At 43.1% G+C, this 57,789-nt stretch overlaps 2 protein-coding genes across 7 annotated transcripts; both read right to left on the bottom strand.

Annotated features, from left to right (window-relative positions):
- Positions 1–14,359: 14,359 nt before the first annotated feature.
- RPL37A (ribosomal protein L37a) lies at positions 14,360–17,959 on the bottom strand. Its single transcript, XM_058840427.1, has 4 exons — positions 17,495–17,959; positions 16,424–16,552; positions 15,167–15,249; positions 14,360–14,515 (listed from the first exon to the last, which is right to left on the bottom strand). The coding sequence occupies exons 1-4, from the start codon at positions 17,933–17,935 to the stop codon at positions 14,452–14,454; spliced, it is 717 nt and encodes a 238-aa protein (XP_058696410.1). The 5' UTR covers positions 17,936–17,959; the 3' UTR covers positions 14,360–14,451.
- A 3,521-nt stretch (positions 17,960–21,480) lies between these two features.
- On the bottom strand, positions 21,481–57,126 carry SMARCAL1 (SWI/SNF related, matrix associated, actin dependent regulator of chromatin, subfamily a like 1). Of its 6 annotated transcripts, none has more exons than XM_058840168.1 (17): positions 57,056–57,126; positions 55,257–56,217; positions 54,487–54,537; positions 51,626–51,886; positions 50,394–50,444; positions 47,481–47,661; positions 46,380–46,530; positions 43,414–43,572; positions 41,642–41,707; positions 33,777–33,917; positions 28,346–28,564; positions 27,465–27,535; positions 25,217–25,319; positions 24,361–24,543; positions 23,772–23,872; positions 22,169–22,265; positions 21,481–21,785 (listed from the first exon to the last, which is right to left on the bottom strand). In XM_058840168.1, the coding sequence occupies exons 2-17, from the start codon at positions 56,125–56,127 to the stop codon at positions 21,588–21,590; spliced, it is 2,904 nt and encodes a 967-aa protein (XP_058696151.1). In that variant the 5' UTR covers positions 56,128–56,217; positions 57,056–57,126; the 3' UTR covers positions 21,481–21,587. The 6 variants fall into 6 exon arrangements, with proteins under 6 accessions (XP_058696151.1, XP_058696153.1, XP_058696148.1 ...); XM_058840170.1 differs by having other exon boundaries at positions 56,864–57,123; XM_058840165.1 differs by lacking the exon at positions 57,056–57,126 and adding an exon at positions 56,742–56,840.
- Between the last annotated feature and the right edge of the window lie 663 nt (positions 57,127–57,789).

Here is a 57,789-nt window from a genome sequence, read left to right as displayed (position 1 = left end):
TCTACTATAGAAGTGCAAATTGATGAGGAAAAGCAACGAAAGATAAGAACTTGTCACTTGTTTTCCTGTTGCTCCAGACAATATTTCAAACCACCTACTACAAAACAGCTGCCTCTGTGGCACACACATCCTACCCACAGAGAAATCCTTGAAGCAAGTCTTCCAACATGGTCCACCCAAGCATTCCTTTTTTCCTCAGCTTCCACCAAGGTAACAAGTACAGATCTCTCCTGAGAGTGAGCTGCAGATGATGACTTCAAGGACCTTACCTATGGGTAGTAGCACAAGGAGGGAGGAACTGGAAAGGATATGGAAGTGCCTGGAGGCCAAATGAAACCTCTCTCAAGGCCAGAGGTGCAGATAAACTGACTTACTGCTATCCAAAATGTACAGCACTCTTCCTGTCCTCACTTTTCAAGAAAGGACCAGAGTTAGCATTAGGCAGACAATGTCTGGTTCAAAAAAAAATCTATCTGGCCATGCTTTTACCTATCAGCAAGCTCACAAGATACCCCTAATCTGCTTGCCTTTATTCCCATAAATGTTATGCAGGTCAAATCTCAGCAAATATTTTCACAGTGGTGGCTCTGGAAACTTAATCCATTTTTGCCTAGAGGAGAAGCCATCCAGCTGAGCCAGCAGAAGTTTCAGTGCAGCCAGGAACAGAGAAAGAGGAACCTGTCTTTTACCAGTGCCCTCTGCAGACACATTTGTTGGGCTGAGTTTTGAAGCTGGGGCTGAAGTATAATGGGAAAGAAAACGACTGAGGACAAAAGACAGAGGGGGAGGAGAGATTGCTTATGAGATCTACTCCTGAAGATCTCAGTCCTGAAAGATTCTAGCTCTGGAACTGTTCAGAAGACTGGATGACCAGTGTCCCCTTCATCTTACCTGAGCCACTGCTCAGCCAACTGCAGTGGACCACTTGAGATGACCAGGACCATCAGTCCATTAAAAAGAAATAGTCATCTACATTTTGGTGAGGGACTCTGATTCAGCACAAGGCTCCTGGACAATGCAGCTTGCTGTCCAGGTATTACTCTCCCTCTGCCTAACCCATAAGCTCAGAAACCAGCCAGAAGAGACCAGAGCAATCACTCAGTCTGAACTCTTACACAAAACAGACCACAGAGCCCGCCCCAGTAATTCCTGCATGAATACACTGCAGTCCTCTGGAGCCACTGGGAATACAGGGATGGAAACAATAGCTTCGAAAGAACAAATCAAACTTATAAAACAAAACAAAAAAGGGGGGTGGGAGCAATAAAAGTCACGATGAGTCAAGGAGGTAATTATGTGTGATAGCAGGGTTCCTTTGGCTGGGGACCAGCAAGAGACACTGTCTGCATCCAACCCCTGGGATGAGCATGACAGAGCAGTTTGTGCTGCAGAGAATTAAGTCTCCAGACAGGAGAAAGGCAGCCATCCGAGACTGGGCCAGGCCTAACTCAGACACGCACAAGTCATTAAGCTAATGTCTCTTAGCTAATTGTACACACAGAGACATATCCTGCAAGGAAAACAGCCTGAGAAACAGCCTCACGGAATGGGCATTAAACAAACGCATTAAGCAGGGGAGCAGTAATCCTTCCTCAATGCCAGCAGGGTGTGAGGCATTTCTCATCCACAGGACCACAGCCATTCAGTCATGCTCAGCCCACAGGAATCCCACAGAAGCAAGAAACTGCAAGAAGCTACAAGCCCCCCATCACTGCTTTGTGTACAAAGGCTCAGGGCAAAAAGGAAGAGATGTGGCTGACGATACGTGTGTGCTGTTAAACACACCTCCCTGGAAGAGACTGTGAGCCCCAGGTTTAGATTTAGTAATGAAATCATGAAATGTGAGCAGCAGAAGGAGGCCAAGACTTCTGGGTATTTTCAGATCTGCCTGTGTTTGCTCAGTGATTCAACAGAGCATAACTGGACTTCTTAGAAAAGGGCCATGAATCATCCACACCATTGGTTCCTTCCCTCTCCAGAAAACCCCCAAACCAAGAGGGTGAACATGGGAGAACAACAGTTTTCTTAATGGAACCAGTTGGCCTCCCATATTCTCCCATCCTTTCTCATGCCAGTTATCTGTAAGCCTCAATATCCTCCAAGCAGAGGTGGAGGATGCACAGTCTGAAGCCCTCAGATGTCAGTGCTTGAGAGTTAAGAGCTGATGGGTTTTAAAGTCAAAAACAGAAGAGACATCAGGAGGACATTCTGCTTTCCCTCCTTCAAACACTGACAGCTCTTCCCAAGCCACTTCTGACAAATGCTTGCCTAATCTCTAACTCAGAACTTCCAGACGTGACATTACTATCACCTCACTTCATCACTGTGTGGCCATCACTATTGCAGGGAAATTGTTCTTATCACAGAGTTTTAGAATTTTACTGCTGGAAAGGACCTCTGGAAGTCTCTGCTTCAACTCCAACTCAAAGCAAGGCTGACCAGATCTACTTGGCCAGAAGATGTACAACCAACACTTTACCTGGTGCTGAAGTTTCAGTCATCACTTCTTGTCAGGTCTTCAATGAATACAGAGAACTGATGAGGCCTTTTCACCTTACAGCAAAATATTTTGTGTATTTGAAAACAAATATTTTCAAAATGGCTTTCCTTCTTTAGATCCTTTAGCCTTTCCTCATAGGTCATGTTTTTGAGACTGATAATCTTTTATGCCTACTCCCCACAGACAATTGCCAGTCTCCAGCCACACACATCCTGGAGCTGCCAACCTCATGAAGACCACTGTCACTGTAGATGGGAAGAGTCAGATGCCTCCATGGCTTCCTCCATGGAGATGAGAAAACAGGAGAAAGGCTGGCAAAGCAGAAACAGCTCATCAGATGCTCTGAACTTCCCTTGGCTCCCTTCTCTTCACATCTCTCACAGCCTCAAGCATGAAGATGTATGAAAACTCCATGTGCTAAGTTCAGCTGTTGTACTTCTTGCTGTGCCAACATTTCATGCCCCAGCTCTTCCCCAGGACTATCATAAAAGAGTGGAAAACCTAACTCACGAGACAATACTGTTACCATTATCTAACTGGACCATGCTAAAAAACCCTCCAGAGAGAGGAAAGCCCTTTTGTATCATGAGCAGGACAAACACAACTGCTGACTGTCCCAGCACACTGGGAGGAGAGACTCCTGGCAAGATGTGTTCCTCAGGATCCAGAAAAACCAGGATCAGGTTTCCCTTGGCTGTAAGCCCACTCTTGGGTATCCCCTGCTCTGCAAATTCCTTTGTGGCATCACCTCCATCTTCTTCCCAGTCCTGTCCTGGGAGGTCTGTTTCACCATTCCTCCTTTCCCAAACATGAGAAAAACCCTAATTTAACTTTTCTTTAACCTGCCCTAGTTCTGTGTACTCCCCACACCCTCCCCCTCCCCAAACACATTTTAGAACCGAGAAATTCCTCTCAAACAGGAGGGGCTTGAGGACAACAGGAGTTTGAAAAGAAAGGACTTTGCCATGTTAGCTAGAGGTGCCTGCCAGCCAACATCCCAGCCCCTGAACACACAAGGAATTTTGACCTCACATAGTGAAATTTCCTAGAACTTTAAACCTTTGTTGTTGTTGTTGTTGTCATTGTTGTCCTCTCTCTGGCTCTCTCTTGGTTTTCAATTTTCCACTTGGCAACCGCGTTGAAATGATGCAAGGGAGCAGCCGCCGCTTAACTGCAAATTATTAATTAGCTGCCAAGGAGCCTGAGCATGACTGCACGCAGGGCAAGGGGGGCTCTGTCCAACATTACAAAATCAACCCACTGGCTTGGCATTGCTCTGCCCAGAGATATAATTTAGTGGCAAGCCTCCATTTGTTCCAGAACTGATTCCTAAAAGAGAAGGCACTTGCACGGTCTGCTGAGGGGGAGAGGGGGAGGATAAAACCAAAACAACACCCCACCCTTGGTGACCAAGAACTGATGCTTTAGCTGTTGAAACTCTTTCCGAAGAGCCTCAGTTGCTGTTAGAACAAATACTAATTGTTCTCAGCTAGGGGCTGGCTATATATAGCCTGAACAGGCCATTCTGCTGTGAAATATCAGTCTGATAAAACTGGGAAAGACTTCAGGTGCTCAGGGATACTCAGGTCTCTAAGTTTTCCTAAGACTTATTGCCACCACAGCAGGAGCAGACACCCCTCTGCTGAGACAGTGTGTCTGGCCACATGTGCCCTCCTGAACTGCTGCAACACAACTGAGAGTAGGTTTGCACAAGCCGTGGCTGAAGGCTCTGAGGTTTTCGATGCTGTACACACACTTTGCCCCAGACACGTCTCTGCTCACAGGACCTCATAGTTTAAATACTCAAGACCAACAAACATCCCAGGGGGGATCTGTTCCAATGGGTAATTGCCCTTATTGTTAAAAATTAACAACAAAACAATAATCGTAGACAGCTGAGCCTTTCGTGACTTTTACAGCAACATTCCCACAGCTCCACAAGAGACATTGTTTGGGATTCACAAATAAATTTTCACCCCAAATCAGGATAAATCTTTAGTCAACTGTTTCAAATACCTTCCCAAGAGGGAATGGTCACTTCCCATGTGGCTTACCATGGCATACCTTCCTGGCATGCACATTTCTGGCAGTGAGGCTGGGGGGCATCAAGGCTTGTAGGAGCCAAGCTCCAGACAATTCTTGTACCCCCAGAGCTGCTGTATCCCTCATTTTCTTTGTGTTCTAACTCACAGCATTTCCTGGCCTTGACATTGACAGAGATTTGTGAGCCTTTGGTCACCCCCTCCTTCCAAAAGATCACCTGGGCAGGTGGCCCAAGGCAAAGGGAGGCTCAAGGGGAAGCGTGAGCATACAAAAAGCTGCAGCCAGTTCACCTTCAAGGAGGTAGGCAGGGATGACCAGGAGATGGACTTAAATTGAGTTAAGAAACAATGCCAGCTCTTGCAAGCCAAGCTGATACCTAGGAGAAGACTGAAGGGAAGGGTGGAGGGAGGTTGGTCAGCTGCAGTGATGTGCATCCTACAAAGCCAAAAAAAGCATCCTTGGCTTGGCTTGGAATGCTCTGAGTGCCAAACCTGAAGCAGTCTTGAGACTGTTATTTGAAGGCAGACCTCAGCTGCACCCTGCTTGTCTCAAGCTTGGGTGTCTCCTTCTCCTACCACTCATAACAATTTGTATTTCTGTATGCCAGGAAGTGCTAACCAAGACTGAGGGTGTGGGCTTGCAAAAGGCAAGCAAAGCCTCCTGCAGCTCCCCACAATGCTGTGGCTGATGTCTGACACTCCACAGCCTGACACAAAACCACAGCAGGGTGATGCAAAGCATCACATAGACCCTGTCAGGATCAGCAGGAACAGCCAGTGCTCAATTCCTGCCCTAAGAATCAGAAACTTGGTAGTCCAGACCACGAAACATTCCTGGGGGATCTGCTCCACTGATTAATCAACATCACACTTAAAAATTAATAACAAAATAAAAATAGTAGGCAGCTGTATCTTTCCTGCCCTTTGTAGCAACATTCAGAGCACAATGAGGGACATTGTTTTGGGTTCACAAACAGCTTCTGGGACACATACACATCTTTATCTCTTTTACCATGGCTTACCTCCTACCTGCTGGACCAGCCTGCAATAAATCTAACTGTCTGGCAGAAAAGTACATGGGTTTGCATGGCAAGATTTTGATAGCAGGGGTGGCTTCTGTGATAAGGTGCTGAGATTCCCCTGCAGCCCATGGGGAAGACCACGGTGAGGCAGTGATGCCCTCGAGGCCAGGGAGGAGAGAGAGAAAATCAGGAGTGAAGCTGTGCCTGGGAAAGAAGTGAGGGGTGGGAGGAAGGAGTTTTAAGAGTTTGGTTTCCATTTTATTGTTACCCCACACTGATTTGATTGGAAATAAATTAAATTAACTACCCCAAGTCAAGTCAAGAAGCTTTGGTGGGCACCCGGCAGCCAGCCAGTGTTGGACCACCACACAGACACACACAGCAAGCTTGGTCCTAGCTTGGATGAAGCTTAGCATTCCTTCACATTCTGGGATATGGAAAGAGTTGTTCAAACCAGGCTCATAGCAACCTTTTAGACGTCGCACTCAGAGTTATGTAAAATATTTTGCCTGCTTTGGTAGTTGGCAAACTTTGTTTTATAAGACAAATGGAATTTATTAATGCAAAATATTTATCAAGTCTTTTTACTTTTTTCCCCAAGGGTGTGGAGAGGTTGACCAGGAGTCTTTCATCTTTGTTTGCTTCTGAATGTTAAAAATGCAGCTGATTTAGAGAAAAACCACAAGTCAGAGTGTGTCTCATTTCTATGCAACCCCTTTTTCTGCAAGTGATGGCAAGTTTTCCCTTTGACAAAGGTACCATATTCCTGCTGTGATGGCAGGGAATGCTCCTGAAACATATTCTCAAAGGCTTGGGTGATCTCCATGCTCCCTATGACCAGAGGTAACAGGCAGGATCCTCTGTGCTCAGCCTGCCCTAACGGGTAAAACAAGGAGATATTCCATGTTTTAAGGGCCTCACAGCATGGAGAAGGGTCCATGTAAGGTGAGAACACACCAAAGAAAGAAGGGAAGCAGTGGGAAAAGGCAGGACAGTACATTGACCAAACAAAGTAGCCTGATTACCTGATTACCTTTGAGAGCAAAAAAGTAACACATCCAGCAGCTCTACCACCATTTCTTAAGCCCCGGACTCTCCAAGTAAGCAATGTGAAATGATTTATCAGTGATTAAGGTATATATTGTAAAACCATCACTGTCTTCATGTGCTAAGCTCTGGTGCAATAATAATGGTCCAAACCAAAGCAACAGCCAGGCTGCTGATGGGCTCAGATATGTTTTTAGGGCTGTGAATCTTACATATCTGATTGTTTACCATATTCTATCTTTTCCTTGGACTGATTTGTTCTTTGTTTTGACAGGTACCAGCATAGTCTTTTCCTGAAGTCCCCAAGGAGCACCACAGCATACACAACATTTCTGTCAGAAGTGGACCTACATTGGAACAAGCATCCCTTGCTTGCTACAGGAACTTGCATTTCTTTGTTTCATATTCCTCATGCAAAAAGAAAATTACATCTTCAGCTGACTAAGGTTAAAAATTAATTGTTTAATGCGTAGATTATTAATTTATTCCTCTTCTTTCCTTGCATTACTTGGGTCTAGTTTTCATTTAAGGATTTCTTTAAATTTTCACTTTACAGATTTGCCTTTTAATCTCAAATCTAATCCATCACAGTAACAACAGTTTCAAATGCAACTGTTTGAATGGAAACAGACATGACTGATAGAGCCCAAGATCCTATCTTCAAGCAATCAACTTGGCCTCACAGTTGGGATATTAGAGACAATCCTACATTGCATCAGAACTTCTTCCCAGTAGTAGGTGGCAACTTGGAAGAAGCATATTCAGTGTAAAAAGCAAATGCCCTCTTGGTCCATCAACTATATTTACTTGGAGGAATCGGGTTTTCTCTCCACACTTTCAGAGAACTGAAGCTGTTCCAGAATTGCCTGAAGGGGAGAGCAAAGCTGTGACTTGCAGGACATTTGTCTCAGGGTGTGGAAGGACTGCAATATAAAACATTCTTCTTACAATAGGAGGTTTAATCAAAGAAATGGAGAAGGGTCACAGAGCAAATTCCTGAAACCAAACTCATGAGTTATAAATAAATATTCCTCGGTGTGAACAGAGGTCCCTTCAAAAACACCCACTGCTCATTCCAGGCTGCAGTGTGATGCACTCAGGCTCTCTGGCCCCACAGCCCAATTCCTCTGCAGCACCTTCCCTGCACCCCACACTGAGCTCTTTCCATGAAGAGGAGGTCAGCCTGAGCACAGGGAGGGGAACCCAACATCCCAACCTGAACACAAAGGCTCGCTCCCAAGTCCATCAGATGACTGAAGGCCAAGAGAGCAAGTCAGAGGCAAAGCTCCCCAAATGCTTATGCAAAATTGTCTCCAGTGAAGCTCAAGGGAGGTGTGTAACCTCATATTGACAAATGCCAAAATCCTAGGATAAGGTTTCCTTTAGGGAGACATGGAGGTTTTCAGGGGTGCTGCACTGGCTTCTCACTGCTTTCTTTGCTTTGTAAGTTCCAGAGGCCAGAGCAGCGCTGCTCTTTGCCTGGGCGGGAGGGAGAGAAGCAGCCCAGCCCCAAGCTCTAATCTATGGGTCCTGCTGGCTGCAGGCACCACCTCCAGAGCTGCTTCTGCACCCGGATAAACACTGGGGAGGAAACAAAAGGGGAGCATGACAGCCTCATTCACTTGCTAATAGGCTTCTGGAAGAAAGACATCAAATCTACAATTACCATGCAAGGACACAGTCCAGCTTGCTAAGAACAGAGGAAAAGCAAGAATGGCAAAGGAGGAGAGGAAAGGGATTAGGTTTTCCACAAGCACCCCAAAATCCACGCTCCCTACTCCACAGGACTCTGGGAGGTTGAGCAGGGCTGTGACACCAAACTGTTGAACATGAAACAAGCACTTTTTTTTGGCTCTGGTTAGAAAAATCCTTTCTTGCAGAGCTGCCATAGTTCATGTGCTTAGAGCAACAGTGTACAAAGAGGGTTGGGTTTTTTTGGGAAGGAAGGTGGAAAAAAAAAAAAAAGTGCACTGGGAAAGCCACACCGATGAGCTTGTTAACATTTGAAGAGCCTGCTTGGCATGATTCCTTACACAGATTCCTGCCAAGAATTTGCAAGAGGAAAGTATATTTAGCAATCCAAGGCATGCCAAAGCCTTGACAAGAGAAAAAAAAAAAACCTTTTTGAATATGTGGAATAGCAATTAGACATTTTCTAAGCAGCCATTTTCAAAATGCATCCAGGCATCTAATAAGGGCACCTGAGGCATATCCACAACTCTGCCACACTCCATGCCTCATAAGACATCCGCTGAGATCAAATACTCAGAGGAAGGATGTGTAACCGATGGCAACTGCCCACTTCCAGAACACTGGAGCCAGTTTCAAGCAGGCACCTCAAGCCATTGGAAATACACAATCTCATGCCACTGCAAATAATTTTGTAGCATCCTTTAAGGAAGCATTTCTCCAAGGAAAGCTGTGAGCCCCACTGCATAACTTGGTAGCAGAGAGATGTTACCCACCTGCTTCATCCACAGGAGCTGAGCCAGCTCTGCAATGCAATTTTTCCCCAAGTGGAGCTGCTGAAAATGCAGGTGGGATGAGCAGCAGGTGGAAACTAAGATAGTACATAAAATCAGATGGTGACTTGCAGCCCATTGAAGTGGTGCTTACATCATTCCCCAAATCTGGTTGCTTCTCTTGTTGTCCAGAGTTCTGCGCTGCATGCAAAGCCAGCAATGAATTTCATTGCTAAATCTCCTTTCTTTCTAGGGAGAGACCTAAAAGACAGTCCCAAGACAGGCTTAGTCTGCACCAGGAAAGTGACTCACCTGCATCAGCCACTCTTGTTTCTGAAGGGCCATTGACATCTCCTTGGGATGCAGCATGGAGGAAGACGCATGAAGCTTAGGAAGTCCATGAGCAACCCCTGGTTGTGCTCAAGGAGGAAAGCAGCTGACCATATGTAAGAGCAAAACATTTGATGGTCATGAAAGTTAGAAGTCACACTGGAATATGCCCCTTAAAACATGGTGCCCACTGCTTATAACTGCCAGGCTGTATTACAGCCAAATTCCTAAGACACCAAGCCAAAGGGGAGCACCTGCACACGGGTTGAGTTCACACCACCTTTAAGTCAGGACATGCAGAAAGGGTAACCAACACCTGTGGTGGAGGTTTCTCATTCCTGTAAACCCAAAACCCCCAGTCTTTAATACGTAGCATAACACCAGTGGTGCCCCCAAGGCTTAGCATCATGATCCCCTACAGACCAAACTGGCTGTCGATGACCAAGAGGGGGCAGGAAACACAAACAAAGCCAAAGCAGTTATTTTGCTTTGGAAGGAAAGAAATACTTAACAAAAATCAGAATGAGGAAAGCAGCCCCGAGATTGTTCGGTGTTTTATTTCCAAGTTCCTTTGGGCTCCTGAAACACCTTTTGGTACCTGAAATGCCACCCTGATTACAACTATCATGCCCTTAGATTATATCCTTGATCCTGCAAGAGAAGTCCCATGGGACTGACAGATTGCTCTGAGAAAGAGGTCCCTTTGTCACCTGCTCTTCAAAAGCAACCAAGATAAAATAACCTGCACAGCCACATCTACAGAATATTCAGTCAGATTTAAAGTCTCAGTTTCCATCAAACTCTTTTCCAATTCCCATAGCTGTTGTAATCCAGATGGGTCAGACATTGGCATAAGCTCACGCCCTCCAGGACAGGTATCAGCTCTCTGCTTCTGCAGCATCTAAGACAACTCTACCCAAGTTCCTGACAAAGGCTTAACAACAAATATACTGAAAGCAGTAAGCAACATTGTTTAGAATTTCTGTTTTCACCCTCGATTCCCAAAGGAAACAACAAATTTGGAGGATCACCTGGCCGAATCACATAGTTGTCAATACAAATTTCTCCTAGCATGTACACAGCATTTGGACTGAACACTGACACAAACTGAGCCTTGCTAGAGGTGACAGATGACTGCAAAATCCTCATGTCCAACCTGCCCATTCCTATTTTAACCTCCTGATGTCTTTTGTGCCAGGCTCTTCAATCGAAAACTGCCACGGTGTGTTTTAGGGGGGCGGCAGGAAGGGCTGGGCTGACAGCCGTAGCCAGGGCCCAGGTGCGCAGAGCCGCTGCCGGCTGGGAGGACGCGGAGCAGAGCGCAGCAGAGCGGCAGTGGCGCCCGCTGGCCGCTCGCAGCATTGCCAGAGCATCCTTCCTCTTCCTCCTCCTCCTCCCCGCCCTCCCTTCGGGAGACCGGTAGGACTGGCAGCTTCGAGGATTCACCGACACAAAACGCCCCTGCCGGGGTGCCACGGCAAAAGAAGCCCAGGGCATCTGCGGGCACAGCCCATCCCACAGGGATGCGGGTAGGACCACACAATCTTGGTCAAAAAGATCGTCTCACATCCTTATCTTCTCTTTGTATTTCTACCCTGCCCAGCGTCCAGCCCCTGCAAATATAAATCCAAAGGATAATTAACAATCTCCTCAGCAGGAATAGAAGTCATCTCAGATAAGATACCTGCGCAGCTGTCCTGGAATGTCAGCACAGTAAAACATATCCTCTGCACCTGTTAATGAATGGCTGCTTCAGAGCAGTTGAGAAGGCTTCATCAGAAACCTGTACTTCAGTTACCACCTCTGCATTAATGAAGAAAGCACAGAGGTGTGCGGAGTCGTGTCTCACCCCATGGAAATGTGACCCAAGCACACCAAATCAAGAATAAAAAAAGCAATATGCAGAACCACACTGTGCCACCCATGAGAGGAAGCAGGGGCTGATCTCTCTGGTGATCAGTAACGGGACTCAAAGGAATGTTATTAAGTTGTGTCAGGGGAGGTTTAAGCTGGATATTAGGAAAAGATTCTCCACCCAAATAGTGATTGGGCACTGCAAGTGGCTTCCCAGGGAAGTGCTTACATCCCCAAACTGGTTGGGATATGAGGATATGCAGGTTGGTATGAATGACACCAGATACCTGAACACATGAATTGACTTTAGAAAGGCAACTTTGAAGCACTGAATTAAAAGGAATAAAATAAAAGTTTGGAAAACAAGTTCAGGGTCATTGCAGCCAAACTTGTGAGACACAGATTTTTTTGCCATTTGGGAAAAAGTTCCTACTTAGGTCCCGCTTTAAATTAATCTTTTGAAGATGTCAAGCTCATTAATGAATTAGTATTGCTATGGCTTATCACTACCTAAATCCATGTAAAGCTTAATTTGGAGCAAGAACAAGCAACCCCTCTGCTACTTCCTTACTATTTTTCCTCCAGCAGGAAAATTTATTTATAAATTTTGTTAATAACTGAAGTTATTAACAAGACTTTTGTTTTCTGACCTGTATTCTTAGGGATGGGAGATGCAGTCACCAAAAAACCCCCAGACAAAACCATAGTGAAACTCAAAGTCAGACCATAAAAGATGTTCCAGCATCTTGACAGTGTAAATGGATCATTTAGAGGCAATTATGAACTCAAACAGCAGCTTTTTCACCAGGACTGAATGTCCGAGGGATTGGCTCAACATGAGAATTTATTGTTGCAACTCAGGCAACTCAAACATCGAGACACGAGAGCGTGCTACCAGACCAGGAGGGAATGAGCCACAGGGAGCAAAGTGTTCAGGTGGATTAACCCCGAGACCTGCACACAACAAACACATCACAGGCTGGAGTACACAGTTATCTGTGGGTGGTGCTGAGGTAACATTAGCAGCACCAGCCAGCAGCAGAGCAAGAGGTACTTTTACCATTCCAGTCAGGATGCTCATTTTCTCTCCATCTTGCAGCACACAGCTGAGTCCCTTGAGGAAATGGGAGAAGGCAGAGATGTTTTATGTGTTCTCTCTTCCCTCCCTTTACATCTGCCCATTCCTCCACTCAAGGAGCCCTACACTGTTCCTCGAGGCACAGATGTGAAGGACATACCAAGATGAGCCAAGCTTCTTCAAGTTATTTAAGTTTTCCTCAGATTCACCTCAGCACATTCAAGCAACAAAGTGTGCAATTAACTAGAAAGGAAAGTGGTTTTTAATGGCTTCACCAGTAACAAGAGCCACTCAAACTACTGATAGCACTACTAGTGTCTCCATAGTTACACCTATAAATACAGAACAGTGCACTGTGTTTGCATGGCAAGGTTTTGGCAGTGGGAGGGCTACAGGGGCAGCCTCGGTGAGAAGCTGCCAGAAGCTTCCCCTGTGTCTGACAGACTCAGTGTCCGCCCACTCCAGCACAGACCCGCCACTCGCCAAGGGTGAGCCCATTGGCAGTGATGGTAGAGTGTCTGGGGTAACAGATTTAAGGAGAAAAAAAAAACACACAAAAGCAACTGCAGCCAGAGAGGGGAGTGAGAGTATGTGAGAACAAGTCTGCAGGTACCCAGGTCAGTGCAGCAGAAACAGAAGATGCTCCAGGTGCCTGCCTTGAGAGACTGAAATTTTAAGGGTTAATGACTCAAACAATGGGCCTTTTCAAAAGCAGCTGGTGAAGTGCACGACTTTAAACCTACTTTTGTTTAGCAACAAACTGTTTTTGGGCTAGATGAGGGAGAAGGCCATTAGAAAGCAGATCCTGAGAGGTGGGATAATGCTTTTATCATGCAAATGTCTTCTCTTACACAACTGGCTGAGATGTAAAACTCCTCCTCCCTTTCCCAGCTTCCCTGGAAGGTATTGGGACATTCACATGCATGCGTAGGCCTGACAGCATTCATCCGTGGCTCAGCTCTGCTGGTGAGGCAGCTGTCAATGTCTTAGAAGAGATCATAAACCATCAAAGACCCCCGAAGCACTGCCAAACCCATTTTGGGCCTGGACTGCACATCCAGATCCATAATGTTACATCAGACGGTGGAAACCCCACTCCCTTCAGGGGTGGAACCTGGGCATTCCCACCACACCCAAAAGTACTAAGGCAAACTTTTGTTTCAGGGGCTCCCCCACCTCCCACAGATCAAGACTGTGACCAATCACCTCGACTAAGGGACATTCAAATCATCCACAATCAAGTCTTGGTCACTGGATCCATGGGTGGTGGCATTTTTCCTATTTTTTCCCTTTCCTATACTTTTTTTCTTATTATTTGCTTATGTATGTATTTTTATACTTTTTATGTTGTTATTTCTATAGCTAGCCAAAACAAAACTACATACCTCGGTTCCAATGCAATCAAATTATTCTAAAATAAACCTGCCATCCCAGTCCTACAGCCCATGGAGAGCTCCATGCTGAAGCAGGGCTGTGCAGAGGCTGTGACACTGCAGGAAGCCTGCAGTGGAGCAGGCTGGTGGCAGGACCTGTGCCCTGTGGCCAGAGGAGCCCAGGAGCCCATGCTGGAGCAGGTTTGCTGGCAGGACTTGTGACGCCATGGGTGCCCCATGCTGGAGCAGAGGAAGTGAGAGGAGCCCTCCCCATGAGGAAGATGGAGCAGCAGAGTCAGCATGTGCTGGACTCATCCCCCTGGGCAGCTGCTGGGAAAGGCAAGGAAATCAAGAGTAAAGCTGAGTCTGGGAAGAAGGGAGGGGTGATTGGAATTAACATTTGGTTTTATTTCTCATTATCCTACTCTGATACAACTGGTAATAAATTAAACAGGTTTCCCCAAGTTGGGTCTGTTTTACCCATGACAATAGCTGGTGAGTGATCTCTCCCTGCCCTTATGTCAACCCACAGACCTTTCTATTTTCTCTCCCTTGTCCAGCAGAGGAAGACAGTGATGGGGCAGCTTTGCTGGGCACCTGGCACTCACCACACGTAACAGACAAGACTTTTTGCAGAAAAGACAAACATGATTCCACTCCATCATGACCCTTTTATTGATAAAAGGACAGATCCTGACGGTGGAGAAAAAAAGATGTTTCACAAGGAGAACAGGAAGTAGCTCCTACTGGTCTTTCAGTTCCTTCAGTCTTCTGATGGCAGATTTGACTGTCACCGCAGAGGTGGTACTGGAGGAAGAAGCAGAGTCATTTGCATGTGGCAGAACAGTGCTGGTGTTATTTATTTTTGAGACAGCACTAATCATTTCAAATTGTTATCATCTGACTGTGCTGCCAAACAGGGTCTAATTCCACTTCTGTTTTCCTGACAACAAAGCGTAGGCCTTGGTCCACAAAGCACACGGAACTTCACAGGCTACATCCCAACCCCAATTTCCCAGTCATGCACCCACCACGTGCACCAATGTGTGGGCTCAAATCCCTCACGACTGCTACGCGTGGGGCAGGAGTGTCTTCTACAGAATTGTGGGGGAAAGAGAGCAAAGGCAGTAAGCAACAGCACCCTCACAATAAAGGTTATTATAATTCAATTTCTTTGCTTTTACAACAGAAGGAAAACATGAAAATAACTTTTCTTGGAATAAATCTGGCTTTGTCTGCTGCAAAGAATAGCAATCAAACTGAGTTTGATCCACAGCAATTAAATTTTAACAGAACAGGCAACTCCCCCCATTTGCTATCTCAGGACAGATCTACTTAATGGTTAGTAGATCAAAATTTATAAAGAAAAAAAAAAAAAAAAAGGTCAAAAGTCAAAAGCTGTATTATGCCTCAGCTACGTGAAAATAAATGATGATTGGAGCTTCTTCATTTCCTTACTTGTAAGTCCAGGCACCACCAGCAACTGTCTTCATGCAGGATCCACAGTGCCAGATACCCACAGCCTTCCTCTTCATTTTGGTCTGGAACAGAAGAAAAAAGAAAAAAAAAAAAAAAAGAAAAAAGTCACTCTCCACCATCTGAAAATGCCAAACAAGAAACTTCAGGCAAGGATTTCAGCATCACACCACAGAACTCCTATAAGCCAAGTTAAGAGAGGAAAGGAACAGACAATCCTTTTACTCAAATTCTCTAGACACTTCTTAAACATTTTACCATCCAGCTATGAACTGGCTCATTTCTGAAGGCATCATCAAAACTTCAGCTTATTTTGAAGGAGAAAAATAGTAAGGAGTTACCCTGGTCCTAACAACTGATATCCTCACCTCGTTTGGCGCTCCCTGGGCAAGCCCAGCTTGCTCAACCCAGACTCACTTCAAACAGCATCTAAAGAGTGAGTGGTGGTACAGAACTCACTCCCCCATGCAGGTATCCATCACCTTGCAGAGGTGACAGGAGGTTTGCCCATACCTATGCCTGATTTAGGCAGCTCTGCAGACAAGACTACGAACATACTCACTTCCTAACTGAAAGGCAGTAAGTTAAGGACAAACAAAAACCCAACAACAAATCAAAGCAAGAAAAAACTCCATGATGAAAATATAATCTGTGCAAAGCATAAGGTCCTGGACCTTTCAAACTGTCAAAAACTAGATTTAAAAGCAAATTTTAATTATGTTAAGATTACACAGTTAAGATTACTTCCTATCAGAAATTCCTCCCCATACAGAGTTAGACAGCACACAGAAATAAGCAAATGCCATCAGAATTTTAAAGTGGGAAGAGCAACCTATGTTACTCCACCAGGTATGCTGTAAAAAGTTACTGGAAAGAAAATAAAAAGCCCAAGTCAAGCCTTAATTATCATGATAACAACTAAGATGCTCTAATTCTGTCAGGTTTACTTTATTAATTATGTAAAACATCTAAAATGGCAACACTGCTCACTCTTTTGTATCATGAAATGTAATAATGTTTGTTTTCATTTAACTACTACTAAACATTCATGTGAAATGTCTACTTTTTCAAGGATTCCTGACAGTAGCCCAAAGCTCACTATACACTAGTCCCTGTCTTGGAACTAGGTGCATTTCTCTCCAGTAAAAAAACTACTGAAGCATCAGATCACCTTTCTAGCATCAATAACAGTGTGATTTTTAAAGACTTTTGCGGAGGAAGGGGAAGGAGCTCTCTCACCTTGCCACAGAAGGAGCAGGTATACTTGGCATGCTGGCTGATTTCAATTTTCTTCACCATTTTCCTAAGGGATGCACCATAACGGGTCCCATATTTACCCACGATCCCGACCTTCTTAGTGCGCTTGGCCTGTTGGGAGGCAAACCAGGATGAGCTTCAGCTCTACACAGACAGCCTTCTCCTCGCTGCTCCCCTCTCCTGACATGGCAGCTGAGTGCCGAGCACTCTAGAGCCGGGCTGCAGCCTCCCCCCGCCGCTGGGAAAACCGAGGATTCACAGCGTCACGGCATGGGTCAGGCTGGAAGGGACCACAGCGGTCCCCTGGCACAACCTCCCTGCTCAAGCAGGATCGGCCCAGAGCACATGGCACAGGAGTGCATCCTCACGGTTCCTGAGCATCTCCACAGAGGGAACCACACCCTCTCTGCGCAGCCTATTCCAGTGCTCGGGCCCTGCGCACAAGTTCTTCCCCGTGCTCAGGTGGGACTGCCTGTGCATCAGTTTCTGCCCGTTTATCCTACTGCTTGGCACCGCCGAGAGGAGCCTGGCTCCTGCGTCTTGACAGCCCCCTAATTCACACACTATTTTAACTGTTTAATTATTATATATTTATATAATGAGATCCCCTCTCAGTCGCCTCTTCTGAGGCTGAACAGGTCCAACTCCCTCAGCCTGTGCTCATGAGAGCTGTTCCAGTCCTCCAACCCTCCTCGCTGCCCTCCTCTGGAGCATTATCGATGAAATGCCACCGGGCTGGCGCTGCTGCAGCCCCCCAGCTCCTGCCGGGGCACTTCGGGCAGCGGCGCGGCCGCCAAGACGGAGCAGAGCCCCGTCCGTCCCGGGGCCAGCCGGCTGCGGCACGGAGCGCTGCAGCCCCTCTGCCCCGCGGCTGCCATTCCCCTCCCGCCGGCCGCCTCCCCCCGGCCGCCCGGACGGAGCGAGCCGCTGTCGCAGCGCAGCGCGGAGCCGGCTGGAGGACGCGGCGCATCCCCGGCGCGCCCCGCGGGCTGAGCGCGGCGGCCCCGGCGCGGATGGCGGCGGATGGCGGCGGATGGGCCCGGCCTCACTCACCATCTTCCGCCGGCGCCGACGCGGAGAGGAAGCGGCGGTGCGCAGGCGCGGGCGGGGCGGCGCGGCCGGAAGTGACGCGGGAGCGCGGAGGGCCTCGGGCGGTCGGGCTCGGCCGCGCTGACGGGCGCAGTGGGACACGGCAAGGCCCCGAGCAGAGGCTGAGCAAAGCGGCGTCACTGCTGCTCGGGGACGGGAGGAGGCTCCCTCGCTGGAGACACTGCCGAACCGTCTGGATGCAGCCCCGTGGCCTGTGCTCCGCCATGGCCCTGCCTGAGCAGGGAAGTTGGACCGGATGAGCACCGCGGTCCCTTCCAGCCTGAGCCATCCTGTGGAACTCAGTGTGGGAGCCGGCTTTACATGAGCGCCAGCACCGCGGGAGCACTGATTCCTGGGTTTCCACCGAGGGAGGTCACAGCAAAAAAAGAGAGGGAACAGTTCCATTCACTCACCTCGTTTTAAAAGAGAATAAGCAGCAGGTAGATGTCAAAACAGGGACAGAAAATATGACCAGAACTACAGAAGGAAGTATAATAAATATATACATACATATATACATATATATAGAAATCAATGTGGATGAATTCTTACCATAAAACATACCAGCCATAAACCATGAGGTTTCAAGAATCTTGGCATCAGGTCAGGTCAAGGCAACTTCCTTGGGGTTACCCAGTCCTGAAAGCACCAGCTCTGAAAGCTCTCATGTGCCACTGCAGAGGTGATTCCCAGCACCAAAACACAGAGGGAAAAAGGCACCAGTGCCATCGAGCTGCAGTACTTGTAAAGGGATTAGCAATCCACTAACCTCCATTAAGGAATGTAATCCAGTTAGCCTGAGAATTTTTTATGTGCAGAGCCAGCTACTGTTCATCCCCTCCTGCCAGGAGAGGGCTGGAGCTTCCCAGTCCACCTAGAGAAACCATCCCCAGGTAGTTGTTGCAGGTAATTCTCCTCCATGCCCCCTCTGGCTGCCTCAACCAATGACAGCACTCTTCACTTGCAGTCTGTTTAGTTAAGAGGGAATCGAGGAATCGAGTGTACACAGCCACTGTGTTACTTTCCCTGTCTGGGGTCTGTACTTCAAGAGATGCTTATGGACAGGTGTCACATCCCCTCTTGGCTCGTGCTCAGAGGGTTTGAACACTGACATTTTTCATTTCCTTTGTCATGCCAGGCTCCTCATTCCCTGATCATCTCTGCAAACTCTTCTGGGAGCTGGTGGGCCAGAGCAATGTTTGAGATGAGGGCTCAGCAAGGCTTTAAGCAATGGTATTTATATCTCCCTCAGTTGCATCAAAATTTCATTTGACATATCCTAGGAATATATCTGCCCTTTTCAGATCCTCGTCACAATGATGACTCACAGGATACCAAAGCTTTGATACCAAAGTATGAGAAAACAGAAAAGAAAAAGTTCCTTTGGCTGCTTAGTGACGATATGATTAAAAAATATAAAAATTGTCAGCCAACACATCCAGAGAATCTACTGCTATTCTCTGGTCTGTATCTACAGAGTTCAGTTTGCTGTGACAGTACAGCACATGGTCATATCCATCATCTACCAATGTCACAGACAGCTCTGGCAACAACCAAACCCAGCTGCCCTGGGTGACAGCCATTCGCAGCACTGTCAAAGTAAACACACATTTCATTTCCAAGGGACTGAGAAGAGGAAGGAGACAGGCCAGCACAGCCTTGCCTTGATAGTCCATTCCCTTGAACTCTTCAGCTCACGAATCTAGCCAGCCTGGGGCATGGAGAACACTTAGTTGGAACTGCTCCAGCTTATTGCTGAAGCATTTTAACTTGTTGTTGCTGTTTTGGCATCCTTCTTGAAAACACACCTTTCTGCAATGTGGGTGGGAGCACTGCTGCAGGTGTACAAGCAGGCATCCAGCCACAGTAAGATGCTCCAAGATCCAGTAAGAGGGAACCTTTCCGTTCCTCTACTGGTTTTAGATAACACCAAAAAGATACAGCTCTATCATCTTCAGCCGGCAGGCGCAAGAGGCCCCAGGAGTGCTCCAAGCTCCTGAGCCTGCTGTGGGTCTCACTGGCATCCTGCACACTGCCTTGTAGAGGTTCTTGTCAGCAAGCCTTGGAGATCCCGTCTGAGCCTGCTGCCAGCTGCCCAGCCACCTCCTCACCATATTAATGATGGGCTAATGGTGCCATTGGGATAAGGCCTGCAGTCTCTCCAATCCCTTCAAGTCATCACTAACAGCACTTTCCTTCAAAGTTCTTCTCCCCTTTCTCATGTAGTAAAGAAAAAAGGAATCTCAGATGTGTTTAAAAAACCTATGTATCTGTGCAGCAAACCAGATGAGATTTTATGGGTACTAACAAAGGGAAAGTACATTCCTCTAGAAGGACTTGGATTTACCAACATATGGACAAGATGAATTGAGTTAATAAGAACAGAATTCTCCAAGGGTGCTTTCAGTGTATCTTAGAAAAGTACTGTTTTGAAATTACGGTAGCTTTACAAAGAAGAGAACTATTTTTATAGGAGACAACAATATGAGTAAACAAATAATGCCTTTTGCATTTTTTTCAGTCAGCAGACAGCAACATTTCTCACCCCTTACTCAGAACAACCCACTTTGCAAGTAGAAAGATCACTCGTCCTACAGACAGATTAAATACTCTGTGTTCAAGATGACAGACACTTAAAAATGTCAAAAAGCGTGTCTTCATCACCTAGCCAGCTGTTGAAGTAAGAGCAGTGATGGTTAACTGCCATCAAACCCATTTATCTCAGCCTGAAACCCAGAGATAAAGAATTTTCTCCAGGTGCCTAGTCACAACACCCCTTGCTACTGCTCACACCCCAAAGCACCATCTGCAGTCATGAATGAAAAGCAGCTCTCCACCCAGCACAATTGTACATGCAGCCTGTGGGGCATTTCCATGACGACACCAGCTGAAAATGGAACAATCAAACCCTTCAATGCAGGAAAAAATACGTAATGTTACCAGGTTGATCTTACAGCACAAACATTTTTCTCCTCTGCTTTGCAAGAGAGATATTTTTGTCAGTGTCTGGTATCTGCACAGAGCCAAGCACATCACCTCCACAGCATGTTAGCTGCTGGCCTCCAGGAGCTAAATGTAAGCCTTCAGTTTGCCACCTTTTCTACAAATTATGGCTGTAAAATACAGCTGAGAGATGGAATGCTAAAATAGAAAAAGTACCAAAAGCTTGGGAATCACAACTTAGAACAACTTTTTATTTAAACAGTTCAGTCCAGAATCAGTCTTACAAAATAGCAAAAGTCTGCCTGTGTCCCCTTCTCCTCATTCACCTGTAGAAATCAGTCAAGTCTTGAAGAAAACATACAACCACCTACACACCATTCATCCCTGAGAAGGTTAATCCCTGGAAGTCAGCACAAGCTTCACCCTCCACTGAGAGAACAAGCACATGCCATGGAGCAGGTCCCAATATTCAGCCCAAGGCCAGAGATGAATGTGCAGGGGCAGACATGTGCCTAAAACATGCAATGCACGCTTACTGACACACAGCTACACTTTACTTAGCTTCAAGGCGGTAACTTCGTCTTTTCCCGCTTCTTCCCCATCTTCACAAAAATCAAGATCTGTTTGGATCTTTTTTCCTCATGGCCAAATGGAATACCTAAGAGCCAGTCTCTGAGTGATCCAAGAAATGGCCAAACTTGCTCGTGAACAAACTAGAAATACAGACTTTTGGAAATTGAAAACATAGTCAAAAGCACTCTGCAGCTCCTGGTGAGTTGTCTTCTCAAGACTTCTGCCTTGGGGACAGCCAGCCATCATCTGCTTTTTAAACAAAACAACTGTGGAAGCTGACATGCTGAAACAGAGCAGAATGATACTTGCCCATGTCCATTCATCATCAGTAAAACCAGGACTGCAAACCCTGCAGGCTGCCAGGTGTGTGCTGCACATCTCTCACACTGTTAGACTGCCTTCTTCTTATTCTTTGAGATGAAACATGCCAGAGATACAGAAAACTTCAAGTCCTTTATTTTCAAAAACTAAAAAAATAATACATGATTGCTTTTGTTTTTTCTTTTTTAATAAAAAAAAAAAATCTCTTAGCTGTTACCATTTACACTTCCTCAATACGCCGCTTCTTTTTGGGACTCACTGAACACGTCTCTGTTTCTCTGTCTTGCAAGGCACTGCCAGAGTCAAACTCACAGCCAGCATCAGCTGCCTCCAAAAACAAAATATCATCAGCATCATCTCTGCTCTCAGAGAAGGTCTTCTGGAAAAGGTCATAGATCGTCTTCTGTTTTGGATCTGACTGAGGAAACAGAACAGAACAGGATCTACATCCACATATGTCATGTAAAATACAGAGATCAAAATCAGAGGACACTCTCCTTACATAGTACACTTATGTGTACAGATCATAACATACATGAAACATACACATATCTATCTCATACATATGTTTTCAAAGACATATATATTACATGGATGCTTAACTCTCCTTGCAAGTAGCAGGCTTGGAACTTCTGTGGAGAGTCCAAGCCAAGGCATGGATCCTAGGAGGAGTTGAACAATCTGTTCTGTGGCATTAAAGGCAGAACAGGTGTAAGGTCACCTGTACTGGTCTAGATGTACAGAAGCCAAAACACATTCAGCCCCTCCCAGGGACCACCAATATTCTTTCAGGTCAATTACCTTGGGAAAGTAATTAGTTGACTCAGCTGTTTCGGAGAAATTGGTTTCTGAAAGACCAGCTTCACCCAGCACTTTGATCTTCTCCTGAATCATTGGCCTAGGAGTGATAAATGGATATTATTTAAAGGAAAAAATCAAGGACACTGTTTCATTTACTATGTGTAGATTAAAAAAGGATACAAATGGGTATAAAGATGGCTTTTCTACCAAACTTTGTTGGTTCTTTAACCTGTCCTGCTGTTGATTATAATCACTGGATACTGTCTTGAGATATAAATCAATTAAATTGGTAACAGTTAGAGGATTTTGGACCATAAACATTTGGAGAACACACACATCCAATAGAGAAACTAGTGGACTGAGGCAACACCAATGGTATGAAGTCAGACCAAGAAGATGCAGCTAAAAGGGACTCCTAGTAGCTGTGTGCTCAATCTCCAAGGCAAGTAATGGTAAACCCCAACAACAGATGTATCAGCATATCAAAGGTAACTCCCAACAAACAGCAGAAGGAAGAATCCATCACTGGCCCAAGAGACTGAGAGGTCCCAGCCACACCTGCACACTGGACACTAAAAGATGCCAAGGCCACGACACAATTAATGCGTTTTCCAAATAGCCTTGTCCTCTTGTTCTTTTTCTTGTCTTTAGAAAGATGCCACTGTCCTTTCGAGAGCCATATTTCTTCCCCATTAAGCACTAATGACTGCACAGACAGCATTTCACAAATAAAGGCAGAATTACTGTCATTAACTTTCCATGAAATTTGGGTGATGCATGAGTTTCCAGATCCTTGCATTGTAGGGTTATAATTACTTGCCATCATGATATTCTGGGAACTGCACAAGTCCACTTAGTTAATTCATTCCTTTAAACAAGGTAATAAGGATGCAATTTTGGACTTTAAATGAAGCAGCTGGTGGATAATTTCTTTTCATCATTTCATCAGGTCAGCTCCCTCGCAGCACTAAAGATTCCTCAGATCCTGTCCACCCCCAGATGTCAGATTCCCAAGCCCTAAGAACTAATGTCCACTGGTAACTCACTGCAGCCAAAAAGCCTCATAGCATAACTATCCAGAGGTGAGTCAATAGTACCTTTTTCATCTCTCTGAAGGGCTCACTGAAGAGCAAGAAGGTGGCGACAATGCAGTTCTCCTCCACAGCTCCCTGTCCAAGCACCCAGCAGCCAGATTGCTCCTCAGAACTGATCTACAATACACTGAACCATCCCCAGTGTCTGCTGACTCTGTTCGAAAGTCTCAGCACTTTACAGTACCCTAGCACAGGAATGTTCTGGGCTATTACCTAAGACAATTTCTCCTCCTTATACTGAGACTGTGAAGGTTTTAGATGCATCAGCTCTCTCAGAATTTAAGAGCCCTTTCTTTGTCAGGTAACTACTTTCATTTCTCCTGCTTGTCAGCCACTCAGTCATGTCCACTGCAGCCAGGCCATGTCACCAGCTTGCAGCAGCCCTGGCATGTACTGATCCTCCTGTCACAGGCTGCGGAAATCAGCACTAGCATTAACCCCTCACACCACATATGTGACCAACAGTGGAAATGTGTCAGGAGAACCAAAATGTCTTTCTCACTTCTTACCATAAGTAGTCATCTGCTGTGCCTTTAGCCACCAGATAGTGAACATTAACGGAGCTGGTTTGTCCAATTCGGTGTGCTCGATCTTCTGCTTGGATCAAAATCTTAACGTAAAAACATGACAGATAGAAAATGAAAACTGCAACATCTGAGAAACAGTGTAAGCACCAGAGAACAGAAGATCTCCTTTCTTCTGCATAGCAACTCCTTCTTATCTAGATCCTGTTAAAACCTGTATTCTCAGAGTAGGCCAAAAAGTAATCTGATACACCAGGTTACCAAAAGGCATCAGTTTTCCAAAATAGAGGGTCAGCACTGATGATGGACCCTTTCAGGTCTTGGCTGGACAAACCCTTAAGAGCTCTATCAAATTAAGACAGAAGCATGTTTCCCTTTTGTACCACCTTCCCCTGTTAGAAAGCTGTGTAAACCAGCCTCACAGGTTCAAGCCCAGGCACCTGTGGTTGCAGAGCCAGCCGACATCAGAAAGAGACAAACCCTAGAGAAAGTTGCCTGCCTGTTACATCTCTTAATCAGCAACATTTCTGCTCTTCAGGGGACATCCAACCGCTCTTCCCTCCTGGACACTTACACCTGGGTTCCAGAAGAGCTCTGCAAACACCACCAGATCTGCAGCAGACAGTGTCAGGCCCATGTTTGCAGCAGTGAGTGAAAGGACAGCCACAGCCTGCTTCTCTGAGAACTGGAACTTCTGGCACAGAGACTGCCGCTCAGCTGAAGATGTGCAGCCGTCAATGCGAATGTACTCAACGTGCTGTGAAAAGGCAGAAGATGCTGTTTAGAGAAAGGGTGTCCCCTTTCTTGTATACTCCTTCCATGTTTTAGTGGATTTCATGTCCAGTGCTTCCACTGAGCAAAGTCACCAATGCCACTGTGGGTTATAGTTTGGAATGTTATCCTAAACCGTTCTTCACACTGCTCCAAGCATGACCCAGCATGCTTCAGAAGCATCCATGGAAATCTCACATGTAAAGTTAGACAAACAAGAGAAGTCAAGAGAAATGACTGGCAGGTCTGCCAAGTCTCCCTTCAGTATCTTAGTTCAAAAATGTAAAAGCACCACAGAGGTAAAGGCAGGCAGCGATGGTGGGCTTGGGTAGTCTAATTCTCCCTCTGAGGAAAGCCTGGAGAAAAACAGCCACAAAGGGTAACACTCCAAGAATTCATAAGCTCCAGGGCAGACAGTGGAATTAAAGAACATTAAATAAAATAAAAGCCATTCAGCTAATACAGAGTGCATGCTGTGAGGCATTCACCCTCAGCTCCCCCAGTGAAGTTGAAGGGCACACTGAGAAGCACAGCAAGTAGAAATCATCTCCGTCACTAACTGTCCTCACCTATCTGAGCAGCCATAAATCCAGAGGGCTGTTCAACAGCTCTGAAACTGGAACAGTGATAAAGTTAAGACAAATCAGTCAGTCACTTACTTTCTTCTTCAGCTCTGCAACTACTGCATCCAGCATTATCTTGTGATGAGCAAACACCAGGAATTTATTATTCCCACTTTCCAGTAATTCCAGGATGTATTCTCTACATGAAAAAGGAAAACCACCAAAACAGTATAAAATTAGATGCTGAGAGAATACAGACTTTGCTCACAACAAATTTTGAAGATACTGCCCATCTATACACAAACACTAGGGAACTGGCTAGCATAAAAAGCTGAAGTAAAGTGCAAGTAGCAAGTCAAGTCTTCTATAGACTAAAATATAGAAAGGAAAATTCCCTCAGTTTTTCTTCACCACAGGCAGACACAGCTGCCTACATTATACTTGGGTATCAAAGAGAATCAGTTTAGTGTATCCTACTTGGAACATGACATCCCAGACCAATGACTGAAGGTCATCTACACTTAATTACAATCTCACTCACGCTTCTGTATTTCTAACTTCTGCACAATCACAATGCACTAAAATAATCTGTATGCAGTTAAACTTCCTGTGTTTACCTGGGATTGTTTTTATATCAACAAAAACACCTCTAACACATTGATCAGAATAAAGTACCTTTTCTTACAAGGGTTCCCACTGACAATTTACTCCAGCTTAACTATCTAAATTTGACAGCTATTTCTAGGCATTACCCACATGCATATAGGCTTCATGGCCAATGGGAAGCAACAAGACTCCTTTTAAATGACTTAAATGAAAACATCTAGCTTTTCCCATGGACAGGCAGCACAGCTACAGAACCCATTTCTATGCAGTAACTTGTATTACTATCAGATTAACTGGAGCCTGAGGAACACCTGTGAGCCCATACAGATTATGTCATTCTTTCTTTGGAAAAGCAAAGTTGTTGAGAAGATCAGGAATACAAAGACCTTTGCTAAAGTCAACAAGTCTTAGGTCAGCAGCAACTGCCACAAAGGACCAAGAAGGATTTCCAGCACTGTATTAAGATGGCAGACAACTTTGCAGGGTTCATAATATTCAGATCCCCATTACACGACAGTATTATTTAAAAAAGAAATCTGGGAGAGGAGTGGGACTGCTATATTTTAAAACAAATATCAAAGCAAACATTCAGAGTAGTAAGCAGATGTCAACCAACACATCACAATTATTTTGTATCTCATTCCCACATTCTATTTAACAAATGGCATGTGATTTCAATGGAAGCAATGGAAGATATGTCATTAAGGGTGACACAGGAAATGCTGATGATCACAGTGCAGTACCATTAGTTAGATGGTACTGTACCTTAGCAGCTTGTAGTAACGGATATTTTAAACGCTACTAAACCCCAGGAAAAAATGGACTACTTCCTACCAGCGAGTCAAATAAACAGCACTTCATGATTTTATATTCAGTTCATACTTTGCAACTGAAATAAAAAGAAGAAAGTCTTCTAACTCTTCACTAACATAAAAGGAAGAAAATCTTCTACAGAAATGAATGCTGGGACTATGAAGAGCAGTTCTGTGCCAAACAAGCAAATTTTGCAGCAAGGTCTGTGACTGTGAAATCACACAGTGCACATCAGTTGGTCCTTACATTCAGAGAGCTGTGGAAAGTAAACCGTTTTTATATTATTACTATACGACTTATTAGAAAGCAACTCCTTTGCAGTCCCAGCAAAAAGGCTAAGGATGAAAGGACACAGAAAGAAATTACTTCTAGGGAAGAGAGAGTTAAAAGCACATCCATAGTACGAAACTTTTACTACTGAGGTCCCATGTGAGCCCTGTTGAAGAGCCAAAAACTTCAGTAGGAGCTGTAGCTACCTTCAGTAGCTACGATTCCTAAAGCACACTAAAACTAAAGCTCAGCCCATCTCATAAGCTTTTTGGTTCAGGATTCCTGCAGCAGCAGAACTGCAGCATTTGTTTTCTCAAATTCTGTTGATGCTTTTAGTTCATTATTCCCCTGCTCCTTAAATTGAAAAAGAGTCCAGACCAGGGAATTTCATCCCAGTCCCAAACACAAAGGCATTTTAAATGGTTCAAATGACAGCTTAGATTTGTATCTGGAATGAAATCAGAAGACTTATTCAGCCAAAGAACCCCAAGAGAAGAAAATGTTTAGTGCATTGTAATTACAGTCAAGTTTTTCTAGGCTGACTTGAGGCTGTGCTTCATGTCCCTGCACTGTTATCTCTCAGGCACTGTCTCCCTGTTCTCAGCAGAAAACCACATTTTGCTGGGCAAGAATGAAGCACTGACACGGCGCTTACACGACTGAGCGGATTTTAGCTTCTGCCGTTCTGCTGAAGAAGACAAGAAGAGCTTCCTTCTCCTGTTGTTTCTGTAGAAGGAAGAGATAGACAAATTTGAGTCTCAAAAAATGCCTTTTCTCCTTCTTGCTTACAGATCTGGTATTTCTACTGCTGCCAATAAACACTTTGCAAGGAAAAAACATCAGCCTAAAAAAAGGCACCACAATAGAGGCCTGGGGGGGAAGTCTCCTACTTGCCATTAGGTACAGCAGATACTCACACAGCCCTGACACCTCCCTTCCTACCTCCCACTCAGCTCCTACAAGCTGGATGTCAAGTGTATCATAAATGCAGTTTTAGTTGAGAAAGTGTGTCCCAACTAAAATGGCAAGGAAAAATCCCTAAGTTCTTGCTGAACTCTATTAGCAACCTAGGAGCCTAGAACATACATTTTCCACCCATACAAGGAAAACAAACAAGAAAAGCAAAAAGAAACCCTTCACATTTTTAGCTACTGCTCTGTACCACAGCACAGCTACTGCTCTGTACCACAGCACAGCTCAAGGCTGTTTTTGTAGGCTGAATGAGATTACAAGGCTAGACAGGAGAATAAGTAGAGAGGCAGGAGATATGAAAGACAATTAGAAATTACAAACAAGAGAGAAAAAAAGAGAGGAAATGGTATTTCACACAAAGGGACAAAGTAGACTGCTTAGATCAAAAGCAAATCAAGCTGAGCTAGTTTTGATTGTGCTGTACACTCATCTAAAACTGTGCCTTCACATAAGGTGTGGCTCTGACCTTTGGAACTCAGGGTACTGCTTTTTCACAAAAAAAATTTTTTAAATACAAGTACCTGAAATAGCAATGGCACATTGCAAAATAAGTTTCTGACTTACACTTTCATATCCTTTGGCCATCTTCTTTGCTTCAGCTGCCAACGCAGCTTTGGTCTTTGCACTAATGCCTTCAGGAGCCACCACAACCATTTTGCGTTGCTTTGCTGGAAGCTGGGAAAGCACATCTGATTTCAGACGTCGGATCATGATGGACTCTTCCAGCAAAATTTTCAGTTCAGTTAAGTTGGACGATCCAGAGTAGTCCCAACCCCATGGCATCTAGGAAAGACCAAGGCAGTTATCAGTGTCAAACCTTTAAGAGACTACTCTGCGTACAAGCCAAAAGCAGAATAAATTTCCAGGGAATCCCGACAAGACAAGAACTCGACAGCAGGAGATGTGACAAAAATGGCAATCAGGTAGAAGTGTACAAACTAATACACGTAACATTGTAACTCACAAGCTTCCCTTCCTCCAACCTACAAGAGTTCAGGGAGGTGCAGGGAACAAGGCTATGCAGAAAGGTGGCAGGGATCCCTACTCCAGCCCTGTGCCCTGATATTCACTCTCACACGGCAAGGCATTGCTGCTCTCCACTTGCAGCTTTGAGCAGGCCAAAAGAACTCACTGCAGTTCTGTGCATGCACATTTATCTCAGCTTTAAGCAGAGAGACACACAAAAATACTCTCTAACAGCATGAGCACAAATATCCTTAACCCAGATGCCTTCACAGAGCTGTTACACTTGTCTGACATGCTAGGTCAGAACTGCCTATTTTCCACTGTGACCTGACTCCTGCTCTGCTTCCTGACATACTCTATTTCTGCCATTACCATGTTTGGCTCAGACTCAAGCAAACCAGAAATAAACTGTGGCCCAAAACACATCACTCCAAACACTGGCTCTTCAAAGCATCATCACTTCAAAGCTCCCCTGATCAACTCATTTACCCCTCCTTGAAGCACTCTCCTATGAACCTGGGCTAGTCTCCAAGATCCTGTGCGCAGGCAACCTACCTGCAACCTCACAGCCTATCTTTTGTTCTCTGAGAAAGAATAACAGTGGCATCAAAACTGGTACATTCCCCAAAAGAAGCATCTTTCAACCATCTTGTCTGTCTTTCAGAGAAGAGACCAATATGGTTTTAATGCTGAAGCAAGGGGAAAAAAGAAACCTTTCTGCTGCAATTTCACAAATAAGTGTAGGGAATAAAGCTACATAAATACCAGAAAACAAGGTGGGGAGAAAGGTGAAATCTTTCTCATAGTTCTCATTCTAAGTAATAATGGCAGTGTCCAAAAATACTATCTCTGGTCTTGGAATAACAAACCAAAGTAAGCCACTACATATTCCCTCCTGAAATGCATATAATGGAGATGTGAGGAGCCTCAGCACTTCAACTGGCTATATTAATTGATAAAATAAATTTAACCTTAAAAATCTATATCGATTTTGTCTTCCCCAAGAGAAAATTGCTACAACCCATAAATGGAAGAAAAAGAGAAAGATGCTTCTAAGTATTCACTGCATCCTCCATCCTCTCCTAGAACGTGAGAGACAAAAAATAAATCATACTAGCCATAAGGTTAGTCATGCTACAGACTGTATTAAGGGGTGAAGCTTTGATGAACAGAGATGAGAAGTTGCTGTGGGACAGGAAGAGGAAGAATCAAAGAGCTTACAGGCAAGTAAGACCTCTCTGATATCCAGAAGTGAATGTTCCTACTTCAGGTTAAGGTAAAACAATGTGCAATCCTATTACCATATTGTACAGATGTGAACCATTAACTGACTTCAGATTCTGGTACTTATGGCCATCATTAAACTCATCTGACTTAATGTATTCCTACATAATTATGGCACCATTTGATTAGCTACAGTTGGTTCATTAAAGCAAGAAACAATTCAAACCCTAAGCACATAGCCATTCTGAATCCTGTAGCATTAAAACTTTAGCTCTGACAACAGCACAGTGGTGTAGGGCTAGAGTGAATAAGCCCACCTGGATCTCAGCCAATCCCTCAAAAAACCAGCATGGGTATCACTGCTCTGCTTTCCTGAAACCAAGAGTATAACACATCCCTCAGGTCCATGGAAAGCTAGTTCAAGTCTACCTGGGTTTATTAGCTTTAGGCATTCTGCACGAAAGCTGACAGCCAGTCTTTATGCATTTCTCAGGCTCCAAGGGCCCAGAAGAGCAGATGGACAGAACCAAGAAGGACCCTCTGGTGTTGTGCCCAGCCTACCAAAGCCCACTGCCCACACTGCTCAGTGCACTGGTAGGTGAGTTGGAGAGATCAACATGATTAGGCTGCTCAGCAAAGCCTGCTGTGGGGCCTGGCTATTCCTCAGGCTACCTCTTTCCACTTAAAAGCCTGTGTTTTCCCACCTTCCACTTCCTTAACAAACAAGTCATAAATATGCTTTGTGTCCACATAGCCAAATTGATTTCAGAAGAGCAGCATCCTTTTAAGGCAAAGAACAAGGCATACACAGAGCCAAGATACCATCTACAGTCCTGTTTAAAAAGCACACACAGGCAGAGTCTCCACAGTACGTTTAGGTTATATATTGCTTGTGGTGCTGGAACGATTTGCAAACAAGGAAACATCCTAGCTCTGTGCTGCACCTAGCTAGTTATAGAGATAATTATTTTTGGAATTATTAAAATTTACTTTAGTAAACCCTATTGTGGAAAAGAAAAAAGGAAAGAGAGAAAGGGACAAAGGGACAGAGAGAAAAAAAGACAAAAGAAAAAGAATACAAAAAAATGTAAAAAAAGAAAGACATTTATTTTGCCAAAATACACATCTGGCTTTGATCCATAATATTCCAGAATACATGCTTCCAACTGTCATTTTCTTACCAAAGTGTTACAGCATCTTACATGAGTCAGTAAACTTATTACAGTGTTAGCAGAAGCTGCCAAACTCTAACAAATTCAGAGCATGTGCTCAGATAGAAATTACTTAATATTTGCCAACATCAGCCAGTTTGAAAAATGAATTCACAGCATGTATTCTGGGAAACAGTCTTGGGATATCTTGTAAATAACAGGTGACATTTCACTTGCTGCATTTCTAAAACTACAGATGTTGGGAGGTTGAATTAATAAAGAATTATAAACTTGTATAACTTTTCTAATCAGATCTTCCAGATATTTGCAATTTTCTGTCACAAAATCTTGAAACAGAAACTATTCAGATTTTAGTTTTAAATTGAATGGATCAGGCTTTCCAATTTTTCTTTAATCTTATAACGCAATTTGATTTATTATTAATACCAAAACACTTTTACATAACACCTTTTATCCTTACACATCTTCAAAAGCCTTGCAAAGCCTCTCTGGTTCTGTGCAATTCTATCTCCACTCATAATGCTGCCAATTTCAGGACAGAAAGCAGAACTTATTTAAGTATTGATAGCAGAAGTACAACAGTTCTTCAGGGAGGATGCAACTCCTAATACAGTCACAGGTTAGAGTTACAGCAACAAATGTGAGGGATACTCTACAGTCATGAAGGAACCAATTACAATCACCTTTTAATTTTTTTCATTTCTGAGTGCTATGGCAGCCCATATTCAGCAGCGTGAATATGCTGAATATTTCTTTTTCTCTAATACTATCTACATCTCTTCATTTCCAGCAGCCTCACTTCTCCAAACGACCAAATTCTTCCTAGGTTCAAGCTATCATTTACTGACATTAACTGTAAGTCCCAGGTGAGCATAGAAAAACCAACCATGTTCAAGTGTCTAGGAGAGGCAGCTCAAACATAAGAACATACTAGAAATCCTGACGAGGTTTTGAAGGGAAGCTGATATAGATTGTGACCTCCATATGGAGTTTCACTGAAGGTTGAAAAGTCATTTAAACTGAACACAGTTACAACCTGGATCCTGTAAAACTATTTTATTTCTTTTATCCAAGGTCCATGTGCCTCATAATTGAAACGACAGCTACTTGTGCAGAACGTTACCCTTAACAGGGCTTATCAAACTCCAAACCTACTTAGACTCATGTACTGCAAATCAAATTTCCTTTTCACTGTAGAAAACCAAGAAGATTAAACTGTGTCTCTTCATTTCCCTCTAGGAACCATTCTGAAAGGAATGCTCAGAAACCAGTCTGTCAGTTCTGAAGATAATGAAGCTTAGCAGAAGATGTGGCCTCTCCCTCCATATGATTCCTCCTATGGATGGAGACCCAGGACTGATGCTCTGTGATTCTGCATGCTAATGGCCTTATTCTAATCAATGGCATCTGCATGTGACTACCAAAGCCAATTAAGTGCTCATCTGACTTGCATATTTGGACATACACAGAACTGCACTACATTGGCTATGAAAGCAAGTGGGCATTCAGATCTAGGAAAAAGGGGATTCAAGAATTTTATATGACACTGCAGTAAGAATCTTTTTGGTAATGTTAGCTACTCCAAACAAAAAAGAAAACAAACACAAAGGCCCTACAGACAGCTGTAACTATTTTTATGGCATGCAGTGATGACGTTCAGTTCCTCAGAATTTTTGAACACTGAAATGGTCATTTGGTGTTTCCAAGCACTTTGCTAAACACTCTGAATTAGAGCTATAGGGAGATTTGAGTCCCTCTTTTGTGTCTATGCAACCAGCACAGAAGATCCTAGAGCCTCTGTGTATAGGAATCAGCAGCAAAAGCTCTTATCTTAGCAGTGTGTGTTCCAAAACACACAACAGCCCTAGGGATGGCAAATTCAAGTACAGGTGAGTTGCCCATAACTTGGCAGCAAGGCAGACATTTGCTATCATGGCTGCAAATGTTGGCTTCGTGCAAAGCCAAATTCTTGCAGTGGTTGGACTCAGTAATTCTGTGGAAACAACTGCTGAGCAGCTGGCAGAGGAGTTATTTTCAAAATATGCTGAGGACTGCATCCATTTCCTAAATTAGGAGAGGGTGGAATACAAAGATACAGTCCGTAAGTCTTCATTTTTTTTACTTACCTGGAGCTATAAAATCCAAACTCCCAAGGAACAGTCCTTTATCAAACAGTGACTACAACTAGAAACTAGGGTTTTGGTTTTGTTTGTTTGTTGTTTTTTATTATTTTAAAATCATTTAGCCCAAATCTGCAGCTGCTTGAAAGCCCCTTAGTTACTCTGCCCATTTAAAAAACTCAGGGGACAAGATCTGATAAGAACAGGCTCCTTTTACCAGTTATGGCTTCATTTGTTTGGGGATTTTTTTTCCCCCCCATTTTAATTTCCATGTGTTCTGAGGCAAGAAACACTACTGCTGTCATGTCTCAGGTCCACCACTGCAGCACCTAGACCTCCTCAGCTTAAGAACTTCTAAAATGTTACTCTGCAGAGAAACTTTCTCAAAAAAAGATGTCATATCATGCAGAAAGAAGGAAGAAAAAGCCTCCACATTTCAATACAGCTTCCTGTATTGAAAAAAATACAGTGCTGTTTGCAGAGTCCCAGTTTGCCAGTTTCCCACAGAAGTACCTTCTTGGCATCACAGTAGCGCAGCCCAAAGGAGTGGAACTGTGGGAAGAAGGTTGGCTGCACAGCGGCGATCTGCGTGTAGAGCTCCGCGGGCCGCGACATGGCCGGCGTTCCCGAAAGCAGGATCACTCTCTTGGCAGCCTGGGAAAACCAAGCAGGGCATCATTATCATACAGCTTACAACAGTGTAGAACTTAAGTCACCCCAGTCCTGAAAGAAAGTCCCAAGCCCCCCATGTCAAGTACCCTAAACAGAAGAGTGCTTCACTTTCACATGTTCTTTCAGCTATCGCTGCCTGAAGATGCTCAAGGACAGTGCTTCAAAATTCCAGGGAGTAGGATAAGCCACAAAGTTTCTTAATACCCATCCACATACTCTAAGGGAAGGGTACATCCATTTTTACTACAGTACTTTCTGAATCAGCATTTACCCACTAGATATGTTAGTATCTTATGCCTGGCTCCACTTTTCATTTGGCATCAGCTGTCACAGGAAAATGACACACCCTCACAGGTACATCCCCACCTCCAAAATAAATTCTCATAATAAACCTGCCACAGCAAGCCACAAGCAGACTGTCTTTCTCACAAAAGCAGAAGAGATACAAAGAAGAAGGATTATTTTCTTACTTCTTGGTTCATTTTTTCTTAAAAGTATACAAGCAAGGAGAAAAAAATAAGCTCTATGAAGCAGAGCCAGAAGATCTGACAGCCAATGGTGAGTGTAGGCACAGCTGGCTGGATGCTAGAACATGAGAGAATAAATACAAATCATGTAAGAAGATTGTAAAATGTGTTGTAGGGGAGACAGGAAGAGGACAGAAAGCCTGGATCTAAAGTAGGTGCTCCCAAGAAGTAGGGGAAAAAAATAATGTCTATAATGTAAAGTCTCCAAGATACACTTCTACCTTCATACCACCACTATTACCTAATTCTATTATTAGATAAAAGCTATGAATTTCTACTGCTGTAAATTCACATACTGTAGTTAAATTACACGTGCCTTGCAATTTCCTACATGGTTTAATGCAGGTTCATTAAAATAACAGAGAGATCGTTGAGTGACATCTGTACCAACAGCTCATTCACATTTAAATGAAAAAGAAAATTAAATTCTTTTATCATTTCACTGAGATCAACAAGTCACCCAGATCTATTCAGCTGTTTCATCCACTTACCAACCAAAATTGGTGAAAAAGAGTTCCGGAAATTAATTTCAAGATTCTATCGGTTATTTATATATAGGTTGTGATCAAGGGGGGACTTGCCTTCTCCACTAATCCCTATTAAACAGATCAGAGGGAAATGTGATCACTACCAGGATCAGACAACTCCCATCAACATTTAAAAAAGCAGAATAGTTACTGAACTAAATAAGAGGTCAAACCTTTGAGCATGTCAGAAGGTCAGAGTTTGCACAAGACAGAGGTGCTGATGCTACCCAAAAGAAGAAGGAGTCACAGAGACCAGAGATACCAGATCCCACAAGGAAACAGCGATCAAACAGAAATTAGGTCACTTTTTAAAATTAACCTAACACTAGAGGACAACTGAACAGAACCTAGACAATATCTGACACCTAGCAGAAACCTTTGAGGAGGAAACTGATTCTACCCTGAGAAATCTGCTGAAAAGCAAGACAAGCAAATCCCACCAGTGCAAGAAATCTCCAAATTAAACTTGTTCCTCATGGACCAACAGAAGGCAACTGCCAGAAAAAGGGAAACATGAAGGCATGGGATGACAGACATCTCATATAAGAAAGCTCTGGATCAAGCTAAAGCAAGAACACACTCAAAACAGACCAGGGACGTAATAAATGCAACATAAACCAAACTGTGTTAAAAGCCTTTATGCCATTCTCAAGGCTCTCACTTCTTAGAGAGTGTTCCCCAGGAGCTGCACAAGATGAGCTTGGAACACTAATTCTCCAGTAGTCAAAACAATTATTCAGGCTCCTTCCCCAATCCCTAAATAGGTGTCAAAAAAGGGGATGATGAAGTTACAGGTTATTTGAATTCTAAACTTGTCCAGCTGCTGCTTTGCTGTGTGTAACTTATTTCTGAACACACAGGATATTCAACCACTGCAAGCTCTAACCAAGGACTGTGACACATGTTCTAATTAACCATTTAAAGCAAACTGAAAAGTAAAAAAAAAAAACAAAAAAACACCAATAAAAACAACAACAACCAAACCTCAAAAGACACTAACACTACAAGAGCGGTGAAAAACTTCAGAAATTAATTCCAGAAAATTGCATAGAACATAAGTGGTCTAACTCATTATTCCAAAGGTCCCTTTCAGTTTTAAAACCTGTGACAGATGGAGCTCAAGAAAGAAGAGAAGAGGAAAAAAAAAAACTAGGACGACAAATTTCCAAGTGGTGAAGGCTGACTTAAATTCTGGATGAAAGAAATGGCTTTGATTCCCATTTCTTTTTCTAGTGGCAACTCATTTTGAATAGATGCCAATGAAGATTTGCTCCTGCAGAGAAGTCTCTGCTGATCACTGCTTAATTCTTGTTTCCTGCTGAACCTTCTGTGCTGCCAAGAGTGAGCACGTAGCCTCTTTCTTCAAAGGTCTGTAACAATAATATGGAACAACACCATAGAAAATAAGATTGCAGGGGCCAGAAAGGACTTTCTAGAAAAATTATATCTTGTAATCAATTGATACATATTTCCACATAGATGAACTACCATTAGCTGCTCAGTTGCATTTAGGCATGAAGTTCACGGAACTGGTGGAGAGCTGGTCTGCAGTTCTCACTAAGTAGCCTAAGACAAATGTGGCTTTGTAGCATTACACAATACACCAGCAAGAAGCAATTCCACAGCTGGGAAAACATTTACAAAAGTCACTTTTGAAAGTCAAAGAATAATTTATGAAATGATGGCACTTATTTTAAGGTCAAGACCCAGCAACCAACAATTCAAAGGGGAGTAGTCAAGGCAGAGGGGTTATGTGACAGACAAATAATTGAGCATGCAAAGAGCCTCATTAACATACAATGACTCTCTCTGTGTTAAGTGAATTTCACAGCAGGAGCTCTGCCATATGCTATCAGACTGACATACTTTTTTAAATAAGTGTGGCTGGTTCTGGCTGTACATTTATTCATGTCCCCAGTTTTTGCTTACTGTGTCATTTTAAACTGCTTAGCTTAAGAATAGCTTATCCTGCAAAATGAAAAATCTGAAAAGGACCATAATAAAATAATCACCTCATGAAATAGAAGATGTGATAAAGGGGAAGAGTAGCAGCTGCTTTGAGGAGTCTGTTTCTCAACTTGGGCAAGAGATCTGTATTTCATAAGACGATCCTACAGTAATTATTCCAAAAAATATAAATACTTTTCCCTATAGTTAACTGACATCTAGACAGACAATGTGTGTCAAACAGCAGTGATGAGCTATGACTGAAGCAAATTAAACTGCCTTCCTAGTCCAAGAAGGAAAAAATATTGGAAGGTAAGAGCAGATCTGAAGATGGAGCCCTGAGGGCCCACAGCTTCTTCTGTTTCAAGACGAAATTCCTTCTCTCAGCAGGTGACAATAAGGAAAGGTTTATTTATCTAATCCATGAGATTTGTAACACCTAAAGACAGCTGCTGTTTATTTCCTGACAGAAATGGAAATTTTTGTGTTTTCGCCTTCTACCTTCAGCATGGACCTGGTTTCTCTCCACTATTTTTAAGCTGCTCTATGGCAACAAGCATAAAAGGTTTTGATTCCAGCCACACAGTGTATTTGGACTCCCACAACAAAACCAAAGACCTTTAACCCTGCAAACATCAGGATGTGCATCAGACTATTAACTGGAACAGCAGCTCATTGGGAACAATCAAATTAGTAACATTATCCACGTGTTGGAGAGCAATGCTCAAAGAGACCACAAAGAGTATAAGAACATTTAATGCCACTGGAATTTTTGGTTAGGTAGGACGTTTTATTTCTCAGTTTCCAATGCAATTCTTCACTAGTTACTGTCATGCTTCCAAAAAACTCATCCATTTTCCATTGGGACCTTTCCTAGTTTCCATATCTTGCAGTATTCCATGCAATTGCATGCAGTATTCCAGGCAATAAAGACCATGCAGTACCTTGGCTGGTCAAAATAAATAGAATCCTTTCCACTCTGGTCCCCAAGAGATCCCACAGATGAGTGAAAAACATCTGTTTTGTTTGTTTCTTCGCCAACCACATCCCTGAGGCTCTGCTGGTTTAAGGATATTGGTAGTATGTATAATCCCTCTCCTATGTTTATGTCTCTGAGCCTGTCTAATCTTAGAAAGAAAAAACAAAATACTTACAAGAAGTGTAATACTATTGAGACTTTCTGCCTCTGAGGGAAGGAGATGCAGGGCAGAGGTAAAGGGAACAACCAGTATTGTCAGTAGGCCTAGGAGAACTCAGTCCCAAACATGTGACTACAGAGAACAGCAAGATGACAAGTAGGTCCTGTTACCAATTGACACAGCTTTGAATTAGGGGGAAGGACATGCCAGGCCTAACCAGGCCTTTTAGTGACACAACCACAGCCCAACAGTATGAAATAACTCTCACTTTGATGTGCATGGAAACAAGACACAAAGACCACTTTGAACACAGCAACCTCTAGCCCCTGAGTACTGTGAGAGGTGCTGCAGCTGGGGACAAATCCCAGGCAGCTGCCAGCACAGACCTGCTGGTGTGAAAGCTGGCTGACTTTGAAAGCAACATTTTTGCCACATGACCACACATCAAAGGACTGTTTTCTACTACAGCTTTCAATCCATCCTTCTCCATAATTGTGCAGGGATGCACACAGACTGTGTGCAAACTCTACCACCTCCTTTCACACAGGCAGACAGAGCATTCTCCCCCATGTACAAGTCTGCGCACCCACAAGTGTGCATATTCACAATAAGAAATATGGCCTAAACATCTTGCTGCTGCTATTTCACCCTATCTCACTGTTCATGCAGTTTTAAGTTCCGCTCAAAGTTCTGTCCACTAACAGTAAATTTGGCATAACATATCTATATATTTACTCTAAACTAATGACAAGTTGGGGCAAGCCATGAAGCAGCAAGCACAGGCACTGCATACATCCAGCCATTATAAAATTTCTTCCTCTGTCTCAAGTAAAACTGTTCTGAATCTCTGTGAGGGTAGCAGCTAAGTATGTCAGAAAAGATACTGGGTGCTGCACACACAAAATTTGAAGCTTTTGTTAATATTAAAAAAATGTCTCAAAATCCCCAACTGGAAAACTTAAAAGGCATGTTTAATACATGGTTTTGCTTGACAATTCCATACCACACTTGCTCTGCAATTTATACAAGAGAGCAGGAAAAGATGAATTATGACTGAGTGGCTGAAAACACCATTTCATTTTGAAAACCGGTCAATATCAGATATTAAAACTAAAATAAGGCTTTAAATGCTGTAACCCTGAGCTAAAGATTTGAGAGGTGGGGATTCAGTTTGGCTATCTAACAAGACAAATTAGAAACTAATACCCAAGACATGTAATCTTTATTATCAATGTTTTAATATAATGCAATTATTGTGCAGTTCTGTATAAACGCTTGTAACAACTTATGTATTTTATTTATTATTCAAATGGAGAAGTCAAAAGAGCAGATTCTATCAAGATAAAAAGAATTAATTAAGTATGGATAGAAATGACAAACATTATTGCCTCCAGAACATTTTAACTTAGATCTGTCCAGTGTCATTATGGACTCATAAATCTTTCTAGCATGTAAGGACTAAGGATCACATTTCTTAAGAGATTTCTTTTTTTCTGTCCCTAACAGTCAGTTCAAGCTTTTATGCTTTAGGACATTGAGATCCTCATATGAAATACCTGCAACTATGGCACTTTCAGATGCTTTAAAGTAGTATTATGCTAACAATTAGAAGTGGCAATGCTTAGAAGGTAGACAAGCAAGGCATGAGTTAGCTCCAGGGGCTCTGGTTACAGCACTGGCACAGCTGCACACTCTGACCTTAAGGTAGGGACTGAAGTACTAGAAGCAGTTTACCTCTCAAGGACTTGCCTACAGTTACACCTTTTTCTGGTCTCTTCTAAGACCCCTACTACTGCTCAAATCCTTTTAACATAGAGAAGGCAAGAACAAGAGTATTATCCTCAGCAGCATATTAGCCACACCTCTCTCTCATTCAGTAATATCAAAGTATAATGTAAAATAATGAAAGTACTCCCATTTCTACCCCACTGGCTATATACTTACTATAAGTATCACATAGTATAGTTGCTAAAGTCAGTATTCAAGTCATGAAAGCTCCTCATATTTTGGCAGTTCTTTCAAATACAAGAACATTGGTGTGATGTGTTGTGCCTCTAGTGACCACAGCATCACTCACTACGAGGTGAAGACACAGCTGTCAAAGGGGAGAGTTTTAAAGCAAAATGTTGGAAAGCAAGGAGAGAAGAAAAATGGCTATTACAGCAAGTACTCCAGAAATTTTAGTCAGCAACCAGGCAAACAGAATTTACCTGAACATCTAACACAAAATATCTGGTACTGCATGCTCATTGCAGGTGAGATAATGCACTATATGAACATAAAACTCTTAATGCTTTCAGAAGACTGAAATTCAGTTTCAGAAGCATCAGCTCTCAATTCTTTAAGACCAGTGATGTGACAGCATAAAACTGTAAATTCTCAGCAAGTGCATACAGGCAATTAACCTCTGCCTAACAGCTACCATCTTTCACTCTCATATCTTGCAGCCTACAAATAATTTTGACAAGCTGATCCTTACAAAGCTTCAAGTAGCAAAGGATGAAGCTGCTTTTTGAGCATTTTGCTCAAAACGAGGGCGAATTTGTTATTTTCCACGATTTTCAGACATACACCCTAATTACTGTATTTCAAACTGCTCACAAAATTGGACCTCCTACTTAAGTTTCCAAACATTAAAAGCCTGAAGTGATTTGAAAGCCAAGAGAAGACAAGAGTCGGGCTTTTAAGGAGAACAACCAAGTTATTCAAGGACAGCCATCTTCAGCATACCATTAACAATCTTGCATATTAAAGCTGGTTGCTATAAAGCCATCACAGATCAAATCTTCTCTTTATACATGCTGCTGATTAACTGTTGAAGAGGAACTGCATTTACCTTCTTCTAATGTGCAGGCCCTGCAGTGTCTAGAAACTACCCATAACTTTCATCTGTATCTGTTAGAGGCTATCAGGGTGATTCTTTGATCCCAGGACAACAGGCAAACATTAGAATTTACATTTCTCCTTATGTATCTTATAATTGACTGTTGTCTCCCTTCTATGGGCCACTTGTCCCACTAACCTCACATTCCACCATTTCCCAGTAACTCTGTACATGTGACCAGCAGGAAATCTCCTAAGCCCCAGCCACACAAATCCACTGGAAGCCTGCAGTAACACTCTAGAACCCTAAAACCAGGGCAGGGCCCTAGGCAATGCCATTCTGACATGCAGCAGTAATCTGTGTGCTGAGAAGTAACTGATAATGATTATTTTCATTCAACAAGCTATTTTGAACCCACTATACTCTTTCTACTCTCCCTGAATACATTCAGTAAGTTCTGACATTCCCTTTTCCCTTTTCTGTCACCACAGAACTCATCAGTGGCAGTATCACAATTATATTAAGGGAGCTTTTGAAGTTGTTTTGTTCGGTTTTGCCATATAATATTTGTATGGAAACAAGTGGTAAAGCCAAATTTCAGTCTTGGATCTACATTATTACCTGGATTTACCCTTGCACACCAAAAGAATTCAGCTGCTGGCTCCTAAACCTGGTAAGTGGAGCACACTGCCCCAGGAGCCTGACGTTAGCAATCAGAGCTTTGGCACCCGGCATTACACACCTTAAGTAGAGGCATGGCAGCTTGGCAGCGTGCAGTTTTTGTGTTCTTCAGGAAATGAGATTCATCCTGAAACAAAAATGCATGAAAGCAAAGTCAGTAGATCCATGGTCCAAATGCAGGTTACAGAACAAATTTCCAGTATTCTCAGCTATCTTGTATTACAGGCCTTTCATTCAGGATATTTCAGGCATTGGGATAGTCACATCAAATTCTAAACAAAAAGACAGGATGCAGAGTAGCAGGCTTCCTGTACTCAAACCTGCAGCTGCAAGCAAACAGAACAAAAATCAAACCTTGCAGGCATGAATCATAAATGAATACCAAAAAACATTGAGCAGAGAGGGCTGAAGAGGAAGGAGAAAGAGGAGTATTTCATAACTGATACTCATTTGCCCCTATGTTTCTTTTAAATGCAGCAAACATAGGAGGCCTATGTAGTGCCAGTTCCCTTAATAAGGGGTTAATGCAAATAGTAAGGCAAAAAGAAATCTAATTAAGATCCAACTGTTCTGCTGATAGGGCTCACCAGGTGGGTAATAGTCTCCTACTTCAGACATCACCCTCAAATGGGCTTCACTTCTACTGCTATAGTAAGGCAGAACTTAAGGCACAAAAAGCAATCGGCACCCTCCAAGGGTATATTCTCATCTTTCCACGTGGGCACAAACAAGCATGCAAAGACAAGGCAACTGCTTAGCCTCTCAGGCACAGCCTTCTCCCTCCTAAATAACAAATAAGCTACATTAATTTTCCCAGCCACCAGAAGAAGACTGGAAGAAAAAGCAGGAAAGCTCAGCAAGCAGTAGGACTACTCTCATCTGTAAAAACCTACAAAGGGTCCAAATGTAAACATACTAACACACAAAAAGAACATCCACCAGTTCAGTGCTGGTTAAAAGTTCCAAGGCAAAGTTCTGGGCCTACAAGATTAATAATCTGCATTTCCACCTTGACAGAATGTTTACTCAGTGTGTAGGAGAAAAAATATAAAAATTAAAGAGTAGCTTGGTCTCCAAAGAACTCCATCTATTGCCACATTCCATCTGATGCTGAGAAACAAAAAGATTATGTTCCAATTGCCATGATCTTTGAGCAGGTGTATATGTGTGCTGAAAACTAGACTGAGAACATCAAATACTCATAGTAAGCTACATAGACACTTTTGCTCTCTATTGATCCAAGCTGGATTTGAAACACTAGATGTTTTGAATTTTTAGTAACTGAAATCCAGAAAAATGCCATTTACTGTGGCTCTGTAAAAAGATAAAAACTGGAACTTGAAGTAATTTACAAAAGAAACTATTCAAGTGATCAAAGAAGGCTTAATGCAGATTGTCAGTGGAACACAAGCTTAGAGAGATTTTCTTGATACTTTACCCACATGCTTGATGTTGAAAGGTTATATGGTTTACTGGATAAACACTAACACCACCCTGAAGTCCAAGACTTAAGAAGATACAATTCCAAGACTACTGTATTGACACACCACATTAAACACTTTTCTCTCCAGCAGAGGACATGACCAAGCACAATGAAATCAGAGAGGCACCATAACCAGTGAAAGTGAAAACACAGCCTTAGGAATCCCAAAGGAATTAAACTCTACTAGTTATTTCAAAAGATTTCAGAGAAACCTCATGCTTGTACTAATGAAGACACAATTACAAGATACTTTCATTCCTAAATAAGGCCCAGTTCCCACTTCCTTGCTGTACAAAGGCTACCCCATTTGCAGCATAGAATTAACTTGAAAAATTTAATTCACCACTTACAACAATAACTACTTGGAATGTGCTCTTAAGTTGCTTGTCCATCCTGCTGAGGAGATCAAAACTGATGATGTTGATAAGGCTTCCTGTTAGGTTGTCTTTCCCACTCACTATGACATTGGTGCTTCCTGGACTCAAGGATGGAAGCCATCTGTGAAATGCCTGGAGGAAGAGGAAAGAAATTAATTGCATTCTAGTGCTTATCTTCTTTGTCAAGATTCCAAAGCACTACACAGAACTTCCTCGTGAATACTTAGAACATGGACCCACCCCATCCACCATCAGGCATCACTTCAGAGTACAGTAAGGGTAAGCAGCCTTCCCATGGCAAGCTCCCTGGTAATGGGAACATCAAGAAGAGAACCCAGGCTACAAGGCAACATCTACTTTACACAGCAAGGAAAGCTCAAACCCTATTCCTTCTTAATGGGAAAAAAAAACAACCCAACAGACAAACAAAAGAAAACCAGACCAACCCCAGTAATACTCCAAAACAGCAAACAAAACCCTGATCTTTAGTGGAAATGTACACAACCTCCTGAGAAAGGTACCTGATATGCTCAGAGCCAGAGAATACCATAACCACTGCTTACAGGAAAATTTAGTTTTCCCACTCAACAGGAAACTAAGGTTGTGAAACACAGACTTCTAAGCAGTAAACATCTATCATCTATAGCAATGTTTATGGTGAAGTATAACTCATGCAGATGAACAAAACTCTTCCTCTACCTCCTCTTCTTATAAAGTCCACCAAAAAAACCCAAAACCAAAAAAACAAAACAAAATTAAAAGATCAAGTTGACAACACACCAGCTGCTCTATGACAGCAGCTGAAATTCATGTGGTAATTGTCATTCAATCAACCTCCTGAAATGCTCCACACACCAGAGCAAGATATCCTCCCCCAGACCCATCTGTTAGCCAGACCACCCACCATTTCCCTTGTAATTCTGTCCCCAGTGACACCAAGCTCTCTGCAACATTTGAGTTCTGCTGATGTTGCTCTGCAAAAAACTGTCTGGGCCCATCAGGATCTGGTCCCTACAGAAATGTAACCAAATGGTGATGAGAAATGGCATCTCTGTCTCTAGGAACTTTGCCTGTTGAGATCCCCCAAACACAATCATTCCACTGTTCAGCGACTTCATGCAGCAGGCAGGAGAAGTTAAATGTGAGCTTCTCACATTTCTCAGTATGTGAGAAAGTAACAATTAACTATCCTTCACTTACTGAAAGCACCACAACTAAAATGAGCAAACATGCAGGCAAGGTTAGATACCAACCAAAAAAGTATGTGCTTGACATCATGTCAAAATTTAAGACAAAGGTAGCAACAAAAGGAAAGCACCTGGAAACTCCTACTGTACTGCCCTCTCCTTTTATAAAGGGTATGTGACTAATTTACACCATAAAATTAATCCTGAATTTTTCACAGGATGCTGACCTCAGTCCACAAGAAGTGCTATGAAACGAACCTGTTAATTAAGTTTCAATGCTGAATTCCAAATGCACGTGGGTACAACTCTTCTGACCCAAGAGTACCTTGTTCCTTCCCACCAGCTTCCTATGGCACCTTGACTATAAAGTCAGTGTATGACTGAGCACAGAAAGCCAAAATGGAACACTGATATCAGTAAGATGAAGAAAATTTCTGCCAGTTTGGTTCCAGAGACACAACAAAAGCTTCTATCATTACAGTAAAACACATCTGTACAAGAATAAACTGAGTAGATTACAGACTATAATAAAATTCACCATCTGAATTTCTGAAACACATTTTTCTTACATCTGCATCTACCACATACTCAAAAACCAACCAGATCTCTAAAGCAAATGTCCTAACAAAACATCTCCCACAGGAGCCTCCTGGGCAGCTGGGAGTAGGAGAGGGAAGAAATCAATCACTCAAATTAATAAAAAATAAAACAACCAAAAAAAACCCAGACAAAAATGCCTCATATTTCTTAAAACTCCTGAAGCAGAATGTTTATTTGCAAAAGGTTTATTTGCAGTTGTCCAATATCAGGTTAGGTGTTTTCCCACAGGTTTATAGACCTTGAGATTTCAAGTATGATGAGCATCACTCCCTTTTTCAGTAAACAACTTTATTTTCTTCTCACCCTGCATTTTGTTGCACTACTGGATATTAAAACCCAGACCAAGATGCTCTAACAACCTGGTTATAGCACAAAACCAGCAAATCCAAATCAATACTTTTCTCATCAATGCCATATTCTAGGAAAAGCTAAACTCCCACCTCCTCCTTCTGTGGAAAAAAATTACTGACCTAAAAGCTCTGGCTCATCTTTTTCTCCCACAGTGAAAATTTCACTAGCCAATGGCAACCCAACAGCCTCAGTGTACAAACTATGGCAGTGATTTATTTCCAGACATATTTCTCAACCACACAAACTTTCTTAGGCTTTGACCTATATTAATAAAGGACTCAGAAGAGTCTGCAGCACACACTGCACAGGTTAAAAGACATACTATGACAGACACTTAATGATGATGATAATGGAGCCTTTTGAACAGAGTGGAGAATCCCAGCACCTGGGCCTCCATTCCAGCCAAGGAACTGGCAAATACTGCTATGATGGGCTCCAATACAAGACAATTGCTTGAATGTAACTATTATCTTTGACACTGATGAGTAAAATGCCCCCTTGGAGCCAACTAACTTGCTGGAACAAAGTTAACAAGAGGGTCAGAGGACACACACTTTCACTAGTTGTCCCTCTTCCCAACAAATCAGATGGACTACAAAAAGAAAATCAGCCAATAAAAAAATAATTAGGCATATATCATACAGTTAGTGCCAAGCAATTTCCCACTATCAAGCTTCTAATCAGCGCAATTTTTTGCTTGCTTTAATACACTTAGAAGTTTAACTTTTGCAAAGCACAGTACAGTCTAACCATCACACAGGCTCTTTACCGACCCCGTGCACATGCCCAAGCTCACAGTACCTCTGCCCATGTAAACCTCACGGAAGAAGGAGTGACCACCAGCAAGGGCCATTCCTGCTGGTAATAGGCAGCAATGCAGATGGCCTGGATGGTCTTGCCCAGGCCCATGTCATCTGCGAGGAGCAAACGTCCATCTCTGGAAATTGCAAAACTGGGGAAAATAGAGGGGGAAAGAGAAGTCAAGAAATGAGTTACTATCTGGCAGTCAAGATGGGCACAAGTCATGACTGAGCCTCTAATGTGGATCACCTGGAAGTGATCTGGGTTCTTCAGGAAACCTGGATTTTCTCCCTTAGTCTTCATACAAGGGAGCAACTCTCACAAATCTCTCAAAGCTTGGAAGCTTCTGAACAGAGTGGTTCATCCTAGTCCTTAGAGATTTTGATTTCATATGAGAAGTAGTGTCAAGACCTTACAATTATTTAAAGCACATTCTTTCCATGATATTACTCAGATTGTGTTCCAGAGTTCATTCTGGCTGAGCTAAGAAAATATTACTGAAAACAATAGCAATTTAAGACCATTAAGTACAGACTGTCCTGGACTGCATATTGAAATAAACAACTAATGATCATATATGATGGGGACAGCAACATTTGTATTTTTATCTGTACATATAATTAGTAATTTTAAATCTTTTAAGGCTTGGGTTCCATTTCCTGGTCCCGTCCCATGCGTATTTAATACTCAAAAAACAACAACAGAAGAGATGCACTTGGGAAAAAACCAATTACCTTACAAAATAAAAATCATATGACAATTATGTGCATACTGAATCACAAGAAGAAGATCAGAGATGTATCATTTGAACAATTTTTTAGACTAACAAAATACTACTTTCCACCTGACTCATGATGAATTTTATCTAGAAATAAAACAAATGTCACTCAAAAAATAATAAAAAATAAATTTAAAAAAAAATAAATTCAAACAAACCATACTATACCAAACAATCAAAACCCCAAAGGTACAGAGTATAATAGACCCAGACTCTAGAGAAATGCAGAACCCTCCATGGACAAGAAGGCAACCTGGGCACCAATATAAACTACACAATTCTAGACAAGGACCAGCGCTTAACAGCATGCGAAAAGGACATACTTCACACCTTCCCGCTGAAAGGGCATGAGGCTTGTCACAATTTTGGAGTCCACTACTGAAAGGTCAGCATCAGGAATGTCTGTCTGTGATGGAGATCTCTGGAGTTGAGCAGCAAAGGTCTTAATTACTGCTTCAGGCAGTGGCTCCACTTCTACAGATACGAGGCTCAGTAACACTTTCACTGCAAAGAACAGAGCAGTTTATTATCTGAAGGGACAGCACACACAAGTTCCATTATGGATCTCAGGACACAACCCTCAACCTCGGCAAAAGTATTATTTCCTATCCTGAAACAGTTCACACAAATCATGGCACCATGCACAGGTGTTAGCCTGGCCTCTTCCCTAAAGTCTATTTCAGAACCACATGATGATTCACATCTCCTCCCCTTAGACTTGGTTATAAAAAAACTGAAACTCTGATGCCATCATTCAGAGATGATTGCTACTAATACAGCTGGAGCTGGATTATTCATACTGAGGGCAGCTTAGGGCACACTTTACTCAGAAATGAAAGTACAGATTTGAACAAAGGAGCTCCTGAAGCCTAAAAAGCAGGGGCATCTTTATCTTGACCTTGGGATTCCGTACCTCTAAGGTTTCCACTGTACCAAAGCCATCACAAGTGACCCAAGACAGTTACCTAAATAATATAATTCGTCTTCAGTTTTGAAAACTCTCTTCTCCTCCTGTTTCTTGAATTCACACAGTTGGGTTCTGCCTCCAGTTTACCACATTGGGTAAGAAAACAGGAAGCACCTCAAGACAGAGAAACACCTCTTGAACCACTATCAGCAGCACTCTGACAGCCATCCTTCAGGACCAACAGCACCTCCCTGCTCAGCTGGCGGCCACTGCTGTTCTCCTGGACAGAAGCAGCTTACAGGACAGAACCAGCTCACAGGCAGCTACTTCAGTTCCTCAATACTGTTCCTTCATCCATGAAGCCTCACAACTTTAACTTCCCATTTGAACTAAAGGGATCCCCAGCATCCATTATGCCAAGACCTTGGAGCCTTCATCTTTTCAACCCATTCATCATAACAATCACAGCATCTAGCCAATTTTCCTCCTGGACAACGTTATTTTAATCCCCTCCAGCAGCCTCTCTATCCCATCCCCTCAAAAGTAAGTGTTTCTTTTTAATCCAACGGTTAATTTCTAAGAAAATAAACATTGGTTTTAAACACACAGTGAGCTATGACCAGGAAAACTTATTTAATAATTTTTGTCCAGTGACTATGAAATCAAAGATACCTCTACACTAGGAACACTAGGAACAAATGCAGGTGCACAGATTTTTATTGCAGGAAACAACTTCTTTTTTCTTTAGTAGCTGGTTTGTATATAAAGTCCAGAAGACAAAAAAAATTTGCTTGGAAAAACAACTAAAATAAGAACTCACTAAACCAGCAGTAAATGCACCAGAATTCAATTAGGTATTTTTGTTTCAGTTGTCTCTGAGAGGAAAACAGCAGGATGGACCCCTGCCATATAAAGGGAGAAAGCAATTCCAAGAAATATACATATGAAAAGATTCCCATTTGTGGTTGGGCAATGACCAAACTTTTAAAACTCTCCAGTTTAATTTATTCTTCTTCAATAGCAGGAACTCTCTCCACCCAAAGAACAGCACAAGCTTGTTATTACACTCACAGACCGAGCTATGTGTTAGCATAATTGCTACAATTTGCTCACTGATAATTCTGTTGCTATTGTTCTGTACATGAGCTGGGAGAGTGATTAAGATATATCTGCCACCAGCATGATTCATCCAAGAGACAGTTTTTAGTGAAGTGACCTTTATATAAAGATGACTGAGCAACTAGGAAAAGAGACATTAACCTCTACAAACAGTTCCCAGCTAACAGATCTCTCTGCTGGAAATGGCAACCAGCCTTTCTAAATTATCTTTTTTTTTTAATTTTGATGTTGGCAAATGAACAGGCAACAAAGCAAATGCTGTTCCTCTAAAAGGCACGTGCTGGAATCCTCAAATGCCCTCGCAAATTACACTCTGCAAGATTCATGGATTTCTTTTTTCCTTTCCTCAAATCTTTGGGATTCTGAATACCTCATGTAACGTGTACAACTGCCAGCCAGCATGACCGAGCCCGTGACAGACTAGGAGGTGACGTGTCTGCTATGACTGCCTGGCACATGCTACAGGATCAGGCCCTTGGCATGTACAAGAGGCCTTTTGACCAAATTGTGAGCGATTATCATCACTCACCAAAATTAGCAGTGTCAACATTCCAACCCTGCAGTTTCCTAACAGTCTCCTCCAAGGCACTCTCACTTGTTTTCAAGACCCGGCCTTCCTACATAGCCGCACCACATGGCTTTCAGCCCTACAACCATTACTAATGTTATTAACACATGCATCATAGAAGCATGCACTTACTCAATTATTAAACATACTCTGGTATCCCATGGAAGCAGGAGCCCATGCTGGAAAAAAACTGCTCTGAGAAACAGCATTTCAGCTCTCACACTTCCTAAGGATGTGCATGGAGCAGCTGCTTTATTATCCTTCTGAAACTTACCCCAACCAAATTCCACAGCCACAAACACTCACATGAGCACCAAAGCAAACACAGCATGCCGACTGGGATGATAAATAATAGTTATAATACTTAGGACTTGTGTAATGCTATTCATCTCAAAACACTCTAGAAGCTTAACTAAACATAAAAACCTGAGAAGCAGATGTGCTAGAAGCATGCTGCAGAGATTGGATTATTCTGCAAAGTTCCATGCATTAAAAAAAAAACAACACACCAAAACAGTTCTGCATTTCAGTTCAGTAAGTCACAGTTTCAGCAGCATTACACAGAGGCATATAGGCAAAAGTCAACAGACAGAAACTGATGCACAGGAAGTTCTCCCTCACTGGAGAAACACAGTTACTCACTTAGTTTGGGGTAATCCTCCAGCAGGAAATTCCACTTTCTGGTATTCATATCTGCAATAGTTACAACAAACACTATCTTAAGTCTCTTAAAAAAAAAAAAGACTGAATTCTCTGTCCATAAGAACATGTCTATCTACCTATATCCTCTGCATTTCAGAACCATTTTAAAATAATTGTTACCTTGATCAAAATCAATTCTCCTCTGTTTGTTGTCATGTTAAGCAAAGAGTTTGGAGAAGATTTAGAAGTATGACCAAACATCTGGAAGTGGTAGTATCACCAGAGCAAGCCAAGATCAGCTCTCCTAATGAACTCATCTGCTCAAGGATTTTGGCAACCACTTTCTCTTCACCGCAAGAAGGGATGAAGAATATGTGCAAAGTTTCTATTTGTGAGCCAACAAACTCTGACTTCAGTCAGTAAAACACTCACTTTGAGTTGTGCCTCCATACCCAAGAGTCAAGGTGCTCAGGAGGCTACAGGAGGAAATTAATCAATTCATCAATATCCAAAATGTAACATCAATGCCAGATCTATCTGGCAGGCTTATCCCTGGGTAGCATCTGTGTACAACATCTAGGGAAGGAAGCATGAATTCAGAGTCAGGTGAAGACACAATGAACCAGGTGGGGCCCTGCCCAAAGAACTAGAGCTCCAGAATTTCTTCTCCATGCTGTCACTCACCTTCTGTGACACTGTGCATGTCACCTCATCACCCTGTGTCTCATTTGCCAAAGTACAAGTGGAAAAAAAATTGTATTTACCGTTGAAATCTGAATGCAAACATAAAAGTGCTCTACAAACTTGCCCTGAAAACATTGGTAAAACTCCCGGTAAATTAAATCTGCTCAGGCAATTGCAGCCACTGTACACCACAGTAAAGCAGAAGTAAGAGAATGTTCAGCTGCATTTGATAATAAAGAGAAAACTTTGCATGGTCTCCATACTGCTGGCAAATTATCAGCACAACCGACCTCATTTACAGTAAATGTAAATGTAAATGTCGAGATCTGAAATATCACCTTGGCTAACAGGCCCAGAAGAGGACATGTTCTGCCAGGGGATAAAGTGCTGGACATGAATACATGAACCACAGGACCTTTTAAAATCTTCACCAAAGCACATTCTCTTATGCTCTTTCAGAGGGATGTACTCTCACAACCTCTCTTCTATGAAGCAAGAGCAGCCCCAACAAGGTCCTTATTAGAAAGCAGGCACAGCAGGAGACTCACCATAATTTCTGGAATCCATCTGTTTGAACACTCCAATCACTTCTGCAGAATACCCAATATCGACCTCAAATCGTAAGCGAGAGGTAAGCACACACTTCCCTTTGACAAGGGCTGAGGGTTTCTTCCAGTTCTTACACATCTTCAAGAGGGATTTCATATCTACCCCACTGCCAACAAAATGAGAGCCTGATGCTGACCCAACCGCATTTTCTCTGTCCAGTGGTGCCAGAATTACGGATGAAAGTTTATTTGCTGCTTCCACTAGGAACAAAAGCATAGCGATATAGAAAAGAATTAATAACAAAGAACATACCCAAGTTTAAAAGGAATGATGATTCCCTGCTTTCATTCATAGAGACAAAGAATAGAGAAAGCAATGGAGAAGCAGGTTGGTGGGATTCTCCACAGAGAACACAGCAGGGGCAAAGAGAACATGCGATAGTAAGAGAACAAGGGCCTGTCCAGCATTGTGATTGCACTAAGCTCCCTCTCTGTCAGTAATCCTAAAATGTGGCTCCCTAGGCCAGGACAAGCAATCTGCAGAAGCACATTTAGCAGTAAATTGCACAAAGCCGTACAGTGCTTTCACTCAGAAAATCACAGGGACAGGGCCATGGTGATCAATAGCATGTGTCTGAAAAGATGGGAAGGTGCTTCTGTAAACAGCAAAGGAGAAAGATTTAAAAATATCTGCCTCCTGCCTCATGTCAATGTCTGATTGGTAATAAATCTAGGAGGAAGGCTGTGTATTCACAATGCTGTAGGAAGGAATCTAGTCCAAATTCCTAAATCTCTTTTGTTACAAGTTAAGTTCATTACCCTTTATTCCATGTCTTACAGTTAGACTTGCACTTCCACCCAGCCATCTGCACTCCTGTCTTACCCATCACCAGCAATCACTTCTGTCACAATGCCAGGGCGTGGAGAGAGGAGGGACACAGCATTTTACAGATGTTAGCCCAAGAACACAGCTATCCACAGTAATAAATATGCCATTTATCCCCATGTCTCTCTGCCAATCTATACCCATGTGTTATCTTTATTATTACAACTGAACTGTGATGGTTAAGGAATGGGAATACTATTTCTTATACTTATTACAGCACCAAAGTAGTGAAGTTTGTCCCCAAGCCTCCACCTCACAGGTATTACAGTAACACAAAGATTCATACACATCTCCAGAGTCCATTAGACTCAAAAGCAGAGGACCATTAAAGCACACTCTGCCTCCAAGTACTTGTGGAAGGCAACTTCACCTCTCTGGGAGTGGGAGCTGTTTAGAATAAACCCAGGTGAATCCAGGCCTTTGAGCATTGAGCTGCACATCTTGATCCACTCCGCTTCTTTTTAAGTAGCCCAGAAAACTGATACACAACAAAAAAGTGCAAACTTTAGGTTCAGTGGTCAAGGTGAAAATGGAGAAAGAAATTCAGACAACGTCTTCCTTATCAATTAATAAATAAAGTATTTGGGTATCATCCAACCTTATTTTAAACTAAGTGACTTCCTGAATAAATACAAGCATTTGAGATTTCTACTACAAATAAAAAGTTTAAGAGCTCTCACTGAAAATAGTTTTTAAATTAGAGAGATTGGAAACCACCAATTTAGACCTTCTCCTCCCAATGCATCTAGCAAAAAATTTTAGATGCTACTGATTTAGCATTGTATAGTTAGAGGTCACCTCTACAATTAAAACTGAAAGAAGTTAGGGGGGGGAAAAAAGTATATTTTACTCCTTTATTTCCGCATTTGTTTCTAGGCTTGACTGCTTGTTTAATTTATAGTACAAAGGAAAAACAGGTGATACAAGACCACATTATTCAGGAAAATTAACTTACAAGTAGGAACTTTAAAAATAATTGTCTTACACTTTCACTTTTACATTTTCAAGGCCCTTTTAACTTAGTTCTCTTTTCTCAGGCTATTTTCCCCAATTTCACAGGCCAATGTCAGTCACATACTGTCTTCACTTGTAAAAAGGAATTTCCACAGTGTACTCATATATTTCATAGCTTTAAAGAAAAATGCTTGATTTCTAAAAACCATTCTCTTCATTTGCAAGCTCCTTGGTACAGAGACTCTGCTCTCATTTGTACTTGATACACTTCAAGCAACCCAACAGCATTTAAATTATAAATGTGTAGCAACCCACATGGGAAGCTAAAACGCCAGCACTCAACTGTGGTTTTTTAAAGTGCTCAACACAGGCCTAATTCTGTTTCCACTGAAATCAATAGTGATTTATCACTCACTTCAATAGTGTGCTTTTGAAAAGCCTACCTGAAGTGTTTGCCTCTATAATCTCTCAATCTTTCCAGAATAAGGTGACAGGAGAGGAAAAAAAAGATAAACCCGCCCTTGTTATACCAAAATAAAGGCAAATTCATTTTCAGTCTCACTCAAAACCCTGGAAAACTACCCTTTATCATCTTCTGACACACAATATTAAAAATGAAGTGTTTATATAAGAGCTATTTAAAAATAAAATACATAAATGTACACAGAAATTAAGCATTAGCCACAGGAACACATTCAGTTCTCAAAACAAATTCAAAACAAGTACCAGCACAGCAAATTAGTTTTCCTATGATCTTGTTGGCTGCTGAAAAATTTAGTCGTAGATAAAGTGTAACCTGTGCTTGGTATTTAGACTACATGAAAAATCAAATTATTTCTTATCAACTACGAAGTATCAGAAAAATTTTGTGAGCCAGATGCCTAAAAGATGGGCATTATATTTAAGTAGCACTACTTTTATTACTCAAGACACTAACAAAGCTAAGCAATAACTGTGGAAAGCAGGGGAAGGAGGGGGTGTCAAGATTCAGCTTGTTTTTTATCATTCAACATTTACTTACAGACACTGCTGTAATCTTCCATGCTGAAATTCCATTTTTTCATAGCAGGATCTAAAGTAGGGCAAGAGTAATAGGGCAGAATATGAATCATTTGGGGCAGAAAAAAAGTGGTGGTGTGAAATGCTCATGCAAGGTAAAAGTATTCAATCTACTCATGCAAACTTTTTGCCACACATCTGAAAAACAGTTATGCCCAAGTTTACAGCTACATGACAGTGGAAAAAGCCATGGGGAATATCAATACTAAGATAAGAATGCAACAGCCATTCAGAGGGATCAGCAACACATGAGGGAAAACAAAAATAGAATATAATAAACAAAGGTAGGGGTAAAAGATCAGAAAAAAGACAAAAGGGGGAGATTCCACTGCTCTCTGCAACCCAGGAAACAGAATCAGTTCATAACTCTGAACTATAGCTGAAGTGACCTATTTTCACATCCCAATTTATGAATAACTTTGTTTCCTTCACTGCCAAAAAACTCAGACCAGCTGCCTCCACTAAACTTCTCAGAGCACTCTTCATAAAGCAAGGCCTCTGACTTCTTTTCTACTTCCAAGCTCAAGCTATTTATGTCTAGAATTTCTATCCAATTTAATCTGTATTTACTTCTTTTAATCTGTATTTACTTCTTTAATCCCCCATTAATACCACATATTCCACCCCAGCATTAGGTACACTGGTAAGAGCAAGTAGCAACTACAATTTCAGCAGATGCCAAAACTTTAACACAATTTAAAACAGAGATAACAGCAAACAAACAATTCTTACCATAGGCTTTGCTTGGTACCCTCTTAAACACAGCAATAAGTTCAGCATTATACCCTATTTCAACCTGGAATCGGTCTTCCCCATATTTCACACATTTTCCTTTTGTAACATTATTTGCTTTCTTGTGAGAGGCAGCTTCAAAGGTAGAGCCCACACCAGCAGAGTTGGTCAGCTTCTGCATCCTACCACTGGCCTGAGAGAGAAAACCTCCCCCTGTTCTTTCTGTCGGTGTGTTTATGTTTATTAGCATTTCTGAATCACTCAGGGCGGTGCTGCTTGGTGGTGAAACATATTTAATGGCAGGTTTGTTCTGAGTTTGTAAATCTTTACTGCTGTCAGGGTGCCCGTTATCAATCAATCTTGGATGAGGTGGTCCTGTGGGCTTTTTGAAAGCTGGGTAGCATTTGGGCTGCTGGAATGTTCCATGATTAATTAAAGTGTGTTGTCTATGTTCCTGACTACCAGCATCCAAGTAATGTTTATGGGAATAACTCAGTGAATTCGGGATCATTGCAGGGAGCTGCTTAAGGCCACTTGCTTGCTCCGAGTCCTCTGAACAACTCTTTTGCTGCTCTCTGTGTGAGCCAGCCATCTGTTGGTTTGCTGTATAATGGTTATAGCCTTTCTGGAGACAGCTTTTCTGCTCCACAGGCGTGTTTGGATTCTGTTGGTGCTGGCTGGTGAACCCGACATGATTGCTTTCTTCCTTCGAGTTTTCCGGATTGCCCAGACTCTGCTGTTTCTCTGGAGGTGCAGCGATGCCCACGTGCTCAGCTCTCTGTGCTGCCAGCCTCTCTGCTCTCCTAGCCAAAGCTAGCCGGCGGTTCTCTTCGATCCTTTTCTTTTGCTCCTCTGTAAGGCCTGCTGACATCTTCAACAACTCCAACAACAAATCTGTGCCAAAACTACACTGGTAATTAATCACAGAGGTACTTGCTTCTTTAGAGGAAGGGAGGCCAGTCTACATAAAAAAAAAAAACAACAAAAAATTATTAATGTATTGATAACTTAGTATTATTAGTGATTGAGTACTGTAACTGATCCTACACAAATCTAGTTGCACAGCAAAGCTGTCACACCAATGCTGAGCCATTATCAGCAAGTAGATGGTGACAGACACTGATGAGGTCTTGCATGCCAGCCCTGCATAGATAAAACATATGGGAAAAGGAGAAAACTTCTATTCCACTATAGTTCTGACTATTCTTCTCTGCAATTCCCAGCAGAACTAATAAAATAGCAAAGCACTGGGACACCCCACACTGCAGAGCCAGCCATACAAAAGCACATGCAAGCAAAGGATTACAAACATCACTGCACAGTCTTTGGTGGATGTCTTATTTTGGGTACCTATTAGGAAAGATGGGATGATGCCCATTTTCCCTGTTCACCTTCGGTTCCCGCTTATCTCCTAAAGCGTGGCAGATACATACATGCTGAACCCCACAGGACAGAACCAGCTCCTCCTGAGAAACCTCCACTCACAGGTCAGGGGCCTTCAAATAGAAGCGAGGACCGGGCTCCCCTGACATCTCCCAGCAGCCCGCCTCGCTCCATGCGCTCGCCGCCCCATGTCCTGCGGGATGCCCGCCCTCTCCGTTCCTCACCTCCCTGCGGGCGGTGGGGTTCACCCTCTGCCCCCTCCTCTCCCATGAGCCGGGCAGGCTACCGTCCCAAACGCTTCCGAGGTCCCGGCCCACCCTGTCCCTCGGGCCCCCCCGCCACCATCTGCCAGCTCCGGGGTCCCGGAGGTCAGGCCCTGTTCCCCGTCTGCCCCGGGGGCTCTGCCGCCCGCTCACCGCCGGCGGGCACGGCCCGGAGCGCCGCCGGGGAACTACAGCGCCCAGCAGGCCCTGCGCTACCGCCCGGTGGCACGGGGCGGCCGGGAGTGCATAGCACGCCGAGAGATAGGCGGGGCGCGCAGGCCGCTGGGAAATGTAGTCTTCCGGTCGCGGCGCCATCTCGAGGCGCTGGGGTTGAGGCATTCCTTGGGAGCCAGGGCCCCAGACTCCCGGGCCACCCGCTCAGGCCCCGTACGGCTTGCGGGCATTCTGCTGCCGGCCCTAGGCTGAAGCCTTGCCCCAGCAGCACCCAGCCCTGTACGGCCGGGGGTGTACGGACACCCTCGCTGGCTGCCCCGGTGTGTGGGTCCGGCACGCCAGTGTGTGCTGTTCCTGAATGGTGACTGAGAGGGGAGTGAACAGTGGAGCTGACGTGGGAGAAGGGGCGATGGCACTTGTCAGCCGTGGGGAAGGAGTCTGACCCCGGGGGTTAGGAGCAGCAGCAGCTGGCAGTGGTGCAAGGCTGTTCTGTCATTTTTGAATATTGGTGGTAGGTTGGAAAAGACTTCTGAAATCCTGTCCAACCTATAACCAAACACCACCTTGTCAGCCACACCATGGCACTGAGTGCCACGTCCAGTCTTTCCTCAAACACCTCCAGGGATTGTGACTCCACCACATCCTCGTGCAGCCCGTTCCAAGGTCTGATCCACCCTTTCTGTGAAGAAATTTTTCCTAATGTCCAACCTAAA

This window comes from Poecile atricapillus, chromosome 5, assembly GCF_030490865.1.
Source record: "Poecile atricapillus isolate bPoeAtr1 chromosome 5, bPoeAtr1.hap1, whole genome shotgun sequence".
Classification (NCBI taxonomy): domain Eukaryota; kingdom Metazoa; phylum Chordata; class Aves; order Passeriformes; family Paridae; genus Poecile; species Poecile atricapillus.
This window is presented reverse-complemented; position numbering and strand designations above follow the sequence as displayed.

Bases quoted from the DNA above. Each gene is read 5' to 3' on its own strand.
- RPL37A (XM_058840427.1), bottom strand. From the start codon at position 17,935: ATGGAACTGTTCCCTCTCTTTTTTTGCTGTGACCTCCCTCGGTGGAAA. The intron at 15,250-16,423 runs GTGAGAGAGCTC...CTTCTGTTCCAG, and splicing joins CCTGCTCCTTCTGTGGCAAG to ACCAAAATGAAGAGGAAGGC. The intron at 14,516-15,166 runs GTAAGGAAATGA...TTCTTCCTCCAG, and splicing joins GGTGGTGCCTGGACTTACAA to TACCACCTCTGCGGTGACAG.
- SMARCAL1 (XM_058840168.1), bottom strand. From the start codon at position 56,127: ATGTCAGCAGGCCTTACAGAGGAGCAAAAGAAAAGGATCGAAGAGAAC. The intron at 46,531-47,480 runs GTATGTCCTTTT...TATTTTCCCCAG, and splicing joins TTTCAGCGGGAAGGTGTGAA to TTTTGCAATTTCCAGAGATG. The intron at 22,266-23,771 runs GTAAGAAGTGAG...TATCACTCCTAG, and splicing joins ACAGCAGATGACTACTTATG to GCCAATGATTCAGGAGAAGA.